General features: G+C 39.6%; 2 protein-coding genes across 2 annotated transcripts; both read right to left on the bottom strand.

Moving 5' to 3' along the window:
* Window positions 1-27,475: 27,475 nt before the first annotated feature.
* On the bottom strand, window positions 27,476-46,989 carry LOC132130558 (interleukin-12 subunit beta-like). The gene is made up of 9 exons (XM_059542302.1): window positions 46,882-46,989; window positions 46,512-46,593; window positions 45,327-45,593; window positions 29,869-29,974; window positions 29,578-29,750; window positions 28,049-28,209; window positions 27,838-27,956; window positions 27,725-27,758; window positions 27,476-27,619 (listed from the first exon to the last, which is right to left on the bottom strand). Exons 1-8 carry the CDS (start codon window positions 46,945-46,947, stop codon window positions 27,728-27,730), a joined length of 1,005 nt encoding a protein of 334 aa, XP_059398285.1. The 5' UTR covers window positions 46,948-46,989; the 3' UTR covers window positions 27,476-27,619; window positions 27,725-27,727.
* A 7,703-nt stretch (window positions 46,990-54,692) lies between these two features.
* LOC132130886 (ubiquitin domain-containing protein 2-like) lies at window positions 54,693-55,688 on the bottom strand. Its single transcript, XM_059542734.1, has one exon. It carries the CDS (start codon window positions 55,509-55,511, stop codon window positions 55,044-55,046), a length of 468 nt encoding a protein of 155 aa, XP_059398717.1. The 5' UTR covers window positions 55,512-55,688; the 3' UTR covers window positions 54,693-55,043.
* Window positions 55,689-72,089: the final 16,401 nt, after the last annotated feature.

Here is a 72,089-nt window from a genome sequence, read left to right as displayed (position 1 = left end):
TCAGATTTTAGAAGATAAAATTATGAAACTTCAACAGATAACTCAAATTGGAAATCAAGACCTTATTGTTAATTTAAAAAGGAAAAATCTGCTTTATCTGATCTGCTGGGTTTAAAAGCACAAGGAGCGTTAATAAGCTCACACTTTCAAAGCTTTAATGAGATGGATGCTCCATCCAAATTTTTCTTTGGGTCAGAAAAGAAAAATGGGCAGCGACGTTTTATTAACGTTTTACAATATGAAAGTGGGGTTTAAGCAATTTACTTCAGATTTCTGAAAAATCTAATGAAATTCTTAATAAGCCCATAACATTGGAAGAGCTGTATAATAATCTTCAAAACATGGAATGTGGTAGGTTTCCTGGAATTGATGGAATTCTGGTTGAATTTTATAAGTCTTATTGGAATGTAATAGGAGAAGATTTACTGGAAGTTTTAAATAACAGTATAATACAAGGAAGTCTATCTTTAAGCTGTCGAAGAGCAGTTCTCACTCTTTTGCCTAAAAAGGTGATTTAACTAATATAACAAGTTGGTGACCTGTATCTTTGTTATGTTGCGATTATAAAATACTTTCTAAAGTGTTAGCAACAAGACTTGGAAAGGTTTTGGAAGATGTTATACATCCAGACCAGTCTTATTGCAGACCTGGCAGATCAATATTTGTAAATATTTCACTAATAAGAGATATTTTTGAAGTAGTTAAGATATTTGGTTTGAATGCAGGCTTGATTTCCATTGATCAAGAGAAAGCTTTTGATCGTGTTGAACATTATTATTTATGGAAAGTTTTGAAAGCTTTTGGTTTTAATTTAGCTTTTATTGGTAAAATCAAAACTTTGTATAATGACATTGAGGGTGTATAGAAGTTTAATGGTGGCTTATGTGCTCCTTTTAAGGTTAATTGTGGAATCAGACAAGGTTGTTCTTTGTCTGGATTGCTGAATGCTTTAGCAATAGAACCTTTTTCACATACATTGAGAAAAGAGCTGGTTGGTTTAAAAATTCCAAAATGTGACAATGCAATAAAGTTATCTGCTTATGCTGATGACATTGTTGTAATGATTGAAGGCCATAAAGATATAAAAAGTGTAATGAAAGTATCCACTGAGTTTGAATCTATTTCTTCTGCAAAAACTAATTGGAAAAAAAGTGATGCAGTGTTGCTTGGAAAGTGGAAAGAGAAAATACCAGATCTGCCAGGTGGTTTAATGTGGAAAAGGTATGGTTTTAAATATCTAGGAGTGTATTTGGGTGATGAAACTACTGTGCGGAAGAATTGGGAAGGAACAATTGAAAAGATAAAGGGTCGATTGGAAAGGTGTAAGTGGCTTAAATCAGCAATGTCGTATAGAGGAAGAACAATTATAATAAATAATTCGGTTGCGTCTTTTTTGTGGCATCGGTTGGCTTGTGTCGATCCACCAGCCTATTTACTGTCAAAGATACAATCAATTTTGATAGATTTTTTTGGGGGATTTCATTGGGTAATACATAATATTTTGTATTTACCAAAAGAGGAAGGTGGACAAGGATTGGTCCAGCTGCAATGCAGGACTGCTGTTTTTCGATTACAGTTTTTGCAGAGATTTCTTAAGGATTCAGAAAATGTGAGCTGGAGAACAGTAACTAGTGTTATACTGAAATCTTTTAAAGGGATGAATTTGGACAAATCCTTGTTTTTGATGGACCCTAACAAGATTGACACTTCATGTTTACCTGTTTTCTATCAATATCTTTTTAAGGTTTTGAGTTGTTTTAATGTAAAGAGGCCTTACACTACAAACTCTTTTTTTTTGGTTGTTGTAAGAGCCATTGATAAATGGTGCAAGACTGGATGTAATAAGCACAAGCAGAACATTTACTGAACATTTTATCCAAGCTGGAATCACAGTGTTTAAAAAACTTTTTAAATCCTGATTCAAATCATGATTGCCCTTTTTGCTCTGAAAAAGAGACTTCATTGTTTTATATATTGTTTTAGGCTGAAACCTTGGTTTGAAATGTTAAAAAAAACTTTTCAACTGTTTTAATGAAGTTTTTTCTGTACGGATTAAAATTTTTGGTATATGTGAGAAATAGACGTGGTGAATGTAAGTTGTAAAATTGTGTACTTGGGAAAGCGAAAATGGCTATATACACTGGCAGGAGAAATCATATAGAACAGAGAAATGATGGTGATGTGTTAAGGGTGTTTAAAGTTTTGGTGAAATCCAGAATTGTTGTTGATTTTCGATTTTATAAAGTGATGAATAATTTAATGAAGTTTGAATCTATATGGTGTTATAGAGAAGCCTTATGCTCATGTTACATAACTACCCATCTAGGGTTGGGGAGTTAGTAACAAAATGAAAAAAAAACTACCAACTTAAATTAAATAATATTAACCCTTGGAGAGAGTACCAGGATAATCCAACCTCCTGTCCCAGAAATCACACAACTACACTGTAAAATCTAATAAGTTGGGCTTACTTAAAAAAAAGCATGCAAACTGATTGCCTTGAAAAAACTAAGTAAAGTGAAATAGGAATAGTATGTTGTACTGACAAATGCTTAGTTAGTATAGTTAACTTACACAAGAGTTCTAGTAACTAAAAAAGAACTGTAGGGGGTACTTGATCCTTTCATTTAGGTTTACTCATGACTTAGTATAGCTACTCACTGACTCCCAGAATGCATTGCGCAGAATAAATTATGCAGTTGCATTGTTTTAAAGTTGTTGTTTTTATTTGCCAATTTTATTTGCTGTCTTGTGTCAGCAGTAGCACAACAAAAAGAGCAAATAAAATGGCTATTGTTACAATTAATGAAAATAAATTTAATTTAATTGTTACCATTGTTGTGATTCACGTGATGAATGTTTAAGTCTGTGTGTGACTTCAGCATATTACCACTCACTATTTAAGGATTATATAAAAAGCATATCAAGGTATTTATGAAAAATAAAATCTCAAAAAGATCATTATTAAACACACACATAAAAATGCTTTAATTAAAAAATATGTCATTTTATAAAAGCAACCTATTTATTTCTTTTCTTTGAAATCATATAACTCTGATTTGGTGATGCATTTCTCCATTAATATAGAGAAAATTATAGTAACATAAATGAAGTTTCAAGTGCCCAACCAAAGGGAAAGCTAATCACTATAATGGTGAGCTAAAAAAAAAAAAAACGGCAATTAGCAACATATTAGTGCACTGCTGCCTCTCACTGGTTTATTAATGTCATTGGTTCCTTTGTGGCTACTTAAATATTTTAAGTAAGTCTCACTCAAAACAGTAAGTTAATGTTTTATTTGCCTTGAAAGTAGCTGCAACTTAATAAAACCTAGTAAGTAAAACGACTAAGTAAAGATAACTAATTAAATCTAAGTAAGGTAAACTATTGGATTTTACAGTGTACAAATTTAAATAATATCTTTGTATTTGAAAAATATAAAGAATAACAAATCACAAACAAGATAACAACCAAACAGTTTAATAATAATAATAACTTTGGGGTAGAGTGCGGCCAAAATAACAAACAAAACTTAATAAATCTTAATAAATTACCTAGAACAAGATAATCACAGAAAAATAAAGAACAATCTTCCCTCTCTCACTGGCTCACTATAAACAGGAGAAAAGGAAGAATACAAACAAAAATGGCACCCTCCCCCTACCTTCCACAAATCAGAATAATTAAAAATAACAGACTTGACATGAAATAAGAAAGAAATTAAACATAATACAGATTCAATTCTCTATTCAACTTAAGAAAACTTACAACACGTCCTGAGCTCACTTATTCCAGAACAAATCAACAACTGTATAAGCACACAAGTCAACAATGCGATCTGGGCTGACAGGAGGATGAATTAATCCTGGCCACCAAAGTCTCTCTCTCCTCTCAACAGATCCACTCCTGTTCATATCCTGGCTCCTCCCCTTCACCCTCCAATCACGTCAGGCATCCATAGATTGAGTACAGCTGGTTCAAGTACCTGTCGGAATAAGGAAAGAGAACAGAGCAAGGAGAGCAAAGCACAACCCAAATACACATTCACCCCTATGAAATCCCATATACATCCACCGACGTAACACCCCCATCATAAAATTTTTGCACCTGACAAGAATGCAAAAACAATTTCACATCCCCAAGTCAATCATCAGCTCCTCGCACTCGGGACAGCACATCAGCCACTACATTGTCCGAACCCTTCCGATGTTTAATTTCACGGTTGTACTCCTGCAAAACAAGTGACCACCGCATCAACCGCTGGTTACTGTTAGACACTTGTGACAAAAACACTAATGGATTATGATCGGTGTACACCTTAATCGGGCTGCAGTGACCTCCCAAATACACTTCGAAGTGTCACAATGCCAGGACCAAGGCCAGCGCCTCCTTCTTAATAGTACTGTAGTTGTACTGACACTTGGAAAATTTCTTAGAGAAGTAACACACAGGATGTTCAATACCGGAGTCATCCTCTTGTATCAACACTCCACCAGGTCCAACAGCACTTGCGTCCACATTCAGCTGAAAAGGTCAAGTGAAATCAGGAGCGGAAAGACCTGGGGCATTACACAATAAATCCTTTACTGCATTGAAAGCATAATCACACCTTTCACTCCATTCAAACCTCCTTGAAGTGCTAAGAAGATCGGTCAGAGAGGACACCACTGTTGTGAAATTGTAACAAAATCCACGGTAGTATCCGGCCATTCCCAAAAACCTCCTAAGTTCTCTTTTATTTACAGGAGTAGGAAAATCACGAATTGCACTCACTTTGGCCACCACAGGCTTCACGTGCCCCTGACCTACCATTTTACCCAGGTATGTAATCACTGCCTTTGCAAATTCACACTTTGAAAGATTCAAAGTTAAAGAAGCTTCGGCGAGACGATTGAACACTAGGTCCAATTGGTTCACATGTTCCTCCCAGCTGTTTGAATAAATTACTAGATCATCTAGATATGCTTCGCAATTTGGCACTCCTGACAAAACTTTCTGCATCAGCCGCTGGAAAGTCGCTGGGGCATTCTGCATACCGAACGCCATCACAGTATATTGCAGAAAGCTGTCAGGAGTGACAAACGCAGATATTTCACTAGCTTGGGCAGTCAAAGGGACTTGCCAATACCCCTTGAGCAGATCTAATTTGTAAGACATTTGTAAGACATTTTATGGGTTACTCCCAACTCAGCGAGCGTCTGTGCAAATACTTTTGAGGTGAAATTTGACCCCTGGTCAGACGGAATTGTCCTAGGCAGACCAAAAGTAGGACAGAACTTCACCAACTCTTTTACGACTAGAGGAACTTTTATGGAGCGCAGCGGAATAGCCTCAGCATTATCGGGTTGTGCAGCACATAACTGTTAGAATATACTGATACCCAGTTTTCGATTTGGGCAGTGGACCCACACAGTCAATTATAAACCTTTCAAAAGGTTCAGCGAGCACAGGAATAGGACACAAAGGAGCTAAAGGTATCTTTTGATTCGGTTTCCCTGCACGTTGACATGCGTCACACGAACGGCAGAAATCAGATACCGCAGATCTTAATCCCGGCCAGAAGTAATACTTGGAAACGCGCTGAAACGTTTTTGTGACCCCCAAATGTCCAGAAAGAGGATGGTCATGAGCCAATTTCAAAACTTGTAATCGATACCCTGATGGTAAAACAATCTGATAGCTCACCCGCCATTCCACCGCATCAGAATGTGGAGGCTTCCATTTCCGCATGAGAACCCCATCATCCCAAAAATATGATGTATCCAGGTCACAGATCTCATTAACATTAACTGCCATCTCACAGCAATTTTGCAATGTAGGATCAGACTTCTGGGCTAGGGATAACTGATCTCGACCCACAGGTAAAGAAACCCCCTTCCGATGTCAAAGTTTCTGAACTAGACTTTATTTCAGACTCCACAACTACAGGATCTTTTCTAGGTTCAACATCAGTACCAAGAGAAGTGTCTGAAAGGTCAATTACATCGTTAAACTTCTTCAATTGCGACCTTGTTACCACACAAGCAGGAAACACTGAAGGAAACTTAACAGACAGGTCAGGCTGGATGCTGGTGACAGGTCGATTAGCCACCACGGGGCGAGGGAAAACGTTAGCTCCAGCAAGGTCATTCCCCAAGATTATGCTAGCCCCGTCCACAGGAATTTTGGGGCGCACACCCAGCTCAACAGCTCCTGTAACCAGATCAGACTTTAAATAAACACTATCAAGTGGAACATGCACACATCCCATCTCGATACCTCGCACAAGCACATTTCTACCAGTATATGACTGATCTGAAAATGGCAAAACATCCTCACACACAAAGGACTGAGCAGACCCTATATCTCGCATAATCAAAACTGGTTTCATTTCTGAATCATTAAATGATACAGTACCAGGCAGAATAAACGGTCCATATATGGACTCCGATTCAGAGACAGATTGAGCAAAAGCCACATGTTTAGCTTTACCAGTCATTTTCTGCTTCCAGGCCTTACAATCAGAAATTAAATGGCCAGGATCTAAACAAAAAAAACAAACCCTATTCTCAACTGTCCGCCCCTGACGTGCTGGCTTTGCACTTTTCCCTGGCCTGGGCATCTGAGGAAAAACACGAGATTCTTCCCCACTATGGGACCAAAGCATCAAAAAGAGAATTGACCTTTTGTTCATTTAAATATATTACAACAGCCTCCGGCATACAATTCTTGAACTCCTTTAATAACAATAACTCCTGGAGTTGCTCAGCATCTACAACTCGACTCGTTAAACATCACTTTTCAAAAAATACTCGCTTCTCTCGTGCAAATTCTACACAGGTTTGCTTGAAAGACTTTGAATGAGATCTAAATTTTTGACGATATGCCTCCGGGACTAATTCATATGCCTTTAACACTGCCACTAACAATCTCATAATCAAGTGACTGATCTACAGGCAATGCCGCACATACTTCTTGGGCTTTCCCTGACAAGTCGCACTGCAACAATAACGCCCACATATCCTCAGGCCATCTTAATTTCACCGCTATACGTTCAAAGGCAATGAAATATGAGTTTACTTCCGCCTCCCTAAAAGGAGGAACAAGCTTTACATATCTACTCACGTAAAAGTCAGGGCGCTCAACCCAACTCTACTGACTTACCGACGTTGTCGCATCCGAAAGAGGTTCAGCACGAGGAATTGGAATTGATTTACTTGCCGTTTGATCTCGCTGTAACTCTAATTGATGCAATGTGACTACACGATCGGTTTCTGCTTGCACAACACGGAGTTTAATTAACCCTGCCTCGCACTCTTGTTTCTTGATCAATAGCTCTAACTCTTTCAGTTTAACAGCCAATTTACTTCCATCATGTGTTTCAACACCAGAAACATCTGTTTTGAGCAAAACCTCAGAAGGCTCTGTAACTTCGGACTCCTCCTCAACAAGTGTCTCGGATTGATCAGGCAAAATACCAGCAGAAACCAACTGGCCAAAAAGATTTTCTTTAATAGCCTGTTAAGTGGACTCTTTCGGTACAACAATATGAAAAAAATCAGCTATAAGAATTAAATCTTTCTTCCTACAGCAATCATAAACCTCTATGGTAGGGTTAAGAGAGAATTTTATCAAATCAAAATCCATATCTTAACGCCTCTTTCCCTCCCACAAAATTACAAGACTTCCAAGCAAAGACTTAGAGAAATGAGCACTCACCAAAACAAGGAGTTGAACCGTACCTCATTCCGGATTCTATAACAAGAGACACATCTCCCAGTTATTAAGTCCATTAACACAATTTATCCCAGATGAGCCCCCATTTGTTACATAACTACCCATCTAGGGTTGGGGAGTTAGTTACAAAATGAAAAAAAAAAACTACCAACTTAAATGAAATAATATTAACCTTGGAGAGAGTACCAGGATAATCCAACCTCCTGTCCCAGAGATCACACAACTACAAATTCAAATAATATCTTTGTATTTGAAAAATATAAAGAATAACAAATCACAAACAAGATAACAACCAAACAGTTTAATAACAATAATAATAATATTAACTTCGGAGGAGAGCTCGGCCAAAATAACAAACAAAACTTAAACTAACTAACCCAAAAATCTTAATAAATTACTTAGAACAAGATAATCCCGGAAAAATAAAGAACATAAATCTTCCCTCTCTCCCTGGCTTACCATAAACAGGAGAAAAGGAAGAATACAAACAAAAATGGCACCCTCCCCCTACCTTCCCCAAATCAGGATAATTAAAAATAACAGACTTAACATGAAATAAGAAAGAAATTAAACATAATACAGATTCAGTTCTCTATTCAACTTAAGAACACTTACAACACGTCCTGAGCTCACTTACTCCAGAACAAATCAACAACTGTATAAGCACACAAGTCAACAATGCGATCTGGGCTGACAGGAGGATGAATAAATCCTGGCCACCAAAGTCTCTCTCTCCTCTCAACAGATCCACTCCTGTTTATATCCTGGCTCCTCCCCTTCACCCTCCAATCACGTCAGGCATCCATAGATTGAGTACAGCTGGTTCGAGTACCTGTCGTAATAAGGAAAGAGAACAGAGCAAGGAGAGCAAAGCACAACCCAAATACACGTTCACCCCTATGAAATCCCATATACATCCACCGACGTAACACCCCCATCATAAAATTTTTGCACCTGACAAGAATGCAAAAACAATTTCACATCCCCAAGTCAATCATCAGCTCCCCGCACTCGGGACAGCGCATCAGCCACTACATTGTCCGAACCCTTGTGAATGAAGAGTTGTGTTTTGCTTTAAGTTTGTAAATGTTTGAGAATGGATTTACTGTGAAGACATAGTTAATGGTGGTTAATTTTATTGCGATAAAAGTTTTGAAGAAAGTAGGGCTGTGCAAAAAAAGAATGCGATTTTCATGCCTATCTTGTCAGTAAAGGTGCTCATGTGATTAGAAGTATATCTCCAGCACGTGCGTTCAGATCAGTGTTGCCAGGTTTTCAAAACAAATCCTGCCTAGTTGCTTCTCAAAACTAGTGCAAAACTAGCCCAATTGTGTTTCCAGGAGGGTCCCCTATAAAAATTGCATCCCAGGGTTAAAATACATGTTTTTTGGCAAAAATTCACATTTTAGGGGCTAAACATCACATTATTGGTATTGGGGTCGCTTCAACCCGCTGACATGAAAAACAACCGCAGACATGGCAACACTGGTTCAGGTGGAGCGGCATTTACTACGCAGAGCCATAGTCCACTGACAAGCTACACAAAATCGCTTTCAAAATCAACAAAGAATCGCCTGCGATTTTGAAATCGATTTTGTGTGGATTTTCAGTGAACTACGGCTCTGTGTTGTAAAGGCCAACCAGTGTTGCCAAGTCTGCGGTTGTTTTACATGTCCGCAGGTCAAAGCGACCCCAATACCAATAACGCTATGTTTAGCCCCTAAAATGCTAATTTAATTTTATCGCCCAGAACGAAACGTGATTGGGCTAGTTTTGAGAATTGGGCAGGTTTTGTTTTGAAAACCTGGCAATTCTGATCTGAACACACGTGCTGGAGATACACTACTAATCACAGGAGTGCCTTTATGAGATGCGCATGAAAATCGCATTCCATTTTTTGCACAGCCCAAGAAACAGGTCAAAGTCTCTCTCTCTCTCTCCCCAAAAATACCATTAGACCTCAGGGGGTTAATATCGCGTCCACATCGCAGGCTTTGCGATTAGCAAAATCGCACCGTCTCAAATCATGATTGCGATCTCATTTCAATTAATCGCACAGCCCTAGTGCTGCAAGTGTGCATGGTCTCCAGGAAAGCTTGTGAACGTTAAATGGTTTAAACTAAATTTTAAAAGAACAAAACTGCAGTGTATAAACTTTAGTTAAGACACGACACTGCTTCGATAGTGCAAGTGACAATTCCTTTGTCGACTGTACAGCTCACTTACAGTGCAGACGATTTGATTTGAATCCATTTGCATTTTGAAACGAGAAAGAATGATGATTCATTACGCTGTTTGTGAAATTATGTCTCACAGAAACTTTTTCAAACTATTTTAAAAGTTATTTAATGAAGAAATATGAATGGTTCCTCACCTTAAGCACAGGGCTTAAATATCTCCAGCGTGGAGCGTTTGGCTGCGTAAAAAAACAAAAAACAACTTGATTATCACTTTCGAGTCTATGATCACCTACCATTGAGAGCATCAGCTTTCACTCTCAACAAAACTAACATTACTAGCCAATCAGAATGTTTTGCTCTTCTAAACAGGTGTAACAGGGAGTCAGGGGTTTTTCGGATCCATTTGCAGAATTTTATTAAGAGAATGGTCATACAGGCAGAAATCAGGAACTGCGTCAGGTATGTTAGGGATATCCAGAATCATTAACGGTAACAAGCAGCGATCAGGGCAGGCAGCAGAGAATCAGAGTCGGTAATACAATCCAAGATAATACTAAGGATGGCTGAAGCGAAACAGTCGTTCCGAAGCTTTGCGAGATCCCGAAGCGCAGATGTGTCGAAACACTGATCCGAAGCGTGATTCGAAACACCCATGTCACGTGACTATGACCAAACGAAGCCTCGAAGTGTTTCACTAATTGTTTCATCAGGTGTGGTCCGCCGAATCAGCGTTTGATTGGAACGGTCGGGAACAGACCACACAATCGCACATCTGTATAAAAGTGAAATAAACGCATTTTGACCTCGTGGGTTTTTGTGAGAGGAGTTTGACTTTGAGATAGCGGATTTTTGGTGATATAGTGACATAGTGCGATTTGATTAGTTATAGGCAATTTAGACTTACATTTAAATTTACACAACACATTGACTGAGAGGCTAGAGACAGACAGAGTATACATATAGTGACACATTAATAGATACATAGATATAAATATATATAGACAGCTAGATTAATAGATAGATACATATATAGATAGATTACAGATACATATATAAATACATATATTATAGATAGATACATATATAGATACATAGATACATATCTAGATACATAGATCGATTCATATATAGATAGAAGTGAAGTGAAGTGACATTCAGCCAAGTATGGTGACCCATACTCAGAAATTGTGCTCTGCATTTAACCCATCCGAAATGCACACACACAGAGCAGTGAACACACACACACACACACACTGTGAGCACACACCCGGAGCAGTGGGCAGCCATTTATGCTGCGGCGCCCGGGGAGCAGTTGGGGGTTCGATGCCTTGCTCAAGGACACCTAAGTCGTGGTATTGAAGGTGGAGAGAGAACTGTACATGCACTCCCCCCACCCACAATTTCATGCCGGCCCGGGACTCGAACTCACAACCTTTCGATTGGGAGTCCGACTCTCTAACCATTAGGCCACGACTCCCCCTAGATAGATTTGGATAGATAGATAAAATGGAAGCTCCCCAGAAGAGATGCCGTACATCTGTGGTGTGGGAGCATTTCCATTTAGAAACCCCAAATAAAGTGAGATGTGTGTATTGTGATCGGCAGCTAGCCTACTGCAACAATACATCATCCATGATGCGCCATTTGAGGAGCACTCATCCTGCCATTTTGCAGGGTGCAGAGGATGGCATTCCCCCTGTACCTAGGCCTGCTACTGACACTGCTGGGCCATCTAAGCAAGGTATGCATTGTTTGGGATATAATTATAATTGAAATATAATTACAACCTTTTGGGACACTGTTTATAAAGTTTATAAGTTATATAAAGCACTGATAATAAACACTGGAAGGTTTCCAAATAATGAACCAGTAGGCTATACTTTTAATAGATGTGCACTAATTGAAGCTGTATTTTTCCAATGTATTTGTCTGAAAGTATGTTTTGTCTTCTCTTTTAAAAGTCAGACAGAGGGAATTGGATGAGGCTCTTATAAACATGGTGGTGAAGGATCTGCAGCCCTTCACCATCGTGGACGATGAGGGATTCAGGGCATTTGTGAACAAGCTTGATCCAAGCTATGTCCTCCCATCCCGGAAGGTGCTTAAAATAATGGTCAGCGAAAAGTACAACAAAGCCAAGGAGAAGACAATGGAGGACCTACAAAAGGCCGAATTTGTTAGCCTTACAGCTGACATGTGGTACTCCATTAATATGGATGGATATCTTGGTGTGACTTGCCATTACATAACACCAGAGGCAAAAATGGCAACTGTTGTACTGGGTGTAAGGAGGTTTTACCAAACCCACACAGCCCAGCATCTCATGGAGGCTAAAGCCTTGCTAATGGCTGAGTGGGGAATAACCTCCAAAGTTCAGTGCATGGTGACTGACAATGCATCTAACATGATCCTAAGTGCCCATCTACTCCACCTTCGCCATGTCCCATGTTTTGCTCATACTTTAAATTTGATTGTGAAAAAGGCACTAGATCAAACCCCAGTCATCAATGAAATACGCCAGAAGGCCAGAAAGATAGTGGGGTTGTTCAGATCCAGCTGCAAAGCAAAGGACAAGCTTGTGGAGATGCAGAGCTTGATGGGAAGACCAACTCTGAAACTGATACAGGTGGTTGACACGAGATGGAACAGCACATTTGACATGCTACAGCGCTTGTATGACCAACGTGAACCAGTGGCTGCTGCACTTTCCAACTTAAACAATGATACTGCTCCCCTGACAAGTATTGATTATGACATTATTGAACAATCATTGTCAATACTGCAACCATTCAAACTCGCAACAACAGAGATGTCAGAGGAAAAGAGAGTGTCTGCTTCAAAGCTTATACCACTGTACAGGATGTTGCAGCACAAGCTTGCACAGAAAAAAGGAAATGCAACGCAGGAATCAACTGTTCAATTAGGTAGGCCACAATGACCATACTACCCATGTGATTGGCCATAACTGTCATATTATTGTCATTATTATAAATATGTGTTTCTCCTGTTTTGGCTCATAGGCTCACATCTGCAAGAAGGTCAGCACTCCAGATGTGGAGGTTATGAGAGTTTTAGAGCCTTGGCACTGGCTACACTGCTGGACCCAAGGTTCAAAAATGTGGCATTTGGAAATGCTGCCAAAGCCCAGGAAGCTGAAAAGCATATCACACTGGAGTGTGCTTCACTGATGCGTTCAAACACAAATCCTGGTGAGCAGTTTCAGTCTGTGTTATGTTATGTAATCTGAATCATGTAATATAATATATCCTTCATATATGCCGTCAGTTTAGGATTTGTTACTAATTGCTGTTTTCATTTTTATTCAGACCCAGAAATGTCAACATCACACCCATCATCATCATCATCACCATCACCATCAACACCAGTAGAAACACAGGACAGTTTATGGGAACTTTTTGATACTCGCATCCATCAAACCAAGATGATACACAATGCTACAGCTGATGCCACAGTGGAAGTGAAAAAATACATCAACGATGCGTATTTGCCCAGAACTTATGATCCACTAACTTACTGGAAAGAGAGAGCAGTAATCTTTCCTCATTTTTATGTCCTTGCAAAAAAATATCTTTGTATGCCAGCAACAAGTGTCCCTTGTGAGAGGATTTTTTCAAAGGCTGGAGAAATTATCTGTAAAAAAAGAAGTAGGCTAAGTCCTTCCACAGCAGATAAATTAATATTTTTGAATAAAAATCTCTAAAAAAGTGAGACATTGTGGCTTGATTTCTTTTATTAATATTCATTTTTCATGACCAAAATAACATTATGCACAGTGAGGAGCCTATAGGTTACAAGCTTCACATATTAGAACATTATAATAATAAAAAAACAACACATTTTTTTAATGGCTCGTCAAGGTTGTTTCAGATCAACACCTGCAAGTGACCACTAGGTGTCACCGTTGAGACGGGTGTCGGATTGATTCGAAGCCTCGAAACAATATGGCACATTTGGTTCAACTGTTTCATTGGTTCACGAGGCCTCGATTTTGCCATCACTAGATAATACACGGGAAGAACAAACACTAGGAAAAACGCTCAGAAATGTCAGACAGGCTAAACAAAACTTCGCAGTGAGTGAGAGTGATTGTGCTGCTTTTATGTGTGTGTAAATGAGGTGCAGGTGTGGCAAGGAAATTGGCTGATGAATGAGGTGCAGGTGTGGCAAGGTGATTGTGACATGGGGAATGTAGTTTGGGTGTGGTGAAACAGTATGAGAGGTGCTAGTGTCCAAGTGACATCTGGTGGTTGATGGGTGGAATGGTCCTGAGTGGAGTGCCCCTCCCCAAAGGAGCGGCTTCCAGATGCTCAAAACAATCTAGGAGGGAGGTGGAGCGGAGGTTGAACGGGGGGGGGGTGGAGGGCCAGGTCCATGAGGAAGTGCAGTGGTCGGGGACCGGGGCAGAGCAGGCGGAACTGGAGCCCTACCTGGGCCTAGTATGGAGATCATGAGCCTTTCCTGGACCTGACATGGGAAACAGGGGCCCTTCCTGGGCCTGACATCGGAAACGGGCCCGCCATGGGCTTAACTCAGGAACAGTGGCCCACCATGGGCTTAACTCTGGAACAGGGCTTAACTCGGGAACAGGGACCCGTCATGGGCTTAACTCGGGAACAGGGGCCCGCCCTGGGCTTAACTCGGGAACAGGGCTCCACCAAGGCAGAGCAGGTGGCGTAGAAGCCCACCAGAGTGGAGCAGATGGAGCTGGAGCCCACCAGGGTGGAGCAGAGGACCACCACAACTGAGAAGATGGGACAGAAGCCCACCAGGGCGGAGCAGACGACCACCACAGCTGAGAAGGGACAGAAGCCCACCAGGGCGGAGCAGAGGACCACCACAGCCGAGAAGACGGGACAGAAGCCCACCAGGGCGGAGCAGAGGACCACCACATTGGAGTCGATGGCACAGGAGAGCAAGTCTGGTCAGGTGGGACTGAAACAGAGAACATAAACAGGTTAATAGCGGCCTCCCTGGCCGTGATGAGATGGTAGCTGGCCTCCATGGTCGTGACAGGGGCAGGCGGTGAGTTAATGGAGGACCTCCGTGGCTGCGACAGTACAGACAGAGAGTTGGTGGGTGGCCTCCGTAGCCATGACCGGAACGAATGAGAGCTAATAGACGGCCTCCATGGTCGTGACAGAGAGGACGAGAGCTCTGGAAGTTCAGCTGAGATCTGACAGGGCACTGGAAGTGCGGCTGAGACTTGACGAGGCTCTGGGAGTTCGGCTAAGACGTGACGAGGCTCTGGTAGATCCGTGGTGATTTGACTGGGTTCATGAAGATCAACTGTGACTTGACTGGGTTCATGAAGATCAACTGTGACTTGACTGGGTTCATGAAGATCAACGGTGACTTGACTGTGCTCATGAAGATCAACGGTGACTTGACTGTGCTCATGAAGATCAACGGTGACTTGACTGTGCTCATGAAGATCAACGGTGACTTGACTGTGCTCATGAAGATCAACGGTGACTTGACTGTGCTCATGAAGATCAACGGTGACTTGACTGTGCTCATGAAGATCAACGGTGACTTGACTGTGCTCATGAAGATCAACGGTGACTTGACTGTGCTCATGAAGATCAACGGTGACTTGACTGTGCTCATGAAGATCAACGGTGACTTGACTTGGCTCATGAAGATCAAGGGTGACTTGACTTGGCTCATGAAGATCAAGGGTGACTTGACTTGGCTCATGAAGATCAAGGGTGACTTGACTTGGCTCATGAAGATCAAGGGTGACTTGACTTGGCTCATGAAGATCAACGGTGACTTGACTTGGCTCATGAAGATCAACGGTGACTTGACTTGGCTCATGAAGATCAACGGTGACTTGACTTGGCTCATGAAGATCAACGGTGACTTGACTTGGCTCATGAAGATCAACGGTGACTTGACTTGGCTCATGAAGATCAACGGTGACTTGACTTGGCTCATGAAGATCAACGGTGACTTGACTTGGCTCATGAAGATCAACGGTGACTTGACTTGGCTCATGAAGATCAACGGTGACTTGACTTGGCTCATGAAGATCAACGGTGACTTGACTTGGCTCATGAAGATCAACGGTGACTTGACTTGGCTCATGAAGATCAACGGTGACTTGACTTGGCTCATGAAGATCAACGGTGACTTGACAAGGCTCATGAAGATCAACGGTGACTTGACTTGGCTCATGAAGATCAACGGTGACTTGACTTGGCTCATGAAGATCAACGGTGACTTGACTTGGCTCATGAAGATCAACGGTGACTTGACAAGGCTCATGAAGATCAACGGTGACTTGACAAGGCTCATGAAGATCAACGGTGACTTGACTTGGCTCATGAAGATCAACGGTGACTTGACTTGGCTCATGAAGATCAACGGTGACTTGACAAGGCTCATGAAGATCAACGGTGACTTGACAAGGCTCATGAAGATCAACGGTGACTTGACTTGGCTCATGAAGATCAACGGTGACTTGACTTGGCTCATGAAGATCAACGGTGACTTGACAAGGCTCATGAAGATCAACGGTGACTTGACAAGGCTCATGAAGATCATTGGTGACTTGACAAGGCTCATGAAGATCATTGGTGACTTGACTAGGCTCATGAAGATCATTGGTGACTTGACTAGGCTCATGAAGATCATTGGTGACTTGACTAGGCTCATGAAGTTTAACTGTTGTCTTACTTGACTTTTGGGTGTAAGTAGTGACTGACCTGACTCTGCAAAGTCGACGGGGACCTGACTTGACTCAGGAAAGTCGACGGGGCTGGCAGCCATCTTGTGCAGTGGCGCTGGGCTGCCGGCCATCTTGTGCAGAGGCGCTGGGCTGGCGGCCATAACAGGACAAGGCTCAGGAGTGGTGGATACTGCAAAAGTGCTGTGTTCCTCCTCCACAACACCCACAGTATATGCAGAGCTGCTCAGTTGGAGTGCCAGATCAATATAATACTGCAGAGTCCAGTTAGGATCATGCAAAGGCATGAGTGAGCAGAGCAGCTCAGATAGGCCACCACGAAAAAATATCATCAGGCATATCTCGTCCATGATAGATAAATGGGCCAACTCAATAAAGTTCTTCACATAGTCCTCGATGGCCCTAATTCCCTGACGTAAACACATAAATTGCCTTACTGGATTCATGACTGACCTGGATTTACTCCTTAAGGCTGCTGGATCCTGGTTTGGCAAAGTCTTCTTTAACTGGGAGTCAGAGGCATCCGGATCCATTTGCAGAATTTTATTAAGAGAATGGTCATACAGGCGTCAGGAATGGCGTCAGGTATGTTAGGGATATCCAGAATCATTAACGGTAACAAGCAGAGATCAGGGCAGGCAACAGAGAATCAGAGTCAGTAATACAATCCAAGATAATACACGGGAAGAACAAACACTAGGAAAACCGCTCGGAAATGTCAGACAGGCTAAACAAGACTTCACAGTGAGTGAGAGTGATCGTGCTGCTTTTATGTGTGTGTAAATGAGGTGCAGGTGTGGCAAGGAAATTAGCTGATGAATGAGGTGCAGGTGTGGCACGGTGATTGTGATGCAGTGACTCATGGAGAATGTAGTTCGGGTGTGGTGCAACAGTATGAGAGGTGCTAGTGTCCAAGTGACATCTGGTGGTTGATCGGTGGAATGGTCCTGAGTGGAGTGCTCTATACTGAAGTTCATGGGCACTCCATCTAATGATTGTGACAACAGGAGACGCGCCAAATAGTATCCCATTACAGAGTCGCAGGCCTGATGAATGGAGAAGCGCGACAAAAAGCTGTGAGGATCAATGATTAAAGATTCTTTTCTCTGCATATGCCGTGAATGAACACTTCATCTACAGCAATATCGTTGACTTGATTGCAAATAAATGCACAGACACTATTTAACTGAACAGAGATGACATGACTGAATCCAATGATGAACTGCCTTTAACTCTCATTTTTGCATTATTGACACTGTTTTCCTAATGAATGTTGTTCAGTTGCTTTGACGCAATGTATTTTGTTTAAAGCGCTATATAAATAAAGGTGACATTGACATTGAATTTGAATTGCATACAAAAAAAGTTCACCTGGAAAAAACAGAGTGTGCATTTTCTCACTAGTTTTGTAACGTATATCAATAAAAACCTTGACCAACACAACCTATGTCTAAATATGTCATATTGTTTTGTACATCACGATTTCAAAATAAAAGTTTCTGCATGTGGCCAAATATTACAATTTAATGGATTTAAACATTGTTTAATCACACTGTAAAGTGAAATGTCACCAGGACATTTGTGCCTTCTGCAGGTATTTGTTTTAATACTTAAATGGACTTAAGTTGGTTATTTTCATATTATGTATAGGAATAATACATTGTTTATTTTAACAGTGTTGTTCAGTACAATCAAATAATTTCTTGGTTTTTATATTTTACTTGAACCAATTATTATTGCCTTATCGTTAGTTTATATTGTATTATATTATTTATATTAGTCATACTAAAGCCTTGTTTTCACTTAGGTCTGTTTGTGTTATTAAAAAAATATCAGATTACTCAGATGTCAAAATAATCAGTAGATTGCTTGATTACCAAAATAATCATTATAGTTACAGCCCTAGTTAGTTCCAATATGTCTAAATAAAACTGCATTGTTTTACTTTATGCAATTAAAAGACACATTTTGTCATTGAACATTTCTTAAAAATGTTGTTTACATTTACATTTATTCATTTAGCAGACGCTTTTATCCAAAGCGACTTACAGATGAGGACAGTGGAAGCAATCAAAAACAACAAAAAGAGCAATGATATATAAGTGCTACAACAAGTCTCAGTTAGGTTAACACAGTACACCTAGCATGGGATTTTAAATAATATAATATAAAGAAAACAGATAGAATAAAAAAAGAATAGAGCAAGCTAGTGTTAGAGGTCTTTACACATACACAAACACACACACACATACAATTGCATAATTAATGAAAAGAAAATATAATATAAAAAGATTAGAAAGGTAGTTAGATTTTTTTAAAGAATATAATTAGAATAGTGAGTGTTAAAGTTAGAGGGTCAAATAAAGATGGAAGAGATGTGTTTTAAGCCGATTCTTGAAGATGGCTAAGGACTCAGCTGTCTGGATTGAGTTGGGGAGGTCATTCCACCAGGAGGGAACATTTAATTTAAAAGTCCGTAAAAGTGACTTTGTGCTTCTTTGGGATGGCACAATCAAGCGACGTTCACTTGCAGAACGCAAGCTTCTAAAGGGCACATAAGTCTGAAGTAACAAATTTAGGTAAATGGGTGCAGAGCCAGTGGTAGTTTTGTAGGCAAACGTCAATGCCTCGAATTTTATACGAGCAGCTATTGGAAGCCAGTGCAAATTAATAAACAGAGGTGTGACATGTACCCTCTTTGGCTTATTAAAAATTAATCTTGCTGAATTAATTGTAAAGGTTTGATAGAATTGGCTGGAAGACCTGCCAAGAGGGCATTGCAATAGTCCAGCCTGGACAGAACAAGAGCTTGAACAAGGAGTTGTGCAGCATTTTCCGAAAGAAAGGGCTTAATCTTCTTGATGTTGAATAAAGCAAATCTGCAGGATCGGACCGTATTAAAATGTTAAAATATTGTCATGTTCTAGTGAACCAAGTATCTGTATTTTGTCTTATCTTGTGTATTTTCACACCCCTAGTGCTGATAAGTGGTGATATAGCACATAATTTTCCAAATGTATTATACAGCTTTTCATTCTTCAGATCAACCATATATTCATGAAATAGAAAATCAGTTTGAATAAAGTTTTGCTAAAGTGTTACTAATAAAGTAACTTTGACATAGTATGCTTTCAAATGTTACAGTTGCCACACTCATTGCATGCTTTGAATGTGCTGCCCCGCCCCACCCCGCCTCCTGAAAAAAGTTCAGGCTCAGGATTTTTTTTTGCTTTACCCCCAGAAAGCATTATAATTATTTCACCTCTCACGGCAGGCACGACTGGGACGAAAAAGTGGCCCTGGACTTTCTGGCCCACAGCAGCCCACCACATTATAACGCATCCGCCCCTGTTTTGATTTCATTTATTAATTTAATATTTAAGTATACAGTTGGGGGATTTTAACCAATAGGGCAACTGATCCTCCGTTGAAAAAAAAAGCAGCAGCTGTTCATTTAGCGACTCCTAGTGAGCGATACATGCTCATCATGACACAAACATTGTCCTAGAACTCACACTTTGCATTCAAATAACAGATCCACACAAATCATAGAAGTTTATAATAAATAAATATCTCTCTCTCTCTCTCTGTAAATTAGACGATGTGAAAGTGATTCAAGATAGGCAATGGAGTATACCAAACTAAACAGGGAAGGAGGGCAAAACACTCATGCAAACAAAATACACTCACTATCGGCCGCGCGATCGACTCACTCATCCATTTGCGTAGAAAAGAGATGTAATATTATGATTTCCGTAATTTAAAAATATATATATTTTTAATATTTTTAAGTCCCGGTGCTCCAGATGGCCAGTCCGCCCCTGCCCCTAGTGAATGGCACTTTGTAGGCGATAGGGAATGATTCAGATTCAGAAAAGTTGTCAACCACACACCCCTAAAATGGCTAGTTCTAAAACACCCCCACATGTCTACGTCATGATGTGGGAAGATTTGCATAACACCGGCCAAATGTTCATGCACAGAGAGAAGGCATGACTTTTGTTGTTGTGGAGAAGCTGTTTTGTTGTGAAAGCGAAAATACTTTGTTTGGCCTTCCAACTCAACTTCCAACTTGACTCACAGTCTGCAAGTACGTTTACATATGTGAAGGATTTGCCACTGATGATTGAAACGTGAGTTTTGAGTAGTGTAGAGCAGCGGTTCTCAATTCCAGTCCCCGCGCCCCTCTGCTCTATGGAATTACATTTGGTTCAATAAAAATGAACTTAACTTTATAAAACTGAACGTAACTTTTTCAGAAACTATCAAAAATATGCCATTACAAAAGAAGAAAAATGTGTCTGGGTGCCTCATGTGTCTGGGCGTTAAGCACGCTGAGGTGGCTTTCGTGGATGCGTCATGTTCTCATTGCGAGAAGATGACCATCTCGGAGCTGCGAACCAGGCTCCGTTACCTTCAGGGTACACAATGAAAATGAAAAAATTAACTCAGTCGCACAAATTTAACAGGCTCTTCAAATATGCTTCATTCATTTTTAATGTTTTTCAAAGATTCGTTTTTGCTAATCGTGGATTCTGAATGCATTGCCACAGATTTCGCTCATGCTTCGCATTTTTTCGTTTGGTGTTTTGACACAAACCTCTTGTGGGGGCGGGCTTAACAGTAATCTACTCTGATTGGATAGTGAGCTTTTGATGGACAGGTGGTCTCTGACCAATAAGTACAGATGTCACTCATTGGCACGCATATTGGAAAGCTCTCGCAGTGATAAAATCTGGTCTCTACCGCAAAAATTATTTTTCACAGACAAAGTGAAAGAAATTTCTTTTAAGCTCATACACAGGTTCTACCCTGTAAAGAAGTTTATACAAAGATTTAAATCTGACATTGATCTTACATGCTCTTTTTGTTCAAGTTCTGAAGAAACTGTACACTTATTTTGGCCATGTCACTACACTCAGAAACTTTGGGATGACATTGGTGTGTTTGTCAAGTGTAAGATTTTGCCAGGCTTCTCAGTACATATGAAAAACATTATATTTGGGTATTATGACTCTTGACTCCACAAACAAAAATATCAGTGTTGTTATTAATTAATTTTTTTTCCTAAACAAATTTCACATTCACAAATGCAAATTCTCCAACTGTAAACCTGTCTTCTACATAAAGAGATCTCAGGAGAGACACGAAGCGGCATCGTCTTCCTCCTCCACTTGTCCTTCAAGGCAGCTTGAAGTAAGCTTGTGTTACTGAAGTAACCAATAACATCGATAAGTTTTTCATGTTACAGTGTGCAACAGTTTGTTGCGGGTTATTATTGTCATTCAGTAACACAAGCTTACTTCAAGCTGCCTTGAAGGACAAGAGTTCCCTTTCAGTCGGTCACTCTCAATGTCACATCGGTGACCGACGAATATGGGATATCGCTTCGATAGACCAATCTACTTTGAGTGTAAACTAAACGAGCCAATGCACATTGGCATGCAATTATTGCATCCAGCTGCCGCTGATCACTGCGTGAGTATAAGAAGGCAGCAGGTGCAAAGCATACCAGCTTTTCGATTCGAAGCCGAGCGACAGTATCGTTCTGCTTACCTCAACTGTGTCTACGGTGAACTGCGAGTTCAGCACGCTCTGGGAAGCTTCCTGTGTTGGCGAGACGGCGCTACAGCGGCGGTCGTTCCAGTATCAAGTGGGTTGCACACTTCAGGCTGCACTACCCCCGTCATGTGGCAAGCGGCCATCTCCCCTGTGCGCCTCAGCACTGAAAGAGCATTTCCTAAAAGAGCAAATTCTCTCTAAAAGAGCTCCACGACGGATCGTCCTTTTAAGGATGCCGTTTCACCCGTGCGTTTCTGGGTGCATTCGTTACCTGGCACCGGGTGATGGTCACGATCGCTGCCTCATGTGTATGGGCGTTAAGCATGCTGAGGTGGCTTTCGTGGATGCGTCATGTTCTCATTGCGAGAAGATGACCATCTCGGAGCTGCGAACCAGGCTCCGTTACCTTCAGGGGGCGGAGTCCCGCTTCCTCTGCCGCAATCTGGGGCTCGTTCTGGCGGACAGACAAGATCCACTTACGGTAGTAGCACGGGCGGTTTGAGGGTCACAGTGGTGACAAACCCCGCAGGGAACCAACCCTCTGGGGACCACCACTCCTCTTGCACCTCCGATCCAGTGGAGCAACCCACAGAACGCGCTGGCTTTATGGCCGAGTCCCGAGGTGGGCGTGGAAGCATGGCATTCACCGGGTCCATGTTACACCGGCCTGTCGCCAAACCTTCACCCCGTGGTCAGAGCTTGCATTTCTCCGGGCAGTTGTGCCTCTAGAGCAGATCTCCAGGCATGCTGTGGTTTACACGGATGCCTCCACCTCCGGCTGGGGGGCCAGGTACAACAGGCATGCAGTCTCAGGGGTTTGGAAGGGCCCACAGCTGCAGTGGCACATCAGTTGCCTAGAGTTGCTAGCAGTACACCTTGCCTTGAACCATCTCAAAGGTCTCTTACGAGGCAAGCATGTGCTGGTCCGAACGGACAACACTGCAACCATTGCGTACATCAACCGACAAGGCGGTATGCGCTCCCGTCGCATGTCACAACTCGCTCGCCACATCCTCCTTTGGAGTCAGAAGGTTCTGAGGTCACTTCATGCCGTTCACATTCCAGGCCTGCTCAATCGTACAGCCGACGATCTGTCTTGAGCAATGCTCCCGGGAGAATGGTGACTCCATCCCCTGACAGTCCAGCTGATTTGGAGACGGTTCGGAGCCGCTCAGGTAGACCTGTTTGCTTCTCCAGAGACCTCTCTAAGCAGAGGATGGCCCACTGGATTGTGGACGCCATAACCCTGGCTTATCAGGTTCAGGGTGTGCCCTGCCCGTTCAGGTTACAAGCTCACTCAACTAGAAGTGTTGCATCCTCCTGGGCACTGGCTCGTGGCGCCTCGCTGACAGATATTTGTAGAGCTGCGGGCTGGGTGACCCTTAACACGTTCGCTAGGTCCTATAGCCTTCGTGTAGAGCCAGTATCCTCCTGTGTTCTCACCTCAAACGGGTAGTGGCAATGAGAGGCCCCGGTTAGTATCGGCTTGCTTAAACTGCTCCAGAGTGTCCATACTGTAGACCCTGTTGAGATCCTCCATCACCCTAAGAAGCTGGACGCAGCGGAACGTCCGGCGCCAGACCTTCATGATGTATCCGTGAGAACCATGGAAGGGTGGGTTCCATATTGAGACCTAAGCGGTACTCGTATGTGTATAGTCCACGGTATAGCCTTAGAGCCCGTGTTTCCCTGGCAGACTTCTGCCTTCCCAAGAGGGTTTTTAATCACCTCAAATTTCTCTGTATACTCCTAAACGGATGCTATATGTGTATTTGCCTCTGAGACCTCCTTCGGGAGGGATGGGGCTTCTGCAGCGTCCCGGTTCCAAGCAGAACGGGTACGTTTTCCCAGTGTTATCCAATCTCACCCTGTGAGGTAGTGCTTTGACGACGGTGAGTGGAGCTACTTGTTCTGAGCCCCGGCCTACACCTGATACCATGGTTGCTGTACCACCGCTGAGCTACCGGGTCCCCGGCTCGGCTCCTCAGCGAAAACCTGGGATGCATTGCACCTGCTGCCTTTTTCTTATACTCACGCAGTGATCAGCGGCAGCTGGATGCAATAATTGCATGCCAATGTGCATTGGTTCGTTTAGTTTACACTCAAAGTAGATTGGTCTATCGAAGCGATATCCCATATTCGTCGGTCATCGACGTGGCGTCTCCATTCCCCTTCTTCAGGGAACGAGGGTTACCATACGTAACTGAGGCGTTCCTCTTTACAGACTGAGACGATTGAAGGTCAAATATTATTTACATATTTAGTAATACAAATCAGCGCGATAGCTTTCCAGTATGCGCACTGAGTGGCGTCTGTACTTCCCGTTCAGAGAGTTCCCGTTTTTTATAAAGTTTCGTTCATTTTTATTGAAGCAAATGTAATTCCATACTGCTCTACACATTTTGTATGTTTCTCTTATTGCTTCAGATGTTTGTTCTATTTGAACGTAAGCTAATGTATATGTTCCATTCAAAGGAAATTAAATTGTATTTATTTACAGAGGTATATAATGTCAATGTGTGAAGACGTTGCACAGTGCAAATCCATGAATGAATATTCCAAAGTGAGGTAAACTTCAACAGATTTACCCTGCTCAGGGAGTAAGTAGGAAGCAATTAACACCATGTAGGGACCATGTCAATGGGAACACAGTTCATGTAAGGAGCTCACTTCTAACGAACTGGTTATCTGAAAAAAGTGTTAAAGAGAGACATGCAGAATATGCAGAGCTGGGGAGCACGAAGACTGGAATTGAGAACCGCTGGTGTAGAGTAGAGCTAGTTGTTTGCCGTTTCTCCCCACTGGATGCAACAAATGGCTCGTTTGTAATGTGTTTTTGTCTCGCCTATGTTCTGACCTTGACACGCATCACAGTATGAAAAGGGGCATATATATACAGGTCCTTCTCAAAAAATTAGCATATTGTGATAAAGTTCATTATTTTCCATAATGTAATGATAAAAATTAAACTTTCATATATTTTAGATTCATTGCACACCAACTGAAATATTTCAGGTCTTTTATTGTTTTAATACTGATGATTTTGGCATACAGCTCATGAAAACCCAAAATTTCAAAAAATTAGCATATTTCATCCGACCAATAAAAGAAAAGTGTTTTTAATACAAAAAAAGTCAACCTTCAAATAATTATGTTCAGTTGTGCACTCAATACTTGGTCGGGAATCCTTTTGCAGAAATGAATGCATCAATGCGGCGTGGCATGGAGGCAATCAGCCTGTGGCACTGCTGAGGTGTTATGGAGGCCCAGGATGCTTCGATAGCGGCCTTAAGCTCATCCAGAGTGTTGGGTCTTGCGTCTCTCAACTTTCTCTTCACAATATCCCACAGATTCTCTATGGGGTTCAGGTCAGGAGAGTTGGCAGGCCAATTGAGCACAGTAATACCATGGTCAGTAAACAATTTACCAGTGGTTTTGGCACTGTGACCAGGTGCCAGGTCGTGCTGAAAAGCGAAATCTTCATCTCCATAAAGCTTTTCAGCAGATGGAAGCATGAAGTGCTCCAAAATCTCCTGATAGCTAGCTGCATTGACCCTGCCCTTGATAAAACACAGTGGACCAACACCAGCAGCTGACATGGCACCCCAGACCATCACTGACTGTGGGTACTTGACACTGGACTTCAGGCATTTTGGCATTTCCTTCTCCCCAGTCTTCCTCCAGACTCTGGCACCTTGATTTCCGAATGACATGCAAAATTTGCTTTCATCCGAAAAAAGTACTTTGGACCACTGAGCAACAGTCCAGTGCTGCTTCTCTGTAGCCCATTTTCTGCAGACGCCTGTGCACGGTGGCTCTGGATGTTTCTACTCCAGACTCAGTCCACTGCTTCCGCAGGTCCCCCAAGGTCTGGAATCGGTCCTTCTCCACAATCTTCCTCAGGGTCCGGTCACCTCTTCTCGTTGTGCAGCGTTTTTTGCCACACTTTTTAATTCCCACAGACTTCCCACTGAGGTGCCTTGATACAGCACTCTGGGAACAGCCTATTCGTTCAGAAATTTCTTTCTGTGTCTTACCCTCTCGCTTGAGGGTGTCAATGATGGCCTTCTGGACAGCAGTCAGGTCGGCAGTCTTACCCATGATTGCGGTTTTGAGTAATGAACCAGGCTGGGAGTTTTTAAAAGCCTCAGGAATCTTTTGCAGGTGTTTAGAGTTAATTAGTTGATTCAGATGATTAGGTTAATAGCTCATTTAGAGAACCTTTTCATGATATGCAAATTTTTTGAGATAGGAATTTTGGGTTTTCATGAGCTGTATGCCAAAATCATCAGTATTAAAACTATAAAAGACCTGAAATATTTCAGTTGGTGTGCAATGAATCTAAAATATATGAAAGTTTAATTTTTATCATTACATTATGGAAAATAATGAACTTTATCACAATATGCTAATTTTTTGAGAAGGACCTGTATATAAATTGTTTAAACTCACCCTTCTCCAACCAGGTGTCCACAAACTTACATTTCCCCATTTCGGAGTCTGTTTTGTGACATTTTGAGGGTGAACTATACATCACCTAACTGCGTCTGTCACAAAATACGTGACTTCAACTGTACACGCCTCGAGCCGATCTCGCAGACTTGAGCACACCATTGTTTTTAATTGTCATGGGAAGGAAAATAAATTAGAGTCAAACTCTTTGTACAAGGCTTGAACAAAATGTAATACCTCATAAAATCTGAACCTCATAAAAACTTTTAAGGGCCTTTACTTTCCTAAAATTGATTTATCAACTGTTAATACTTTTTAAGTCCCTGCGGACACGCTGTTACATTACGAGCTCAAGATTTTATAAAATGTTTAAATTATTACATTATGGACATTTTATTATAATAATAATGTAATAAATTACATCATGTGCAGTTATTACATTATTAATTGCTTCAGGGTTATTTATTCCCACCTTTTGTTAACTGTCAAAGCCATTTTATGATTCATTTTCTGGAGTTCACTCATCCAACTACTAAGAAATTATGTGACCAGCTCTGGTCAGTTGTGAATACTTCTCACAACATTAAAGCCACTGTCTATTCTTGGCCTTAATAAACATTGTTGCTTTTACTTAGGTAAATGGATGACACATTTTACCTCTTTCTACTCACATCCAAGTCTGCAGAGAAAAACTGCCAAATGGAGTACAGCAAAATTCACACATAATCAGGGGTACCTTAAAATAACCAGAGGCACAGCATTACATTAGCCCCTGCCCCCCTCCCTAGATTATTATTATTTGTTTAATTTTATTTACATTGTTTTTTTTTCAAAGCAAATGCAGAATTTTCAAAGGCCATCAAGTATATTTTTAATGATCTGGAAAATTATTGCACAAATTTCACCATGGCACATTTCAATAGTACAAAATGTATAAATATGAATAGTTCTTAGGAACAGAAAGCAGATTGTCAAGCAGACAGGTGTATTCTCTTTAGACCTGCATTTATAAAACAAGGAATTGACAATTGTTAATATCATTGAGATGATGGAACATCAACTAAAAATGACCAATATGGTTCTTAAAACACAAATCATCACTTACCTTTTATTTTTCTGAAGTGTGCCAGTGTTTTCTCCTGTTACATAATAGGTGTTGAATGTGAAGCTGAATATTTTCATAAAATATATTAGTATAATGTAGGTTAAACTACTTACTGATGATAGTGACTCCAGTCACCCCAAACATTTTTAGTTAGTGGGTCCTGCGCTCGGACGCAGAATGTATATGTTTTTTTGTATTTCACATTGTAATTTGTCTGGTTGGTTTCATTTTTCTGTTTTAAGAAATTAACATCTTTAATATTCTGATGTTAGTATATAACAACAACAAAACATAAAATAAAAAGCATTAAAAATGTTGCCTTACTCCGACACGACTTCCTTTGTAGTCACAGCTGTGATTGTTGGGAACCACTTTCACTTCATAGGAGAGGGGAAAGAAACTGCAGGGGAAACTCCACGTTTCAGGGGGGTCCCACTCAAATACATCGTCTTGGCTCTTGGTGATACTAACTTTATCTGGCTTAACTGAGGGATTGAAATAACAGTTATAATAGAAATAAAAGGAATTTAGTACAGTGGGGCTGGGACCAATGAGGGGGGATCAAAATGATTTAAAATTGATGGCCTGAGCTTTTTAATTATAATTATTTTAGATATTTATTTAGACATTTACTTTTAGTTATTTTAGTTAAATTAGGAATGTCTAAATACTGAAATAAGCTCTGAAAATAAAACTATGGGGCTAGTGGGCTTTTGAATATTTTTGAGGAAATGGGGGGCTTTGGGGTTAAAGTAGTTCAGAACCAGTGGTCTATTATCATTTAACTATTACTAAAAAATAATTTTGTCAGTTCTTTTACATTTTTTAGAAGCAACTTGTTCATACCCTTGTGAAAAAGAAGAGACTGCAGTAATGTCAAAATAAACTTGTCCATTTTAAGCACTTATTTTGATGTAACTGACATACTAAAGCACATGTAAAGTACTAATTTAGGCCTAAATGTAGTGTGTTGTTTAATTTTACCTTTGAACTTATATTTGTAGTATATTTTAAATGTAATATATTGAAACTTCATTACGAATGTGTAATTACAATATATTTAAATATATGACATACAAGTTTCAACAGAAATGACATTTAAGTATATGTTAGTTTACCATAATTCTCATCAGTACATTTAGCAGTACACTTTAACAATATTTATTATGAATCATGAAATTACAAATAAAAATGCACTTAAAGTTTACTCAACTTGGTAATTGTAAATAACACAACTCTCTGAAAACATTACATTCAGTTCACATTTCTGTAAGGAATAATTGACAACGGGCCGTTGAATTATTAAAAAATAATGCACACCCGAGGTGGTGATGCGGCCACGACGTGAAGCGGAAGCTACCTCTGTGCATCTCTAAACAGTCTTCTGCTGAAGCATCTCTAAACAGCGCTGTTATTACCTCACTAGTGAGAAATGTCATGTGTAGCCTTTAAGTTGCTACACTATATAGGCTTAGTGATAAAATTGTCAGGGCAGCACTGACAACACATTTTTGTGCAAGCTGCGTGACTGTTATTACTGTTAACTATGCGAAGTGATATGGAACTGCAATGCAGTCAAGAGAGCTGCACGGAACTACTTTCACCATGCGTTTCCCAGAAAATAATTGCACACCTCAGAATGTTCATCAGCCAATCAGATTCAAGCATTAAACGGCCCCATAATATAAATTATTTTAATATATATTATTTCTGTTTTTGTTTTTTAAGTATATGCTGAAGTGTAGCCTATTTCTTTTTTACTAGAGAATTTACACACAGGCTAATGCAGGGGTTGATATGCAGGGATGTGCATTGCATGTAGCGACCACCCGGGGGGAACACAAAACTTTTACCAATGTCATGGATGTGGAAAGTCTTGTGGTGCTCCTCCAGCCTATACAGATTTCTGACAAACAGCGTGAGGTTGATGCTTCTAGATTCCTCGGAGTAAGGACAGTAATCCTGGTCAATACAAGTCAGCCCAGATATATCAGAGTCCAGAGTGCAGTTGATGAGACTAGAATTTCTGTATAAAAACAAGGCCAGTTATGCATTAATTTGCTGTTTTAACATAAGCCTAATTAAATTGATTGCTTAGGCCTATACTTAATTAATCCAGAATAAAAATAATCATAAATCATTACCGGATTGCTGTGAAATATACCACAGATCTTTGATTCCGATTCTGATGCCATTTCCAAGAGCAATGAAATTGTCCATCATAGTTTCTTGCGTTGCAAGAAATGAATTCTAGGCAGAGAAAAATTAAGCGGTTTCATTTAAGATTAATAGACACAATGAGAATTAAAGCTGCAAGCAGCGATGAACGGGCCCTCGCACCCGGGCTCACCGCCAGAGAGTTGATTTAGTAAAAAGATGAACGGTGAGAAATATGCATTTCATGTCATAAACATAATTGCAATATGTCAAAGTCATTAATATGTGCCAATCTTCATGTTGCCAGCAGGTGGCGCTATCATTATAATGGAATATTGGCCTTCAGATCTGTTCAGGCCAGGACCCTTATCACACATGTGAAGTTTGGGCAAGATCGGACATTTTATGCCTGAGTTATAACATCTTTTATTCCCATGGCGACACATCGAACTTCGTCACGGCGCCATGGACACGCCTTTTAACGAACACTCAAGATCTTCACAACTAAACATCACACAGGTCTTTAGATTAGACTGACCACAAAAATAACATTGATGTCATAAAATTTCAAGGAGTAGTTTGTCGCAGCGTAAAACATGTCACTTCCTGTTGCCAGCAGGTGGCGCTATGACTATAACTGAATATGGGCATGTAGATCTGTTAAGGGCAGAAGTCTTATCCAACATGTGAAGTTTGGGGCAGATTGGACATTGTATGTCTAAGTTACAGCAACTTCCTTTTTCATGGCGAAACATCGAAATTTGTCAGGCCGCCATGGACACGCCCTTTAACGAAAACTCAAAATCTTCGCAATTTAACATCGCAAAGGCCTTTAGATTAGGCATACTAACTTTGGTGTTGATCTGAATGAATCTCTAGGAGGAGTTCGTTAAAATACAACGCATGGAAATGACAAAAATGACACAAAATTTGCTCATAAAATTAAAAATAACCGACTTCCTGTTGGGTTTCGGATTTTGCTCCAAGAGACTTTTTTGTAGGTATTGGAGAGATACATGTGTATTCTGATTTTCATACATGTACATGAAACGTAGCTCGAGGCGCACACCGTTGAAAGTGTATAGGTGGCGCTATCGAGCCATTTTGCCACACCCGATGGAATATTGGCCTACAGATCTGTTCAGGCCAGGACTTTTATCAAACATGTGAAGTTTGGGGAAGGTCGGACATTTTATGCCTGAGTTATAACATCTTTTATTCCCATGGCGAGACTTTGAAATTTGTCACGGCGCCATGGACACGCCCCTTAACGAAAACTCAAGATCTTCACAATTTAACATCGCACAGGCCTTTAGATTAGACTGACCACAAAAAAGACATTGATGTCAAAAAATTTCTAGGAGTAGTGTGTCGAAGTGTAAAATATGTCACTTCCTGTTGCCTATAGGTGGCGCTATGACTATAACTGAATATGGGGATGTAAATATGTTCAGGTTCGGAGTCTCATCAAACATGTGAAGTGTGGGGCAGATTGGACATTGTATGTCTGAGTTATAGCAACTTCATTTTTCATGGCGAATCATCGAAATTCGCCAGGCCGCCACGGACACGCCCTTTAACGAAAACTCAAAATCTTCGCAATTTAACATCGCAAAGGCCTTTAGATTAGGCATACCAACTTTGGTGTTGATCTGAATTAATCTCTAGGAGGAGTTCGTTAAAATACAACGCATGGAAATGACAAAAATGACACAAAATTTGCTCATAAAATTAAAAATAACCGACTTCCTGTTGGGTTTCGGATTTTGCTCCAAGAGACTTTTTTGTAGGTATTGGAGAGATACATGTGTATACCAATGTTCATACATGTACGTGAAACGTAGCTCGAGGCGCACACCGTTGAACGTGTATAGGTGGCGCTGTCGAGCCATTTTGCCACACCAACTTCTGAAACCCATATCAGACGTAAATTTTCGCCAGTTCTGAGGTGTGTGCAAAGTTTCATGACTTTTCGAGCATGTTTAGGCTCTCAAAAATGCGATTCATCTTAGAGAATAATAATAATAATAATAATAATAATAATAATAATAATAATAATAATAATAATAATAATAAACGGAGCAATTCCAAGAGGGTCCTCACACCATCGGTGCTCGGGCCCTAATTAAAGCTGCAAGCAGCGATGAACGGGCCCTCGCACCCGGGCTCACCGGCAGCGAGTGGCTTTAGTAAATAGGTGAACGGTGAGAAATATGCATTTAAACTCATAAATATAAGTAGAATATATCAATATTTATTCCATATATGTTCCAATCTTCCTGTTGCCAGCAGGTGGCGCTATCATTATAATGGAATATTGGCCTTCAGATGTGTTTAGGGCTGCACTCTTATCGAACATGTGAAGTTTGGGGAAGATCAAACATTTTATGCCTGAGTTACAACAACTTCTCTTGCTGTGGCGAGACATCAAATTTTGTCATTTTTGCCATGGACACGCTCTTTAACAAAAACTCAAGATTGCCACAATTTAACATTACACAGGCCTTTAGATTAGACTGACCACAAAAATACATTAATGTCAAAAAATCTCTAGGAGTAGTTTGTCTCAGTGTAAAATATGTCACTTCCTGTTGCCAGCAGGTGGCGCTTTGACTATAATTGAATATGGGCATGTAGATCTGTTAAGGGCAGAAGTCTTATCTAACATGCGAAGTTTGGGGCAGATTGGACATTGTATGTCTGAGTTACAGCAACTTCCTTTTTCATGGCGAAACATCGAAATTTGTCAGGCCGCCATGGACACTCCCTTTAACGAAACCTCAAGATCTTCCCAATTTAACTTCACAAAGGCCTTTAGATTTAACTGACCAAGTTTGATGTTGATCTGAATAAATCTCTAGGAGGAGTTCGTTAAAGTACAACCCCTGAAAAGTCCAAAAACAACACCAATTTTTCAGAGAACATTCTAAATAACTGACTTCCTGTTTGGATTTGGATTTCGTACCAAGAGACTTTTTCGTAGATATTGGTGTGTTACATGTGTGTACCGATTTTTGTACATGTACGTGAAACATAGCTTGAGGCGCACTCCGTTGAAAGTGTATATGCACTCAGTTTAAAGTGTATAGGTGGCGCTATCGAGCCATTTTGCCACACCCAATGGAATATTGGCTTTCAGATCTGTTCAGGCCAGGACCCTTATCACACATGTGAAGTTTGGGCAAGATCGGACATTTTATGCCTGAGTTATAACATCTTTTATTCCCATGGCGACACATCGATCTTCGTCACGGCGCCATGGACACGCCTTTTAACGAAAACTCAAGATCTTCACAACTTAACATCACACAGGTCTTTAGATTAGACTGACCACAAAAATAACATTGATGTCATAAAATTTCTAGGAGTAGTTTGTCGCAGTGTAAAATATTTCACTTCCTGTTGCCAATAGGTGGCGCTATGACTATAACTGAATATGGGCATGTAGATCTGTTAAGGGCAGAAGTCTTATCTAACATGTGAAGTTTGGGGCAGATTGGACATTGTATGTCTGAGTTACAGCAACTTCCTTTTTCATGGCGAAACATCGAAATTTGTCAGGCCGCCATGGACACGCCCTTTAACGAAACCTCAAGATCTTCGCAATTTAACATCGCAAATGGCTTTAGATTACACTGACCAAGTTTGGTGTTCATCTGAATAAATCTCTAGGAGGAGTTCGTTAAAGTACAACCCCTGAAAATGGCAAAAACAACACCAATTTTGCAGGGAAAATTCAAAATAGCCGACTCCCTGTTGGGATTAGGATTTCGTACCAAGAGACTTTTTTGTAGGTATTGGTGTGTTACATGTGTGTACCAATTTTTGTACATGTACGTGAAACATAGCTCGAGGTGCACTCCGTTGAAAGTGTATAGGTGGCGCTATCGAGCCATTTTGCCACACCCGATGGAATATTGGCCTTCAGATCTGTTCAGGCCAGGACTTTTATCACACATGTGAAGTTTGGGGAAGATTGGACATTTTATGCCTGAGTTATAACATCTTTTATTCCCATGGCGAGACTTTGAAATTTGTCACGGCGCCATGGACACGCCCCTTAACGAAAACTCAAGATCTTCACAATTTAACATTGCACAGGCCTTTAGATTATACTGACCATAAAAAAGACATTGATGTCAAAAAATTTCTAGGAGTAGTCTGTCGAAGTGTAAAATATGTCACTTCCTGTTGCTTATAGGTGGCGCTATGACTATAACTGAATATGGGGATGTAAATCTGTTGAGGTCAGGAGTCTTATTAAACATGTGAAGTTTTGGGCACATTGGACATTGTATGTCTGAGTTATAGCAACTTCATTTTTCATGGCGAATCATCGAAATTCGCCAGGCCGCCACGGACACGCCCTTTAACGAAAACTCAAAATCTTCGCATATTAACATCGCAAAGGCTTTTAGATTAGGCATACCAACTTTGGTGTTGATCTGAATTAATCTCTAGGAGGAGTTCGTTAAAATACAACGCATGGAAATGACAAAAATGACACAAAATTTGCTCATAAAATTAAAAATAACCGACTTCCTGTTGGGTTTCGGATTTTGCTCCAAGAGACTTTTTTGTAGGTATTGGAGAGATACATGTGTATACCAATTTTCATACATGTATGTGAAACGTAGCTCGAGGCGCACACCGTTGAACGTGTATAGGTGGCGCTGTCGAGCCATTTTGCCACACCCACTTCTGAAACCCATATCAGACGTAAATTTTCGCCAGTTCTGAGGTGTGTGCAACGTTTCATGACTTTTCGAGCATGTTTAGGCTCTCAAAAATGCGATTCATCTTAGAGAAGAATAATAATAATAATAATTAAAGCTGCAAGCAGCGATGAACGGGCCTTCGCACCCGGGCTCACCGCCATCGTGTGGCTTTAGTAAAAAGGTGAACGGTGAGAAATATGCATTTCAAATCATAAATAAAAAGTGAAATATGTCAAAGTCATTAATATGTGCCAATTTTGCTGTAGCCAATAGGTGGCGCTATCATTATAATGGAATATTGGCCTTCAGATGTGTTCAGGCCGGTAGTCTTATCGAACATGTGAAGTTTGGGGAATATCGAACATTTTATGCCTGAGTTACAACAACTTATATTCCTATGGCGAGACATCAAATTTTGTCACAGCGCCATGGACATGCCCTTTAACAAAATCTAAAGATCTCCACAATTTAACATTGCAAAGACCTTTAGATTAGACTGACCAAAATAAACTTTTGATTTCATAAAATTTCTTGGAGTAGTTCTTTGCAGTGTAAAACATGACACTTCCTGTTGCCAGCAGGTGGCGCTATGACTATGACTGAATATGGGCATGTAGTTCTGATAAGGGCAGAATTCTTATCTAACGTGAAGTTTGAGGCAGATTGGACATTGTATGTCTGAGTTACAGCAACTTCCTTTTTCATGACGAAACATCGAAATTTGTCAGGCCGCCATGGACACTCCCTTTAACGAAACCTCAAGATCTTCCCAATTTACCTTCGCAAAGGCCTTTAGATTTAACTGACCAAGTTTGATGTTGATCTGAATAAATCTCTAGGAGGAGTTCGTTAAAGTACAACCCCTGAAAATGCCAAAAACAACACAAATTTTGCAGAGAAAATTCTAAATAACTGACTTCCTGTTTGGATTCGGATTTCGTACCAAGAGACTTTTTCGTAGATATTGGTGTGTTACATGTGTGTACCGATTTTTGTACATGTACGTGAAACATAGCTTGAGGCGCACTCCGTTAAAAGTGTATATGCACTCTGTTGAAAATGTATAGGTGGCGCTATCGAGCCATTTTGCCACACCCAATGGAATATTGGCCTTCAGATCTGTTCAGGCCAGGACCCTTATCACACATGTGAAGTTTGGGCAAGATCGGACATTTTATGCCTGAGTTATAACATCTTTTATTCCCATGGCGACACATCAAACTTCGTCACGGCGCCATGGACACGCCTTTTAACGAAAACTCAAGATCTTCACAACTAAACATCACACAGGTCTTTAGATTAGACTGACCACAAAAATAACATTGATGTCATCAAATTTCTAGGAGTAGTTTGTCGCAGTGTAAAATATTTCACTTCCTGTTTCCAATAGGTGGCGCTATGACTATAACTGAATATTGGCATGTAGATCTGTTCAGGTCAAGAGTCTTATCCAACATGTGAAGTTTGGGGCAGATTGGACATTGTATGTCTGAGTTACAGCAACTTCCTTTTTCATGGCGAAACATCGAAATTTGTCAGGCCGCCATGGACACGTCCTTTAACGAAACCTCAAGTCCTTCGCAATTTAACATCGCAAATGGCTTTAGATTACACTGACCAAGTTTGGTGTTCATCTGAATAAATCTCTAGGAGGAGTTCGTTAAAGTACAACCCCTGAAAATGGCAAAAACAACGCCATTTTTGCAGGGAAATTTCAAAATAACCGACTTCCTGTTGGGATTAGGATTTCGTACCAAGAGACTTTTATGTAGGTACTGGTGTGTTACATGTGTGTACCGATTTTTGTATATGTACTTGAAACGGAGCTCGAGGCGCGCTATGTTGAAAGTGTATAGGTGACGCTATCGAGCCATTTTGCCACACCCGATGGAATATTGGCCTACAGATGTGTTCAGGCCAGGACTCTTATCACACATGTGAAGTTTGGGGAAGATCGGACATTTTATGCCTGAGTTATAACATATTTTATTCCCTTGGCGAGACATCGAACTTCGTCATGGCGCCATGGGCACGCCTTTTAACGAAAACTCAATATCTTCACAATTTAACATCGCACAGGCCTTTAGATTAGACTGACCACAAAAAAGACATTGATGTCATAAAATTTCTAGGAGTAGTTAGTCGCAGTGTAAAATATGTCACTTCCTGTTGCCTATAGGTGGCGCTATTACTATAACATAATATGGGCATGTGAATCTGTTCAGGTCAGGAGTCTTATTAAACATGTGAAGTTTTGGACACATTGGACATTGTATGTCTGAGTTATAGCAACTTCATTTTTCATGGCGAATCATCGAAATTCGCCAGGCCGCCACGGACACGCCCTTTAACGAAAACTCAAAATCTTCGCAATTTAACATCGCAAAGGCCTTTAGATTAGGCATACCAACTTTGGTGTTGATCTGAATTAATCTCTAGGAGGAGTTCGTTAAAATACAACGCATGGAACTGACAAAAATGACACAAAATTTGCTCATAAAATTAAAAATAACCGACTTCCTGTTGGGTTTCGGATTTTGCTCCAAGAGACTTTTTTGTAGGTATTGGAGAGATACATGTGTATACCAATTTTCATACATGTACGTGAAACGTAGCTCGAGGCGCACACCGTTGAACGTGTATAGGTGGCGCTGTCGAGCCATTTTGCCACACCCACTTCTGAAACCCATATCAGACGTAAATTTTCGCCAGTTCTGAGGTGTGTGCAAAGTTTCATGACTTTTCGAGCATGTTTAGGCTCTCAAAAATGCGATTCATCTTAGAGAAGAAGAATAATAATAATAATAATAATAATAATAATAATAATAATAATAATAATAAACGGAGCAATTCCAAGAGGGTCCTCACACCATCGGTGCTCGGGCCCTAATAATAATAATAATAATAATAATAATAACAATAATAATAATAAACGGAGCAATTCCAAGAGGGTCCTCACACCATCGGTGCTCGGGCCCTAATTAAAGCTGCAAGCAGCGATGAACGGGCCCTCGCACCCGGGCTCACCGGCAGCAAGTGGCTTTAGTAAATAGGTGAACGGTGAGAAATATGCATTTAAACTCATAAATATAAGTGGAATATATCAAAGTTTATTCCATATATGTGCCAATCTTTCTGTTGCCAGCAGGTGGCGCTATCATTATAATGGAATATTGATCTTCAGATGTGTTCAGGGCTGCACTCTTATCGAACATGTGAAGTTTGGGGAAGATCAAACATTTTATGCCTGAGTTACAACAACTTCTCTTGCTGTTGCGAGACATCAAATTTTGTCATTTTTGCCATGGACACGCTCTTTAACAAAAACTCAAGATTGCCACAATTTAACATTACACAGGCCTTTAGATTAGACTGACCACAAAAATACATTAATGTCAAAATATCTCTAGGAGTAGTTTGTTTCAGCGTAAAATATGTCACTTCCTGTTGCCAGCAGGTGGCACTATGACTATAATTGAATATGGGCATGTAGATCTGTTAAGGGCAAAGTCTTATCTAACATGCGAAGTTTGGGGCAGATTGGACATTGTATGTCTGAGTTACAGCAACTTCCTTTTTCATGGCGAAACATCAAAATTTGTCAGGCCGCCATGGACACTCCCTTTAACGAAATCTCAAGATCTTCCCAATTTAACTTCGCAAAGGCCTTTAGATTTAACTGACCAAGTTTGATGTTGATCTGAATAAATCTCTAGGAGGAGTTTGTTAAAGTACAACCCCTGAAAATGGCAAAAACAACGCCAATTTTGCAGAGAAAATTCTAAATAACCGACTTCCTGTTGGGATTCGGATTTCATACCAAGAGACTTTTTGTAGGTATTGGAGAGATACATGTGTATACTGATTTTCATACATGTACATGAAACGTAGCTCGAGGCGCACACCGTTGAAAGTGTATAGGTGGCGCTATCGAGCCATTTTGCCACACCCGATGGAATATTGGCCTACAGATCTGTTCAGGCCAGGACTTTTATCAAACATGTGAAGTTTGGGGAAGATCGGACATTTTATGCCTGAGTTATAACATCTTTTATTCCCTTTGAATTTTGTCACGGCGCCATGGACACGCCCCTTAACGAAAACTCAAGATCTTCACAACTTAACATCGCACAGGCCTTTAGATTAGACTGACCACAAAAAAGACATTGATGTCAAAAAATTTCTAGGAGTAGTGTGTCGAAGTGTAAAATATGTCACTTCCTGTTGCCTATAGGTGGCGCTATGACTATAACTAAATATGGGCATGTAAATATGTTCAGGTTCGGAGTCTCATCAAACATGTGAAGTGTGGGGCAGATTGGACATTGTATGTCTGAGTTATAGCAACTTCATTTTTCATGGCGAATCATCGAAATTCGCCAGGCCGCCACGGACACGCCCTTTAACGAAAACTCAAAATCTTCGCAATTTAACATCGCAAAGGCCTTTAGATTAGGCATACCAACTTTGGTGTTGATCTGAATTAATCTCAAGGAGGAGTTCGTTAAAATACAACGCATGGAAATGACAAAAATGACACAAAATTTGCTCATAAAATTAAAAATAACTGACTTCCTGTTGGGTTTCGGATTTTGCTCCTAGAGACTTTTTTGTAGGTATTGGAGAGATACATGTGTATACCAATTTCCATACATGTACGCGAAACGTAGCTCGAGGCGCACACCGTTGAACATGTATAGGTGGCGCTGTCGAGCCATTTTGCCAAACCCACTTCTGAAACCCATATCAGACGTAAATTTTCGCCAGTTCTGAGGTGTGTGCAAAGTTTCATGACTTTTCGAGCATGTTTAAGCTCTCAAAAATGCGATTCATCTTAGAGAATAATAATAATAATAATAATAATAATAATAATAATAATAATAATAATAATAATAATAATAATAATAATAATAATAATAAATGGAGCAATTCCAAGAGGGTCCTCACACCATCGGTGCTCGGGCCCTAATAATAATAATAATAATAATAATAATAATAATAATAATAATAATAATAATAATTAAAGCTGCAAGCAGCGATGAACGGGCCCTCGCACCCGGGCTCACCACCAGCGAGTTGCTTTAGTAAAAAGGTGAATGGTGAGAAATATGCATTTAATGTCATAAATATAAGTGGAATGTATCAACGTATATTCCATATATGTGCCAATCTTCCTGTTGCCTGCAGGTGGCGCTATCATTATAATGGAATATTGGCCTTCAGATGTGTTCAGGTCAGGACTCTTATCAAATATGTGAAGTTTGGGGAAGATCGAACATTTTATGCTTGAGTTACAACAACTTCTCTTGCTGTGGCGAGACATCAAATTTTGTTATGGCGCCATGGACACACCCTTTAACTTAAACTCAAGATCTCCACAATTTAACATTGCACAGGCCTTTAGATTAGACTGACCACAAAAAATACATTAATGTCAAAAAATTTCAAGGAGTAGTTTGTCACAGCGTAAAATATGCCACTTCCTGTTGCCAGCAGGTGGCGCTATGACTATAATGGAATATGGGCATGTAGATATTTTAAGGGCAGAAGTCTGATCTAACATGTGAAGTTTGGGGCTGATTGGACATTGTATGTCTAAGTTACAGCAGCTTCCTTTTTCATGGCGAAACATCAAAATTTGCCAGGCCGCCATGGACATGCCCTTTAACGAGACCTCAAGATCTTCGCAATTTAACATTGCAAAGGGCTTTAGATTACACTGACCAAGTTTGGTGTTGATCTAAATAAATCTCTAGGAGGAGTTCGTTAAAGTACAACCCCTAAAAAATGGCAAAACAACACCAATTTTGGAGAGAAAATTCTAAATAACCGACTTCCTGTTGGGATTCGGATTTCGTACCAAGAGACTTTTTTGTAGGTATTGGTGTGTTACATGTGTGCTCTGATTTTTGTACATGTACGTGAAACATAGCTTGAGGCGCACTCCGTTGAAAGTGTATATGCCATCAGTTGAAAGTGTATAGGTGGCGCTATAGAGCCATTTTGCCACACCCAATGGAATTTTGGCCTTTAGATCTGTTCAGGCCAGGACCCTTATCACACATGTGAAGTTTGGGCAAGATCGGACATTTTATGTCTGAGTTATAACATCTTTTATTCCCATGGCGACACATCAAACTTCGTCACGGCGCCATGGACATGCCTTTTAACGAAAACTCAAGATCTTCACAACTAAACATCACACCGGTCTTTAGATTAGACTGACCACAAAAATAACATTGATGTCATAAAATTTCTAGGAGTAGTTTGTCGCAGTGTAAAATATGTCACTTCCTGTTGCCAATAGGTGGCGCTATGACTATAACTGAATATTGGCATGTAGATCTGTTCAGGTCAAAAATCTTATCCAACATTTGAAGTTTGGGGCAGATTGGACATTGTATGTCTGAGCTACAGCAACTTCCTTTTTCATGGCGAAACATCGAAATTTGTCAGGCCGCCATGGACACGCCCTATATCGAAACCTCAATTCCTTCGCAATTTAACATCGCAAATGGCTTTAGATTACACTGACCAAGTTTGGTGTTCATCTGAATAAATCTCTAGGAGGAGTTCGTTAAAGTACAACCCCTGAAAATGGCAAAAACAACACCAATTTTGCAGGGAAAATTCAAAATAACCGAATTCCTGTTGGGATTAGGATTTCGTACCAAGAGACTTTTTTGTAGGTATTGGTGTGTTACATGTATGTACCAATTTTTGTACATGTACGTGAAACATAGCTCGAGGTGCACTCCGTTGAAAGTGTATAGGTGGCGCTATCGAGCCATTTTGCCACACCAGATGGAATATTGGTGGCGCTATGACTAAAACTGAATATGGGCATGTAAATATGTTCAGGTCAGGAGTCTTATTAAACATGTGAAGTTTTGGGCACATTGGACATTGTATGTCTGAGTTATAGCAACTTCATTTTTCATGGCGAATCATCGAAATTCGCCAGGCCGCCACGGACACGCCCTTTAACGAAAACTCAAAATCTTCGCAATTTAACATCGCAAAGGCCTTTAGATTAGGCATACCAAATTTGGTGTTGATCTGAATAAGTTTCTAGGAGGAGTTCTTTAAAATACAACTCATGGAAATGGCAAAAATGACACAAAATTTGCTCATAATATTAAAAACAACTGACTTCCTGTAGGGTTTAGAATTTTGCTCTAAGAGACTTTTTTGTAGGTATTGGAGAGTTACATGTGTGTACCGATTTTCATACATGTACGTGAAACATAGCTTGAGGCGCACACCGTTGAACATGTATAGGTGGCGCTGTCGAGCCATTTTGCCACACCCACTTCTGAAACCCATATCAGATGTACATTTTCGCTGGTTCTGAGGTGTGTGCAAAGTTTCATGACTTTTTGAGTATGTTTAGGCCCTCAAAAATGCGATTCATCCTGGAGAATAATAATAATAATAATAATAATAATAATAAACGGAGCAATTCCAAGAGGGTCCTCACACCATCGGTGCTCGGGCCCTAATAATAATAATAATAATAATAAACGGAGCAATTCCAAGAGGGTCCTCACACCATCGGTGCTCGGGCCCTAATAATAATAATAATAAACGGAGCAATTCCAAGAGGGTCCTCACACCATCGGTGCTCGGGCCCTAATAATAATAATAATAATAAACGGAGCAATTCCAAGAGGGTCCTCACACCATCGGTGCTCGGGCCCTAATAATAATAATAAACGGAGCAATTCCAAGAGGGTCCTCGCACCATCGGTGCTCGGGCCCTAATAATAATAATAATAATAATAATAATAATAATAATAATAATAATAATAATAATAATAAACAAAGCAGATACAAGAGGGTCCTCGCACCTCGGTGCTCGGGCCCTAAAAATTGATAGCTAATACTTCACATTCATATTTAAAATTACACAAAACGAAAATGAAAATATAATGTTACAGTAGCAATAAGAAAAAAAGTAGGCTTAGGTGGCCAGTTTGCAAAAAGTGACTTGAGTAATTAGTGAATCTCTGAATCATTGGCTCATTCACAGATCAATTAATAATTAAGCAAAACAACACTGGTGAAATAACTGGTGAAATAAATATATATTAATAAATATCACCATACTTCCCCTGGTACTTAATCACAGTATATTAAGATATTTAGATAAAAATATTATGTTTAAATATACACATGATGCATTAGCTAATTCAATATTAAGTTATATGCACTTACATTGCATATATCCATAACCAAAATATGAACATTGTATAGAGTTAGCTTAAAAATTGTTTCATCAATAAATTAAAGAATTTTCTTATAATTTTCTTAAATATCTCTTTTTATCATTGGATAAATCTGAAAATCCTGCTAACACATTTAAAAAATGTATATAAATTAGGCAATAATATATTTATAAACCCCTCATTAAAAACCTTCAGAATATACTGCAAAGTTTGGAAAATTTTGTGTTAAAGCAGACATTTCTGGCTCAGTGCTTGAGAAAAAAACTCATATTGCAAAAGGAAAAAAAAATCTATGAAGGTTCTATAAATGCAAATAGATAGTGTAATAAAATTAGCTTTGGATTTTTTTCTTCCCAGCAGAAAACTTTATTCAAGCTAAAATCTCAGACTTGAAAAAAGCATTAAAATAAAATAAAAAGTTTTGCCTATAGTGATTCTGTGATTCATTAACTACAAATATGGCTTCTTTTGGAAAAATTTTCATTGATGGAACTGTAAAATTTTCCAAAATGCAAATGTTTAGTACAATTGTCTAAAATGTAATATTAAAGTAAAATATATAGACAGGGCTTGACATTAACACCAGCTGATGGACCTTTTAAACAGACTGTGATGACACATCCTAATCGTTGTCAACATCAAAACTTATATATTTTTATTAAAAGTCCTATTATGCTTTTTAACTTTTTCAACTTTAGTTAGTCTTTAATGTTGTTGTTTGAGCATTAAAAAGATCTGCAAAGTTACAAAGCTCAAAGTCCACTTCAAAAGGAGATATTTTATTTAACAGAAATCACTTTTCAAAAACTACAACGAATGACTTGTTTTGACTACAATGCATATTTGACTAAAGGGAGGAGACCTGTTTGAGCTGCACTAGAGAAGGCACCGAGTGTTATCACTATGTCAGAGAAATGCTAGCTTTCTCAAGGCAGCATCCGGGTTTAAATCACGCTCAAATTGATTTAATTTTGATGCAGTATTTACCAAAGAGTATGTCAGCGTAAGTTCTTTGTTTACACTAAAGCGCACAGGTGGCGATGGTAAGGAGCATGACATTTCCTGAGCGGGCGCAGAGTGCTGCCAGTCACAAAACACACTGGCCCAGCTAACCAATCACATTAAAATTTGTATTTTATAAGGCGGGCCTTCATTTGATACAGGAACTATTCAAGCCGTTCATGCCAGACTGAGGAGAGAGGTGTTGTAATAATGTAAGAAATTAAAAATAATGTTTTTTTTTTTTTCGAACAACCTAGTATTTTTCTAGTACACACCCAAAACAAAATCAAGACTTTGTAAAAGAGCATATTAGGATCCTTAAAAAAAAAATCCATTTATAACACTATACTTTGTATTGTATTATTTTTGTATGAAATCACAAAAAAAATTGTTAACATTGCTGTGAGGGTGTTTCTAATAGAGCGGCTGTCGGAGTTACAATAAATTTGACATTGTTCTCTCTTTTTTGCTATTGGAACAAATGGGATGACAAAAAATATATATTTGTGTTATCTCCCTTTCACCGCTATAGGTTGCCTAGTCTCATGTAGTTATACCTTCAGACTGACGGCTGAAGGTCTGGAATCCATGGCAGCTTTCATTGGCCAAGGCTCGCCCATGTGGATGTTTGACCGACATGTCAAAAACCAATCATAATTTGTTTCGATCAGCATCACATTTCGGGTGTGGAAGTGTCTCCACAATTACAGACCAGTGTGTAAAACTTCCGGACGTATTATAAAGATTCTATGTCACGAACTTTAAATATTTTAAATACTTTTTGAGAATGCAGCATTTACTTTGATCCTGATAAGCGCTTGTTGTCACAGTTAATCACGTTATCACGACTGCTTTCTTCTTTCTTGAGGGAAATGCAAAATGCCTTGAGGTTTTTTTTTTTTTTTTCTAATGCCTTGAGTTTGCGTACTAGTGACTGATCAATAAGCCCCCATGGAGAAGTGAATCTTATTAGTAAATAGCTAATAAGAATCCATCTCACATACATTTATATATATATATATATATCATTTTTTTTTTTTTTTTTTTTTTTTTTAATGGGACTATATTTTAGCACTTTAGCACTTGTTTAGTTAAAGATTTATTTTATTGTGAATTTCGATTAAGTAAAATTATCTGCAGTAAAATTGCCTTTATATGAAGTTACTTGTGGCTGAGTATGGTGACCCATAATCGGAATTTGTGCTCTGCATTTATCACATCAAAGTGCACACACACACACACACACTGTGAACACAAACCCGAAGCAGTGGGGTTTTGTTGCCTTGCTCAAGGGTATCACCCTTGAGGTTACAAATCTGACTCTATAACAATTAGGCCATGCCCGCCCCAAAAAAGGTAAAACAATTTTACTAAATTTTGTACAGTTATGTCAAAAAATACTGTTCAACTATACTTTGGGACCAGAAAAAAAGTTTACACGATTAGTAGGCTACATTCTAACATGAATTCTAGTGTAAGTGTGACCATAATACATACCTCTGTCACTAGATTCTATAAGAACTCCTCCTTTAGGAAACTCAACTGGATGGACTAGTAGGAGTGTGTAATTCAGAAGATCTCTGTTTGGTCTGTGACATGTGAAGTTTCCCCCACGCAGCCCATCTATCATAACAGTGATGTGGTTTCCTGTCTCAGAGATGCTCTCCCCATCCATCTCCCAGCAAATTTGATCTCCTTTATATTGCTCTCCACAATGCAGCGATACCTCAATGCTGGACAGATCGGATACCTCCAAAGCCACAACTATAACAGTAAAGCTTATTTATGAGACGCACTTGATTTGATAGCACATTAAGTAAATAATGTCTTATACAACAAGACATTTATTTTCATTCACCTAGGATGCATTAAATTCCTCAAAAGTGACAATAAAGACATATATACAAAATAGTTATATTTCAAATAAATGCTGTTCTTTTAAACTTTCTGTTAATGATGGAATCATGAAGAAAAAAAAAACTTTCCTGTAAATACACAGAACTAAATCCTGTGCATTTCTTTTATAATATGTGGAGTTCACGGTTTAATTTCCTGGTTTAGCCAAGTGGGAATGGCCTTCAAAGGAAGTGCAAACTGGAAGGGATTCACTAATTTGAGCTAGTAATGGAAATGTTTGTGCAAAGTCTTCATTTTATCCATCCTTTTTATTCTATTCTTTGATTTGTTTTAAATCCAGCCTCAGTTGTTGCAGAGATTTAGTGCAGTCTTAGACAGTTTTTATTGTTTTTATTACTCTATTGTTCTTAAACACTATCTATTTATTAACACATTTTGCATACCCACTTTTGAAATAAACATATTGGATGCCAACTTTGTTTACAGAGAGATTTTCCTTGTCACTGGTTGGTTCAACCAAACTTTTAAGCTACACAACTTTATTTCAACACTTATTATAATAAATAATAATAATAACAATTTCTTAAGCACAAAATCATTGATATTAGCATGATTTCTGAAGGATTATGAAATGAAGATTGGAGTTAAAATCCAGCTTCGCTATCACATGAATAATTTACTTTAAAAAGAATTATACAGTATATTGTCTTTACTGTCAGTTTACTGCATATATATATATATATATATATATATATATATATATGTGTGTGTGTTTGTGTGTGTTTTAAAACATCAGTTACAGATAACAATAAAAGAGATAGTCACCATTTGGCTTGATGGACCTAAGTGAAGTGCTGCCTACCACCTGAAGGATCGCTTGAAGAATAACAAAGACAGTCTTGTTCATCTAAAGTAAAGTAAAAATGGTGACATGAACAACTGTTAAATAAAATAAAAATATTAAATTAAATAAAAAAAATTAAATAAAAATAAATGATAGGATTACTATGTAGAGATATTAAATAAACAATGATTATATATTTATAATAATATATATATATATATATATATATATATATATATATATATATATATATATATATATATATATATATATATATATATATATATATATATATATATATATATATATACACTATACTATTTGTGATAGACACTTTCTCTTGAATCTTACCTTGAGACCTTGTGGTGACTCTCTCCTCTTCCCTTTCACTGAAGTAGTATTGAACCTGAGCAACATTTATATATGTTTATTACAGAAGTGTGAATTTCCAGCAAGCAGAAGTATGAAGTTCTAAACAAAGGGACACGGAAACAAATGTGTAGCCAGTTTTCATTTGGGATTTCCATGAGCTCTGTTAGGGGCTTTAACAAGAGCAATTGTCCATGAGAATGTACAGGTCATCCCTCACAATTAAATCATTTTCTCTGAGTGAAATATATATTGGTAGTTTTTTATTTTTACACACTTTGTTTTCAGTTTTATTTTATCAAAAAAAAAACAAAAAAAAAAAAACAAATATATATATATATATATATATATATATATATATATATATATATATATATATATATATATATATATATATATATATATATATATATATATATATATATAGTGAAATATTATAAAATAACGACTTTACATTGAAATATATTATTATATTTAATATATTACTTAAATATTTTAAATATAATTTATTCCTGTTATACAAAGCTGATTTTTCATCAGCCATCCCTCCAGTCTTCAGTGTCCCATGATCCTTCAGAAATCATTGTAATATATATATATATATATTAATATATTATATTATATTATATTATATTATATTATATTATATTATATTATATTATATTAAATTATATTATATTATATTATATTATATTATATTATATTATATTATATTATATTATATTATATTATATTATATTATATTTTTTTATATAAGATATATTATATTATATTTATATATATAAGATTTTTTGGAACCTGTGCTACTTTTTTCAGGATCCTTTGATGAATAAAAATAAATAAAATAGAAAATATAAATATTTTGTAACAATGTGCACTACCAGAACACTTTTCTTTTTTTATTAATACTTTTATTCATAAAGGATGTGTTAGAATGATAATTCTAAAAAAATTTAAATAAATGCTGTTCTTTTAAATTTGATTCATCAACTATTCCTTAGAAAAGCAACTCAATAATAAACTGGCATATTAGATTGATTTCTGAAGGATCCTAAAGAATGGAGTAATGGCTGATGAATATCTAGCTTTGCATCACAGGAATGAATTATATTTTGAAGTGTATTAAATTATAAAAGCATTATTTTAAATTCTAATATTTTGGTGGTAGTGGCACTTGTAGATTATGCCACAATCACAGTCCTGGTATGAGTTAGACATTCTAGGGAAAAATGCTGAACACAAGAGAAAGTGCTCACCTTTATCATCATAGGGTTTAACCACAAACCAAAACAACAGAATTAATGAGTATTCCAAGATACTCAATACCATGTCTAAACGACAATGAAAATACATCATGTGACAAAGCCACTATTTAAGCTAAAGCCACAAAGCCCACGTGTATTTTTATGACATGATTAAATAGGACAAAATCGATTTAAAATAGTTATAGTGGAATAGTCATGGTCAGGGGCGTCGGACTGGGGGGGTAAAGGGTACCGAGTACCCAGGGCCCGAGGCAGGGGGGGGGCCCTTAGAAGTCAGTTTTCTATACATACATATACATGCACTAACATTTGTATAGCATTTATGTACAACTAAAAAAGTTCCTGTGCAAAACTAAACTTGTAGTTAGGCGCTGGTTTGGTATAAAAAAGTCATTTTCATGCTGTGCAGGGCCCCACACCCCTCTCGAATCAATGCAAATGGTACGACCCGCAGGTCAGGTGCTTCTGCTGCGGACCCGCGGTGATTGAATCAGTTGATGAGACAGGAGCTGGAGTGAGCCGTGAAGAGTCATGTCTCTCCTTAAGAAAGGAATATCAGGGGCTCAAAAACGAAAAGAGAAGCAGAATAAAGAGAGAAGGGCAAATGAGGGCAAGCAGTTGCTCACAAATTTTTTTGAAAAGAGAGGTGAGCTCCAAATGCATCATCAAGCATTGACATTGTTTTAACATAAATATCTACTCCCGGTAGAATAGCATACATTTATGTTTGCATTTATGAATAATATACCAATACTTTACAGTATCACACCCTTCATAGCGAGCAAACAATGTTTCTGATTATTACATGGCTTGGCTGAATTCCAATGTAGAATGCGGTCTGTTATTTCTTGATAACAGACCGCTGCGAAGTATAACAGACCGTTGCCATGAAAAACAGCGCGTTGCTATGGACGCGGAACGGACTATTTTCTTTGGCGGAAGCAATACAATCGTTTTTAAATCAATAAACTCCTTTTTAAATCAATAATTCGTGGCAAATTATTTATTTTGTGGGTAGCCATGTAATAAGCGGGATAATGTATAGAGAGGCGGTCGTTATAGCGAATAACAACCCTGACAGGCTGAACAGGACCCCGACACGAAGCGGAGGATAATGTAATCTAACGTTATACATTATCCCTTACGTAAATAACAGGGAGTGAGAAGCAGACGGAGCTCAACACACTGCCACTCCAGGCAGCTGCCTAAACGCTTGTCTCCTCTTCTGCTGCAGTTCTCCCCACTCTCAGAGTCAGAAGTTTACATGAAAACACTGTATATTTCCCTCCATTGTCAAAATCTAACACCCGAGAAAACACAGATCGTTAGCGCCTATTTTACCGTATTGTTATGCAAATTAGCTCGCACACGCTCTTACATTAAGTACAGGATTGTTCTCAGTATAATAATGCACATCTTAATGATTGAAAAATGACTTATTTTAAAACATAATTCAAAGACTGAATGTCTAGTTTGGCGGTTAGTTTACCCTGTGATTCTATAGTCTAGTCTGCATTTATTTTAAACAGACAAATAATCATCAATTATCTTGTACTTAGCCTACACTTTAAAAAAAAGGTATTGTGACAATAAAGGATATTTTAGCAACCATTTGAAGCCATATATTTCAGTTTCAGAGTCAGACCCTGCAGCAGCAGGCCCCTCATCATGGCTAGGTGAAAGCAGTGACAGTGAGGTGGATGTGAGTGTGACAGTGAGACAAGGTTAGCTTTTTAACACTTAGTAATTAGTAATTAAGTGTTAAGAGGAAATAAGCAAAATTAGTACATTGTTATTGTACACATTTAAACTTTAAAGTGTAATTACTAATTACAGTTTAAAGTTTACAGTTTAAAGTTTAAATGTGTACAATAACAATGTACCCATTTTGCTTATTTCCTCTTGTAGCAGAGGCAGAAATAGAAGATGAGGTTGATATTCATATAAGTGATCAGAGGGAAAGTGAAGAATGTGATGAAGGTAGTCAGGAGCAGGAGGACAGAGCTGAAGAGGAAAGAGAAGAGAATGAGAGACTTAGGGATACTGGAGAGGGATTGTCAGAGGACCCAGGATTATGGCCAACAACTCTTACTGATAAGCACAGGAAAACTATTGTTCAAATGCTAGCAAAAAACTGGACTTTAAAGACCTGATCAGCAAATTTGCGCATGCAAAGACCCGTCAATGGGCATTTAGTAAAAACTGACATTATTTAGTTTGTGTTTCAGACCAAAGTTTTTCTCATTTGGTATGGTCATTTTCAGAACTGCTTTACAGTATATTTGATTTAGTCCAGGTTTGGACCTGCTAGACCTTTTGTCATCTCAGTAAGTAGTACTTTCGACAATAAAACAAAAATATATTAATCAGAGTGTGGCCTATTTTGTTTACATTTTAAGTGTTTTTATGATAAAAATGCAATACCTTACCTATTGGTATCACTATGGTATTGGGGGCCCAGCAAGATGGTTTGTACCCAGGGCCCAAAATTTGGTGCTACGCCCCTGGTCATGGTGGTAAATAAACATAAAGGGTAAACTGCTTAGCATCAGAATGAAGATTACCACAAACTCACAAATTTTGTAGCGTGATCACAGTTACTCTAACAACAAGTCAGTCAAGTCAATGTTCAAGTCAGTCACTGTGTTATATCAATACATTTCTGCTAAGAAAGTGTCTTTCAGAACTCCAATGAACTAGCCGTAAGCCAACAGTGGCAAGGAACTCAATCAAGTGACAGAATTGAAGAAACTACTCTAATTTCCTCCATGACCAATTCTCCTCTGGCCTAAGCGAAAAAACACAGTGTGATATTTATTAAATTGTGTTTCAGCATGACACGTTGATATACATATATAGGGATCATGCCGGCAGCCATATCACCCTGGAGCCCAAGACCGGTATTCCACTGAAGCTAAGCAGGGCTGAGCCTGGTCAGTACCTGGATGGGAGACCTCCTGAGAAAACTAGGTTGCTGCTGGAAGAGGTGCTGGTGAGGCCAGCAGGGGGTGCTCACCCTGTGGTCTGTGTGGGTCCTAGCGCCCCAGTGTAGTGATGGGGACACTATACTGTCAACAAGCACCGTCTTTCGGATGAGACGTTAAACTGAGGTCCTGACTCTCTGTGGTCATTAAAAATCCCAGGAAGTCTTTTGAAAAGAGTAGAGGTGTGACCTCGGCATCCTGGCTGAATTCGCCCATTGGCCTCTGACCATCATGGCCTACTAGCAATCCCCATATCTGCTGATTGGCTTCATCACTCTGTCTCCTCTCCACCAGTAAGCTGGTGTGTGGTGGGCATTCTGGCGCACTATGGCTGCCGTCGCATCATCCAGGTGGATGCTGCACACTGGTGGTGGATGAAGAGATACCCCCTGACAATCTAAGCGCTTTGAGTGCCTAGAAAAGCGCTATATAAATGTAATGAATCATTATTATTATTATTATTATTATTATTATTATTATTATTATATGGGCTGAGGGCTCGTCTAGACACTAAGGTCTTTGCGAAGTACAGTTGCTACTTTTACGCTTAAGGAAGGTTAAGAAAAACAGTCTGACACCATGGTATAATGAGCATACTCGCACCCTAGAGAGAGCAGCCCGGAAAATGGAGCGCAGCTGGAGGAAAATAAAACTAGAGGTATTTCGTATTGCTTGGCGGGAAAGTAAGCTATCCTACAAAAAAGCATTAAAAACTGCTAGATCTGATTACTTCTCTTTTAGAAGAAAACAAACATAACCCCAGATATTTATTCAATACTTTGGCTAAAATTAACAAAAAATAAAGCATCAACAAGTGTTGACATTTCCCAACATCACAGCAGTAATGACTTCGTGAACTACTTTACTTCTAAAATCGATACTAATAGAGATAAAATTGTAACCATTCAGCCGTCAGCTACAGTATAGCATCAGACAGTGCACTCATTCTCTACTATAGGAGAGGAAGAATTGTATAAACTTGTTAAATCATCTAAACCAACTACATGTATGTTAGACCCTATTCCATCTAAGATCCTAAAAGAGGTGCTTCCAGAAGTCATAGATCCTCTTCTGACTATTATTAATTCCTCATTGTCATTAGGATATGTACCCAGAACCTTCAAACTGGCTGTTATTATGCCTCTCATCAAAAAACCACAACTTGACCCCAAAAAACTAGTTAATTATAGACCAATCTCGAATCTCCCTTTTCTATCCAAGATACTAGAAAAGGTAATATCCTCACAATTATATTCCTTCTTAGAGAAAAATGGTATCTGTGAGGATTTCCAGTCAGGATTTAAACCGTATCATAGTACTCTCATTAGAGTTACAAATGACCTGCTCTTATCAAGCTCTTAGCAAGCATCACAACAGTAAGAGGAACCTCAAGGTTTTAAATGTGTGAAATTGTACAGGGCACCATTCCTGTACTTTGCCTCCCAAATCACTAAATCCGCCCCTGCTGACCACCATCAGTTTGTAACAGTGAATGAAGAGCATTCATATTGATCACAAGTGCAGTATGGAGTACCTAAAGGCTCAGTACTAGGGCCGTTACTTGTCACGCTTTACATGTTACCCTAGGAAGATATCATCAGGAAACACAGTGTTAGCTTTCACTGTTTTGCTGATGATACTTAGCTCTATATTTCTTTGTGGCTTTGCGAAACATACCAATTTTAAAAATGAAAGGAATGCATAGTCGATTTAAAAAACTGGATGACGAGTAATTTCTTAATGCTAAATTCTGAAAAAACAGAGGTGTTAATTATAGGACCTAAAAACTCTTCATGTAATAACTTAGAACACTGTATAACACTTGATGGCTGCTCTGTCAATTCTTTGTCATTAGTTATGAACCTAGGTGTGCTATTTGATAGCAGTCTTTCCTTTGAAAGCCACCTTTCTAGCATTTGTAAAACTGTATTTTTCCATCTAAATATCTAAATCATATTTTTAAATTATGACCTGTGCTCTCAATGTCAAATGCAGAAATGTTAATTCATGCATTTATGACTTCAAGGTTACATCAAAGAAATCAGTTAATTCTAAGCACATAGAGACTCTTTCACCTAGATATCACACTATAGAGACTGTCTATAAAAAAATAAACAGTGCATATAATATAGGGCCTATTTAAATTTTTTACTTGTTTTTGTGAAGGATCCAAGAAGGACCATGTCACTTTCTACACAGGCACACTTCATGTTTGGTTTAAATAATCCTTGTTAAAGCGAGTTAAATGTATAATTTCCTTCAGTTTAGTTTAAATGTGTAATTAAAATAAATTAGATACAAACTTAATAAACAAACTCCAGCTAGTCCAAAATTCAGCAGCTAAAGATCTTATTAGAACCAGGAAGTATATTAGCCTGGTTCTGTCAACACTGGCTCCCTATCAAACATTGTATTGATTATAAAATCTTGCTCATTACTTTTAAAGCCCTGAATGATTTTGCACCTCAGTATTTAAATGAGCTCTTATTGCATCATAGTCCTCCAAGTCCGCTGCGTTCTCAAAATTCTGGCAACTTCTTAATACCTAAAATATCAAAATCAACTGCGGGCTAAAGATCCTTTTCCCATTTATTGCCCAAATTCTGGAATAACCTACCTAACATTGTTCAGTAGGCAGACACACTCTATCAGTTTAAATCTAGATTAAAGACCCATCGCTTTAACCTGGCTTACACATAACACAATAATACATTTCTAATATTCAAATCTGTTAAAGGATTTTAAGGCTGCATTGATTGGGACAACCGGAACCGGAAAAAACTTCCCATAACACACAATGTACTTGCTACTGTACATCGTTAGAAGAATGGCAACTATGCTAATGCATAGTTGCCATTCTTCTAACGATGTAGCAAGTACATTGTGAGTCTGTTTCTTTCTTATTCTGAGGTCACCGTAGCCACCAGATCCAGTCTGTATCCAGATATTTATTTCAGTAATTAGCATAATGTAAAAAAAAAATTATAGAATGTTTAATAAGGAGCCAGTGCAGTGTTAAAAGTGTTAATATGATTTTTGGTTCTTTAGAGAATTTTAGCTGCTGCATTTTGGACCAGCTGGAGTTTATTTATTAATAAAACAATTGGCTTGGAATTGTGTGAGCCTGTGTTTTTTTTGTTTTTGTTTTTTGGTCACCTGTGTGAGCCCAAGTTAAATATATGCCTTATTCAGTCTATTCAATTAGTCTTCTGTGTTATGATGGGGAAGTCACAGTTCACCCTTTTATAGGGTTTTTATAGAGATGTTGCTGTTTATAATAAATAACATAAGGTTTTTAGGCCATCATTAATTCAGATATTAGAGGAACTGATGGTCTACATGACTAATAAACTCAAGCTCTTTTCAAATGAAAGAGTTGAACAAATACTGTTTAGAGAATTTATATAATTGAAAGGTTATCTGAAAAAAAAAAAACAGGGATTAAAGCTGCTGGACAATTGGGAAAACCAAAACTGACATTGTTTTTGTGACATGTAACACATCATTTTAAAAATCTTTATATATTTTTGGTTACAGAGTTTTTAATAAAAACTAAAAAACATAAAATAAAATCAAGGAGCAGTCCAACAAGTGATCCTCCTGTTGCTAAAAGCCAATAGCAGTTTAAAATGTCATTTTGGCCCCAAGTGTCTGTTTCAGAATTTAAGTTCTTACAGACCCAGGTAGGTCCACACTTCTGGTCTGCCTTGCAGAACATATCAAATGAGAAAAGAATGTGTTTATAATGACATAATCTTATAATAATAATAATAAAGATTATCTTGCCAAAACCATACTTTTTGGACTTCTCTTGATCAAATCAGGGCTCCGGTTTTTAGACCTGAGGATTTTAAACAGAAAATCTTACTCTCAACTCCCTTAGAAGAGCTATAACTCAAAGGCGGTAAATGTTTGAAATGAGGTTTACTCTAGAATCTAATGACCAATCCAAAAATAGAGAAATCTTCTTCTGAATAATCTTGCAGCTCATGCACATTGATATCCTCTCACATACACACTTGGTGTGGTGGTTAATATCCCCAATGAGGCATAAGTTTTCCACTGAAGTGGGGTTCTGTGGCAGTGCTGGGTTTTTGGGAGGCTGGCTGTTGATCACCTGGACAACATAGTCTCTGGAGATCTTCAGTTCTTCCTGCTTCATCTTGTCAGCGAGCGGTCGGCCTGAAAAGAACCAATGCTGGATGTTGGCCAATATACCTTTCTGGGTTTTTAGACGATGCTTCATCTGCTGGACATTGTCACTGGTTCGGATGGCCAGGCAGTAGACAGGCAGCTGGTAGCGGTTCCTCATCTCATCACAGCATTCAGTCAAAGCACCTGGAGATGACACAAAAAGAAGCATTTAAGCCACATTTTCAGTCTCTGACATTCAAACTTATCTGATGTTTTGATACAGTGGACAATGATATTGTAATATTGCATCTATATATGTCTAATATATAGTGAAATCAAACATTTTGATGCAAATATAATAAAGATTTATTTTGATTTTATTATTTATTTATTTTTATTTGGGGTCAAAAACATCAGTAATTTTATGACATTGAGTGAACCTCCTTTGTTTAAAGATCAGATTTTTTTTTGTTTATATTGAGGCACAAGATGCTCTTTGAATCATTTTCAAATTGGTGGATAAAATGGATCATTCGGTTTTACAAAAAATTACAGAGTTCAGAGAAACTTGAGTGCTTCTATCGAAAAGAGGAAAAAACTCACCCTTAACTTTCCATTTTTTTGTTAAGCATGCATAGTGTTAGCTTTTAAGGCTTTTTCGAAATTCTACTTAATAAAATAAATACAGAAACAAATCATATGATGAGCATGCTGCCTATGACATAGAGACTCATTGCGGATCTGTCTACTTTTTAACCAAAGAGGAAGTTGGAGCAATGAATCAATGACAATGGGACAGGGTTCACACCACATAAACAATAAGATTACATCACTGGCCTCTCCCAAGGAGGAAGTAAGTCATTTTGATCATAATGAGCTACACCTCCATGGAATTAAAAAAAAAAAAAAAAAAGTAATATTCATACTATCATGATGACACAAGTAAGTTTTGTTTTTAAGTAGGTTTTATTTGTATCAGTAATACAAGGGTTTCATTAAATCTTTCTGGTGAAATTCTTTACTGCTTAGCAGATCAAAGAATATTAGATGAAACCACTGATGAAACTCATCGTTATATGTTGTAAAGTATGTTGTATATGTTGTAGTTGCAAGTTTGAGGTAAAATGCACTTGGGTTGTTGATGTCAAAACACTATATAAGCTGTGATTCAAATATTAAATAATGTTATGACATTTGTTTACGCTTACACTGAATGTTTGCTGCTTCAATCCAGATGAGTAGGCTATTGTATAGGGTAAATTTAGTATAGGGTGTGAAAAGTATACAGCTGTGGTTTTTGTTTAGAAAATTATTGCTTGACTGAAGTACACCGTGTTCCAAATTATTATGCAAGTGACATAACAATAGAATTTCAGTGCAATAAAGAGTCAGATTTTTGTTTGTGTTGTCTTTCACATCATTTCAGGTAACTGAAGAATGCTTTGGTCAATAGTTTGCCAGGTCTTCTTAGGTAAATGGAAACCCTACTTAAAGAGGTTGTTCAACATTATTAAGCAATTTCTCATGCAATATGGCGAGGAATAAAGATCTTTCTGAAGATGAAAAGTATGAAACAATGCAGTGTCTTGCAAAAGGCATCAAAACAAACTATATTTTGCAAAAAGCAAATAGAGATTATTGAACTGTCAATAGATTTGTGAGAGACTTAGAGCACAAAATATCTTGGTCAGATGTAGATTTATTAAGGAAAGTTTCTGTCATACAAATTGTATTGTACTGTATTGTAATGCCAGCTATAAAAAAGCCACTGCTGTTTGAAGCTACTGGAGTCTCAAGATTGCTATTTCTGACATTTCTGTCACTGTGTTTTTGTTACTGTTTCTTGAGGATATGAAGTGTGTTATTATTTTATAAATAAATAAAACCCTGTTATAAATAAAATATTGATCAATTTGTCTTTTTGACTGTCTGTCAGTAAATAAACACTAGGCTATATAATAATCCAAGCCAACAATACAAAGTATTTATAGCCTAGTTTGTTCATTTTTTATCAAATTTTAAGTTTGCTAGTATAATAATTGCTTTTCCTAGGCAGACTTGACATATTGGTCTAATATTTGTATAAGAAGATTGCTCAAAAAGGACATAATGACATGAATTAAAATCAAATAACATTTTGAATCTTAAACAAGTAACACTACAGTTCTATAGTCTAATCTGAAGGGTGAACTCAAAAGACATAAATCATACAACAAGGTAATTTTTGAACATTAGAATTCACTGTAAAAAACAAACAAACAAACAAAACAAAGTGATTTCGCCATCATATGGACACAACTTAAAGAATAACCAACTCTTTATTACCACATTCAGTGTTATGTGTACCAAACACATAAAAGTAAAAGTACCATCATGACAGAAATTAAAAGCAACAATTTGAAACCAGAAATGCATCACGTAACTGTAAGAGTAAATATAATAAAAAAACAATAATAAGTACTTATGCACCCATTTGTAAGGAAGGTTGTAAATTAACTAACTACTTTAGCCAATGCTGTCTTGTCACGGGACAAAAGGACGAACAACCCGAAGACCCAAAAGATGAACTTATCAATTCTCTTTCCGGCTCAGACTGTATGGTTTAGCGTATAGATCTGTCACGTGATTAAGGAACGACTCGACCCAAAGACTCGAAAGATGAACTAATCAATTCTCTATCCGGCTCAAGACTGCATTGACTGACACAGGTGAACTACCTGTCACAGAGATACCCCGTGTGTACAATGAAATATACAGCTGTATTTTTGATGTTGTGGGCCTATATTTCTGCTGGAGGTCTTTTGATCTTCCAACTGTACAATAACCCAAACCCAAACCTCAAAAACAACACAAAATGAGCTCAAAACCATGCTTCTGCTTTGGCCATTCCAGTCCTCTGACCTGAACCCTATAGAAAATGAGAGGCGTGAACTGAAGAGGAGAAGAAACAATATGGAGATGGCAATCTAAAGGGTCTGGAGTGATTCTGGCTGAAGGAATCGTCTCTGATCTCTTGTGAGGTGTTCTCTAACCTCATCAGGCATTATAGGAGAAAATGTAGACCTGTTAAACTGGCAAATGGGGGTTTCAAAAAGTATTGAATAAAAGGCTGCCATTAATTGTGGCCAATGTGTATTAGAGAAAAAACTTTTATTTCATAATGATATTTCCCCCCATTTTAAATTCTTATTATCCAATGAAAGGATACGTTTTTGTGAATTTTTTAAATAAAAGATCAAAAGGATTAACAATGCAGATCAATTTTCACAGCCTTCTTTGATCATATTTACCAAAGGGGCCAATATTTTTGGCCACGACTGTAGATCTCATCAAACAAAAACAACTTTTCCACTGCATGTCATAAGCTCTGCCCAACAGGAAGTTGGCTATTTAGGGTTTTGTGAAAAAAACATGCTCTGGCAGCAGGAAGTGTGTCATTTTCAAAATGCTTTGAATTCAGCATCTTATTTTTATTCGATTTGCTTCAAACTTCAGCAGAATAATGACAAAACAGGGCCGATGTAAATCTGTTGTGGGGATCCTGATATCTAATATAGTGTTGACATGGCAATGTGTCAAACATTAATATTCTGTTCTGGCTATTTTGAGGCAGATAACATGCTCAGAATTACATGAAACTCAGAATTGAACTCAGAATGCTCAGAATTACAGAAATACATATCAGTATTAATGATAGATAGACAATGGCAAAAGCTCATAAAAGAGCGTGGATGAGGCACTCTGTAGCGCCACCTTTTGTCAAAAGTGGGGGGGGGGGGTTAGTTTTAGCTACAGAAACCAAACTCAGTACATAAATTGCTCTTATCAAGATGGACAACTTTCTAATTTAGAGTCATCAGCTACGAACAACAGGAAGTCGGCTATTTTGATTTGAATATGGATTTTTGTAAAAATATAGCTGTGATTAATTGCACACTCCTTAGAGGGAAATTACACTATACACACAAAACTTCGTCTACATGATGCCAAAACATTAAGGAACATAAATTACGAATGAATTTTGGATAGCTTGAATGGTTTTGCAGTGGTGATTTATTAAAATAAGAGAAAAAAAAGGAACCAGTAAATATCTTTTATTTTTTAAACACTTCAGAAAAAATTAAACATAGAAGACAAGTCATTCTGAGTAAATATGCATAGTTTCAAGACTATACAACACTCTATGGATAACAGAAAATTAAAAAAATTATCAGACTTCTGATGTCACTGTAACTCTGCCTCTGCCCTCTCTCTGTGTGTGTGTGCTGATTGTGTGTGAATTGTGGGGGAGGGTGATGAGCTGAGTGGCAGAGAAAGAGACAGACAGAAGCCCCTTTCACACTGCGATTCCAAATACACAGGTAATGTGTCCCAGCAATTGTTCCCGGGTCGCTAGATTTTGCACTTTCACACTGCCAGTGATTACCCGGATTATGTGCGTGCTTTCACACACAACCCTGGGACGTGTTTCACACAGAAGGCAACTCGGCAATGTTCCGGCAATTTGCCGGGTCCGACGTGCAGTGTGAAAGGGGCTATAGAGAGAGAGAGACTAAAACACCTCTTTAATCACCAGAAAAAAAAGAAATCTGTATTTTAAATTGTTATTGTTTTTGTTGTTGCTAATGGTGTTTTTTTCTTTTCATTACAGCTCAAGAAATCTCTTAGACCTTATCCTTTTCTGACAGTTTTAGGGATTTAAAAAAATCCTAAAAATCCTTATTTGTGCTGCAAATAATAATTACAAACTCATTTGATACTGACCTATGACATCCTGTGACATGACATTTACCTAAATTTTCATAATCTCATGGATGTAACAATAAAACTGTTCAGCTCACAGATGAAGACTAAGCTTTAATGCAGGCAAAAATATATCACAAATGCTTATAAATGCTTATAGATAATGCTTATAGATAGTGCATAATAATTGGGCACATTGATATTCTGATGATATTTTTTTTCCAAGCACATTTTACCAATTCCACATCAATCTTAAAAACTACTTTACATTTGGTTTTTAATAATTTATTAATGATATATAATTGTCCTTGAAGGCTGGAAGTGAAAAACTCCTTATATTCAGGAGTGCTGAATTATTAGGCATGTTTTATTTTACTGATAAAATGACCCTCACTTCATTAGAATAACATGCTGTATTGTGGAACCAGGAACACTTGCCATAACACCCGATGTACATCATTAGAAGAATGGCATCTACGCTAATATTAGTCTGTTTCTCTCTTATTCCGAGGTCACCGTAGCCACTAGGTCCAGTTTGTATCCAAATCAGAGGGTCACTGCAGTCACCCAGATCCAGTACATATCCAGTCCAGATGGTGGATCGGCACCTAGAAAGGACCTCTACATCCCTGAAAGACAGCGGAGACCAGGACAACTAGAGCCCCAGATACAGATCCCCTGTAAAGACCTTGTCTTAGATGACCACCAGGACAAGACCACAGGAAACATGAACTGCCTTTCACTGTCATTTTGCATTATTGACACACTGTTTTCCTAATGAATGTTGTTCAGTTGCTTTGACGCAATGTATTTTGTTTAAAGCGCTATATAAATAAAGGTGGCTTGACTTGACTTATGTGCATAGGACTTCTACAACATTAAAAACTTACTCGGTTACTAACATAACCTAGGTTCCCTGAAATACGGGAATAACATCTGGCCTAGCCTGATCATCCCATGTTCGTATCGCTTCAGTGCCAAAGGGACCGAGTGCATACGAGCAGAGTTTGAGTCTAGGGCAAAGAATGGCCAAGAGCATTTGGATGAGGAGCAAAAAGGTGACCTTTACACAGAAAGTACCCTACGGGATGTCTAGATTATAAAATCTAGCAAATGTGGACGGCGAGTTCCAACCAGCCGCCACACAAATTTCTACGATAGTCACACCACTAGACCATGCCCAGGACAAAGACACTGCTCTTGTCGAATGGGCTCTTACTCCATTTGGGCTTTGCAGGCCCAAAGAAGAGTAGGCTAGCTGGATTGCGTCCACAATCCACTTAGAAAGCCTTTGCTTTGAGACCGGTAACCCTCTGGTGCGGTTTCCAAAGCATATAAAGAGCTGCTCTGATTGCCTAATCAGCACAGAACTCTCAATGTAGACTTTTAGAGCCCTCACTGGGCAAATCAGATTCAGCTCTCGATCGTCCTCTGTGTTTTGTAATGCAGAGAGAGTGACCACTTGTGCTCTGAAAGGTGTGGAGAGCACCTTTGGTACATAGCCATCCCTTTGTTTCAGGACGACCTTCGAGTCGTTAGGCCCGAATTCTAGGCAATTAGGGCTTATCGAGAGTGCTTGCATATCGCCCACATGCTTAACAGATGCTAGTGCCAACAGCAGAGCGGTCTTTAGCGACTTTTAAAGGGGAACTTTAAGGGGGTTTAAAGGGGGTCCTCTTTAGGGCTCTCAGTACCGTGGGCAGGTCCCATGAAGGGACAGTGGGAGGGCATGGCAGTTGAAGCCTTCTGGCACCTCTCATAAAAGTCGTTTCTGCCCACCGACCTGCTATAAGGGCGTGTGACGCCACTAAAGTCGCTTCGTAGACCTAGAGCGTGCAGGGGGATCATCCCTTCTCCAAGAGCTCTTGTAAAAATGACAGTATAACTGATACGTCACAGGAGGTTGGGTTTTCGCCATGGTCTGAGCACCATGTAGAGAACACAGACCATTTGGAGGCGTTGTGTAGACGGAGCTCTAGCAGGCACGTTCCATGTCAACGGCAAGCAGTTCAGCAGAGATCAGTGAAGCGATGTGACGTTGTCGCTGAAGGAGAAGTAATCTGAATGCCTGTGGCGAAGAGGCCAATATATAGCCAGATCCCCCGCCCATGTTGCGTGCTTTGGCGGGCTTCGCTGCCATAGGTTCGTACAGCACCACTGCTGAACCATTGGTTTGTTTTAATAACACTGCACAAACCAATTGCTGTGCAATTTCACTGCGTGATTGAATAAGGCTCAGTTCAGGAGAAAAAAGTGTTTTTTCCCATAGCGTCTTCGACGCAGTATGAGTGAAGTATTGAAAGGGAACTGTCTTTCTGCATTGCAAAAAAAACATTTCAATTCAAAAGAAAAAACCATGTTTCATTTTGCCAGTTTTTGCACTTAACATTGAATGAAGCAGCATTCTCTCACTGAGATAGATGCTTTTGAGCAGATTTGGGCTAGTTTTAACTTCATTTGAAGAGAAGCATTATTTCAACATTAGTGTTCTCAGAAACCTGTAAACTGACAAACCTGAGCATTGAAGCTCTAACATAGGTTTTTATGCATATAACTTCTAACACATTAAAAACTGTCTTACTACATTGCAAGAAACATTTTATTCATAAAACATAAGCATCCTTAAAATTGGCAAGGTTTGCCCTTAACTTTGAACGAAGCAGCTTTCTCTCACTGAGAGAGAAGTTTCGAGCAGATTTGGGTTAGTTTTCAGTTGATTTGAACAGAAGCACTATTTCAACATTATTGTTCTCTGAAACCTGTAAACTGACAAACCTGAGCATTGAAGCTCTAACATAAGATTTTGTTGCATATAACTTCTAACACATTAAAAACTGTCTCACTGCATTGCAGAAATCATTTTATTTCATAAGACATAAGCATCTTTCAGTTTGGCAAGATTTGCACTGAACATTGAATGAAGCAGCTATATTTCACAGAGAGAGAAGCTTTTGAGCAGATTTGGGCTAGATTTCACTTCATTTGAACAGAAGCACTATTTCAACATTACTGGTCTCAGAAACCTGTAAACTGACAATCTTGAGCATTGAAGCTCTAACATAAGATTTTGTGCATATAACTTCTAACACATTAAAAACTGTTTTACTGCATTGTTAAAAACATTGTATTTCATAAGGCATAAGCATCTTTCAGTTTGGCAAGATTTGCACTGAATATTGAATGAAGCAGCTTTCTCTCTTAGAGAGACAAGCTTTTGAGCAGATTTGGGCTAGATTTCACTTCATTTGAACAGAAGCACTATTTCAACATTACTGGTCTCAGAAACCTGTAAACTGACAATCTTGAGCATTGAAGTCCTAACATAAGTTTTTGTGAATATAACTTCTAACACATTAAAACTGTCTTACAGCATTGCAAAAACATTGTATTTCATAAGGCATAAGCATCTTTCAGTTTGGCAAGATTTGCACTGAATATTGAATGAAGCAGCTTTCTCTCATAGAGAGACAAGCTTTTGAGCAGATTTGGGCTAGATTTCACTTCATTTGAACAGAAGCACTATTTCAACATTACTGGTCTCAGAAACCTGTAAACTGACAATCTTGAGCATTGAAGTCCTATCATAAGTTTTTGTGCATATAACTTCTAACACATTAAAAACTGTCTCACTGCATTGCAGAAATCATTTTATTTCATAAGACTGTAATGATATAAACCTTCGTAATCGTTGGCAAGAAGGAGGCGGGAACCGGCGGACAATCAACATGAAACTTTAATAATACAAAATAAACACAAAACAGCGCACCAGCCCCTCACGGACGACTGATGCGCTCAAATAAAAACCAAAACACAACTAAAAGCCCAGGCCTGGTCCTCTCTCGTCCTTCACTGTCGTCGCTCCAGTTTTATATCCTTCCATCTCCTCTGTGGGACTCAAGACCGGTGGTGGGTCGCAGGTGTAGCGGATTTCCCAATCACTCCACCGGCCTCACTCGTGTTCCCACATCCCTCGGCCCCGCCCCCATCGTCACAAAGACATAAGCATCTTTCAGTTTGGCAAGATTTGCACTGAACATTGAATGAAGCAGCTCTATCTCACAGAGAGAGAAGCATTTGAGCAGATTTGGGCTAGATTTCACTTCATTTGAACAGAAGCACTATTTCAACATTACTGGTCTCAGAAACCTGTAAAATGACAATCTTGAGCATTGAAGTCCTAACATATGTTTTTGTGCATATAACTTCTAACACATTAAAAACTGTCTTACAGCATTGCAAAAACATTGTATTTCATAAGGCATAAGCATCTTTCAGTTTGGCAAGATTTGCACTGAATATTGAATGAAGCAGCTTTCTCTCATAGAGAGACAAGCTTTTGAGCAGATTTGGGCTAGATTTCACTTCATTTGAACAGAAGCACTATTTCAACATTACTGGTCTCAGAAACCTGTAAAATGACAATCTTGAGCATTGAAGTCCTAACATATGTTTTTGTGCATATAACTTCTAACACATTAAAAACTGTCTTACAGCATTGCAAAAACATTGTATTTCATAAGGCATAAGCATCTTTCAGTTTGGCAAGATTTGCACTGAATATTGAATGAAGCAGCTTTCTCTCATAGAGAGACAAGCTTTTGAGCAGATTTGGGCTAGATTTCACTTCATTTGAACAGAAGCACTATTTCAACATTACTGGTCTCAGAAACCTGTAAAATGACAGTCTTGAGCATTGAAGTCCTAACATATGTTTTTGTGCATATAACTTCTAACACATTAAAAACTGTCTTACAGCATTGCAAAAACATTGTATTTCATAAGGCATAAGCATCTTTCAGTTTGGTAAGATTTGCACTGAATATTGAATGAAGCAGCTTTCTCTCATAGAGAGACAAGCTTTTGAGCAGATTTGTGTTAGATTTCACTTCATTTGAACTGAAGCACTATTTCAATATTACTGGTCTCAGAAACCTGTAAACTGACAATCTTGAGCATTGAAGTCCTAACATATGTTTTTGTGCATATAACTTCTAACACATTAAGAACTGTCTTACAGCATTGCAAAAACATTGTATTTCATAAGGCATAAGCATCTTTCAGTTTGGCAAGATTTGCACTGAATATTGAATGAAGCAGCTTTCTCTCATAGAGAGACAAGCTTTTGAGCAGATTTGGGCTAGATTTCACTTCATTTGAACAGAAGCACTATTTCAACATTACTGGTCTCAGAAACCTGTAAACTGACAATCTTGAGCATTGAAGTCCTAACATAAGTTTTTGTGCATATAACTTCTAACACATTAAAAACTGTCTTACAGCATTGCAAAAACATTGTATTTCATAAGGCATAAGCATCTTTGAGTTTGGCAAGATTTGCGCTGAATATTGAATGAAGCAGCTTTCTCTCATAGAGAGACAAGCTTTTGAGCAGATTTGTGCTAGATTTCACTTCATTTGAACTGAAGCACTATTTCAATATTACTGGTCTCAGAAACCTGTAAACTGACAATCTTGAGCATTGAAGTCCTAACATAAGTTTTTGTGCATATAACTTCTAACACATTAAGAACTGTCTTACAGCATTGCAAAAAACATTGTATTTCATAAGGTATAAGCATCTTTCAGTTTGGCAAGATTTGCACTGAATATTGAATGAAGCAGCTTTCTCTCATAGAGAGACAAGCTTTTGAGCAGATTTGGGCTAGATTTCACTTCATTTGAACAGAAGCACTATTTCAACATGACTGGTCTCAGAAACCTGTAAACTGACAATCTTGAGCATTGAAGTCCTAACATAATTTTTTTTGCATATAACTTCTAACACATTAAAAACTGTCTCACTGCATTGCAGAAATCATTTTATTTCATAAGACATAAGCATCTTTCAGTTTGGCAAGATTTGCACTGAACATTGAATGAAGCAGCTCTATCTCACAGAGAGAGAAGCATTTGAGCAGATTTGGGCTAGATTTCACTTCATTTGAACAGAAGCACTATTTCAACATTACTGGTCTCAGAAAACTGTAAAATGACAATCTTGAGCATTGAAGTCCTAACACATGTTTTTGTGCATATAACTTCTAACACATTAAAAACTGTCTTACAGCATTGCAAAAACATTGTATTTCATAAGGCATAAGCATCTTTCAGTTTGGCAAGATTTGCACTGGATATTGAATGAAGCAGCTTTCTCTCATAGAGAGACAAGCTTTTGAGCAGATTTGGGCTAGATTTCACTTCATTTGAACAGGAGCACTATTTCAACATTACTGGTCTCAGAAACCTGTAAACTGACAATCTTGAGCATTGAAGTCCTAACATAAGTTTTTGTGCATATAACTTCTAACACATTAAAAACTGTCTTACAGCATTGCAAAAACATTGTATTTCATAAGGCATAAGCATCTTTCAGTTTGGCAAGATTTGCACTGGATATTGAATAAAGCAGCTTTCTCTCATAGAGAGACAAGCTTTTGAGCAGATTTGGGCTAGATTTCACTTCATTTGAACTGAAGCACTATTTCAATATTACTGGTCTCAGAAACCTGTAAACTGACAATCTTGAGCATTGAAGTCCTAACATAAGTTTTTGTGCATATAACTTCTAACACATTAAGAACTGTCTTACAGCATTGCAAAAAACATTGTATTTCATAAGGTATAAGCATCTTTCAGTTTGGCAAGATTTGCACTGAATATTGAATGAAGCAGCTTTCTCTCATAGAGAGACAAGCTTTTGAGCAGATTTGGGCTAGATTTCACTTCATTTGAACAGAAGCACTATTTCAACATTACTGGTCTCAGAAACATGTAAACTGACACTCTTGAGCATTGAAGTCCTAACATAAGTTCCCTTTCGAAAGGGAACTCTACACTACGTCAGAATGACGCTTTGGGGAACGCCTCAGGCGTGACAGGTGTCTGAAATCACTATCAAATCACGGCAATCATAATGACCGGCGACAGCCCGTGAATCATTAACGTGAATGATTAATGTGCGACCTGCAAGTATAAAAGGGAGCCTTGCAAACATGACAAACATCTTTTCGTCTTCAGGGACTGTCTGTTTGATATCGCTGGAAAAGTCGGCAAAGAAAATGAAACGCACGGAGAAGGCTGAAAGCTTCAGGAAGTGTGCGGATCCGTGCCCAAGGTATTTGACGCCGGGTGATTCACACGAACTGTGCGTTCTCTGTCTGGGCAAAGAGCATGCACAGGCGGCTCTTGAGGGAGCTGTCTGTGCAAACTGTGAGCGTTTTGCTTTGAAAACGCTCCGCTCTCGTCTAGCCTTCTTCTCGAGTGAGGAGGGCTCACCATCTGTACCTCGTGGCTCAGGTCCCGCTCGCGCTGAGGCAGAGCGGCGACTCGCGTCATGGGGTTCCCAGAGGGATCTCGCCGATCGTCTTGAGAGGGGTGTTAACCTCTCAGATGATTCGGCGGATGACGAGGGTGAGTTGCAGGTGGATGACGAAGAGGATTTTTCTCCTACTGTTCCTGCAACAGATGCTCTTCAGGACGGGCAGGTGATGGATGAGGAGGAGGTCATTCAGGTGGACCCTGAACCCTCTCAGCCACCCTGCCCCGTGTATGCTGAGCTGCTGGATGTAATGGAACGCGCCACTGACAGGTTGCAACTGCCATGGCGGCGCGTTAGGGGAGAAGTTGTTCGTGGCAGGCTGGACGATCGATTTCTCCCCGGCCATAGACCACCAGCTCAGGCGAGCCTTCCATTTCTTCCTGATCTCCATACTGAGATCGAGAGGGCATGGAAGAACCCATACTCTGCTCGGATCCACCGACATCAGCGGGCTAGTTTCGCTGATGTTGAGGGGATCGGCGAGTATGGGTATGTGTCGATGCCGCCCATTGACGAGACGTTTGCGAACCATCTCGTGTCTGGGCGGGCGTCGCCCAGAGAGCTAGTGTCGCCTCTCGTGCACCCCCTCCATGTAGGAGCAGGTCACAGAGGAGGCGTGACTCCCGCAGGAAAAAGAAGGATCTGAGGGAGGTGATCCAGTATAAACGATCACAGCGTTAGTGATGGATCATCTCCTGGAGGGCTGTTACTATCCTAGCCCTCTCCTCTTTTTACCGACTCCCCAGGCGTTTCTTACACCAGGCCTGGGGCTGGGTCTAGGATGAGAACAAGGTTCTGATGGCCCGCCTCGGCTTGGTTGGTGAGAGCGCCTCTTTCAGGCATGTAAAGTGATGGCCCCCAGGTTCATAGAGAACTCTCTGGCGAGTCTTCACTCTGCACGCCGCAGGTGAACTGGTTGGTTTTTAATATAATTTCTGTGTGTATACTAACACTGATTTGTATTTCTCTACAGACCTTGTTCCCTGTATAGACCTAGGGAGTCATTCTTAGAGGAGCAATGAGGTAAGGTATTGGAACTTCAGGGCCCTGAAGCCCCCCCCCCAGCTTGTGGCTAGAACGATTTAGGGAGAAGCTCAAAAAAAGATTTGACTCCCGTGTGAGTAGGTGATGGCCTTCCTGTCATGACATTTTTATGCGTGGTGGGCCACCACTCATTTCTATGTTAGCCTCAGGGCTTTAAGCCGCCTAGGGGTAGAGTAGTTGGTCTTCCTAAAAAAAAAAAAAACTTTTTTACTTTAGGTTTAGACTGACGCTGGCGCTTCAGATAGATCTTATGTCCTACCTTTCGGTTTGTGACATTGGTATCCTGAGTACTTCGCTCCCCTGGCAGTAGGTTGAGTGTTTCACAGCCTCTCAATCAAGTAGGCTGTGGCTCCTCCGAGTCCTCAGGTAGATCTATGCTTGTAGGTCGGCCCTAACACGGGCCGCCTCTGTAGCTGGCCTAGGCTATGTTTGGGATGTTGGAGGCGTTTTGCTAAGTATAGCTGCCGCATTTTATTATGTGTGGGCTTCCTCCCCGAGATTTCAGCCTCCTCCCTTAAATGGGAGTTGTTGGCCAAAGCCCGCCCCTTTCACTGCATTCAGGGGTGATAGAGTAATGCAGGGTGGTAGTTGAGGTATGATCCTTCAGGCGGGTCAGGCTGTCTTTCGCTCTGCGATGTGATAGTTTGCCAGACCCTGCCGAACAGAGCTACTTGTTTTTAGGCCTCTAGAGCTGGCTCCACTCAGCCCGTTGAGCTGAACCGCTCGGACGATGGGTGAAAGTTGGTTGGCTTGTAAGCAAGCTCCGCTCCCCCAGGCTGGGCACAGGACAAATCCCTGTCACCCTTTGGAGCCACTTGCAGGCCCGCTCCCTGTCTAACATTTCAGGGGCATATGGTGTTACTCCCCCGCTAACGCAGGGTAGTTTTGAGTAATCCATTCTCAGCTCTGTATTATCTACCTCACACCATGATGGCTCCGGTTGAGCAGGGAGTTCTAACTACATTTCATTCCGGTATTTTAACTCCGCTCCCTTGAAGCCAGAGCATTGCCATGAGCTGATGCCCTTGCATTTAGTAGATAGGCCCTTAAAATGGGGCCTCCACTAGGCAGAGTGGCGTATGTTGTACTCCCCTGCTATGAGGGTATTGCTTTTTGCTGAGTACACTGCCTTTGGCAATGTGATTAGGTACCAGGATGCTGTAAGCGCTGTAGTAACAGTTTTTCTGCCTTGAAGGCTGCACAGTTAGGTAGTAGGCCCCAGCAGGCCTCCTTGACTGGGTAACCCCTAAGATAGGGCTCCTAGGCCAGCTCACCTTTGGTGGTTGGCCCTGGTAGTTTGGGCAGAAGACTCACTACCGAGTAGTAGGTCTTAACAGGCCTCCTCGGAGGTGGGTCACAACATTGTGGAGCATACACTAGGTCAAAACTTTAGGAAAGTTTTTTATTAGTATGGTTCCAGCAGTGTTCATTAAAGTAGCAGAAAGACTCGCTATCAGCTAGTAGGCTCGACCGGGCCTCCCTGTTAGGCGAGTCCCCAGCAGCAGTACACATCCAGCTGATTAGACCGTTTCAGGAAGTAGGCCTCTTCAGGCCTCCCTGAAGATGGGCTCCCACATTTTTTGTGGAGATCAGGTAGTAGGCTTTACTAGGCCTCCCTGAGGGCTGAATCCCTCATACTGTGGTACTAAGTGGCCCTGAGGTTGAACTATCAGGTAGTAGGCCTCATAAGGCCTCCCTGAAGGCAAAGCCCCATAGACAGTCAACTGGACTGCCAGTCTGGCCCACTGTCAGCTGTGGTTTTCAGGTAGTAGGCCTCTCCAGGCCTCCCTGAAAGTAAGCTCCTTCATGTCATGGTTCTCTGGTAGTAGGCCTCACCAGGCCTCCCTGGAGTTGAGTTCCAACATACTTTGAGTTTCCACTTAATGTGGGTTTTCTGGTAATGGGTAGTAGGCCTCTCTAGGCCTCTCTGTAAGCGAACTCCTATGTACTGTGGTAGGCTTCACTAGGCCTCCCTTAAGTTGAGCTCCCAGGTTTTGTGGTTGTCATGTAGTAGGCCTCTCCAGGCCTCTCTGTAAGTGAACTCCCATGCGCTGTGGTTATCAGGTAGTAGGCCTCACTAGGCCTCCCTGAAGTTGAGCTCCCACATACTGTGGTTATCATGTAGTAGGCCTCTCCAGGCCTCCTTGGAAGGTTAGCTCCCACTTACTGTGTGTTCCACTGAGCATGGTTTTTCAGGTAGTAGGCCTCTCCAGGCCTCTCTGAAAGTGAGCTCTCACGTTTTATGGTTATCAGATAGTAGGCTGCACCAGGCCTCTCTGATGGTGAGCTCCCACATACTGGGGTTGTCAGGTAGTAGGCCTCTCCAGGTCTCCCTGAGTAGTTTCACAGTGGTGCTGGGTTTTGTAAGCTAGTGGCCGCTTACTTTCAGTTTAGCAGACCTTATCAGGCAGCTACCAAAGGTGAGCTTGCGCCCTGGCTCGACTCAAGTTTTTATTCTCTGCTACGGGTTCCCTCCTGGAACCTCTTTATCTTGCTACAGCCTGGTTGCCTACCAGGTAGATCTAATGCTCCCCTCACTGAGGGTCAGTATGAGTATGTGGTCTCCTGAGTCTGATCAGTTGGTCGTAGGCCTCTCATGAGGCCTCCCAGTTAGATCAGTCCTTAGGCCCTCACAGGCCTCCTTAGTGTTTTAAAACACAAACACTGGGTTGATCCGTGGATCGAGTAAAGAAACTCCCCTCGCTGGCAAGGGTTGTAATGCACTATGCTGAGTCATACTCTCCAGGATATCCCGTCTCTGAGATCCGGTCCGAGTGGTTCACTGCCTGCTTCGCAGTCCCTCGGGTTGGATGCCTTCCTAAAGGCAAATGTCCAGAGGCTCTGTCTTCGGACAGACAGGAAGTGGCCAGACTATAGTGTCTTGTATGGTGACACCAGGTCAGGCCTGACTGGTGGCATTTCAGGTGGCACGTTCCCCTGAATAGTGACTGGCTGGGGTTCCCTCAGGTTCCCTAGCCACATTCCCTAGAAGGGACCCCTTCTAAGAAGTTGAAGTGTGGTCCTAGGCCCTTGAGCAGGCCCAGGTAGACCTTTCACTAAAACTATGTTTATGGAGGTTTTTCTGTGGTATCATATAGCTTGGGCTATGACCGTAGGGAGTGCTGTCACTGACAGCCCAGTGTGACCTGAGGGTGAGTGGTTCTAGCGTTTCATTTGAATTTGCTAGTTCTGTCAGTTGTCACTGCCGCTTGGCAGGCACTCCCCTTAGCATGGTGGCGTTGGTATATCGTTCCCCAAAGCGTCATTCTGACGTAGTGTAGAGTTCCCTTTCGAAAGGGAACGTCTCAGGTTACGACTGTAACCTATGTTCCCTGAGAACAGGGAACGAGACACTACGTCTTCCTGCCATGCCTCGGGGCCTGCCTGCAACAGTCCCTTCAGACGATAGGATGTTTGTCATGTTTGCAAGGCTCCCTTTTATACTTGCAGGTCGCACGTTAATCATTCACGTTAATGATTCACGGGCTGTCGCCGGTCATTATGATTGGCGTGATTTGATAGTGATTTCAGACACCTGTCACGCCTGAGGCGTTCCCCTAAGCGTCATTCTGACGTAGTGTCTCGTTCCCTGTTCTCAGGGAACATAGGTTACAGTCGTAACCTGAGACGTTTTTGTGCATATAACTTCTAACACATTAAAAACTGTCTCACTGCATTGCAGAAATCATTTTATTTCATAAG

The sequence above is a fragment of the Carassius carassius genome, chromosome 47, assembly GCF_963082965.1.
Source record: "Carassius carassius chromosome 47, fCarCar2.1, whole genome shotgun sequence".
Lineage (NCBI taxonomy): Eukaryota > Metazoa > Chordata > Actinopteri > Cypriniformes > Cyprinidae > Carassius > Carassius carassius.
Note: the sequence above shows the minus strand (reverse complement) of the source record. Positions and strands in the feature narration are given on the sequence as shown.

What these genes read in the sequence shown, in the direction of transcription:
- LOC132130558 (XM_059542302.1), bottom strand. Translation starts at nt 46,947, where the DNA reads ATGTTGCTCAGGTTCAATACTACTTCAGTGAAAGGGAAGAGGAGAGAG. An exon ending in TATAGAATCTAGTGACAGAG is followed by an intron (nt 29,975 to 45,326) that starts GTATGTATTATG and finishes TTCTCTGCCTAG; the next exon opens with AATTCATTTCTTGCAACGCA. An exon ending in GTATATTTCACAGCAATCCG is followed by an intron (nt 29,751 to 29,868) that starts GTAATGATTTAT and finishes GTTTTTATACAG; the next exon opens with AAATTCTAGTCTCATCAACT.
- LOC132130886 (XM_059542734.1), bottom strand. Translation starts at nt 55,511, where the DNA reads ATGCTTCTTTTTGTGTCATCTCCAGGTGCTTTGACTGAATGCTGTGAT.